Genomic DNA, 70,795 nt, shown 5'->3' with positions numbered 1-70,795 from the left:
GCACAACCTTCAAAAGAATGGCGTGGCCCAAGGACATGACATAAACTGATGTAGAACCAGATAGGCCCAAGATGGCAGATGAGCCAACTTCCACCAGACCCTGAGTGCCATTATCTATTTATTGCAACACACTGTTTCGGTTCAGTCACGAAATCACATCCGACTCTTTGTGACCCCATGAACTGCAGCACGTCACGCTTCCCTGTCCTTCACCGCCTCCTGGAGTTTGCTCAGCTCATGTCCACTGAGTCAGTGATGCCATCCAACCATCTCATCTTCTGTTGCCCGCTTCTCCTCCTGCCCTCAATCTTTTTCAGCATCAGGGTCTCTCCCAGTGAGTCGGCTCTTCTCATCAGGTAGCCAATGTACTGGAGCTTCATCTTCAGCATCAATCCTTCCAATGAATATTCAGGGTTGATTTCCTTTAAAATTGACTGGTTTGATCTCCTTGCAGTCCAAGGGATTCTCAAGAGTCTTCTCCAGCACCACAGTTCGAAGGCATCAATTCTTCAGCACTCAGCCTTCTTTATGGTCCAACTCTCATATCCATATATGACTACTGGAAAAACCATAGCTTTGACTATATGGACCTCTGTTGGCAAAGTAATGGCTCTGCTTTTGAATATGCTGTCTAGCTTTGTCATAGCTTTCCTTCCAAGGAGTAAGCGTCTATTAGTTTCATGGCTGCAGTCACCATCCACAGTGATTTTGGATTTATTTGCCCAAGCAAATAAAATCTGCCACTGTTTCCACTTTTTTCCCATCTATTTGCCGTGAAATGATGAGACCAGTTGTCATGATCTTTGTTTTTTGAATGTTGAGTTTTAAACAAGCTTTTTCACTGTCCTCCTTCACCTCATCAAGAGGCTCTTTAATTCCTCTTCACCTTCCGTCATTAGAGTGGTATCAGCTGCATGTTTGAGGCTGTTGATGTTACTCCTGGCAATATTGATCCCAGCTTGTGAGTCTTCTAGCCCAGCATTTTGCATCATGTACTCTGTATATAAGTTAAATAAGCAGGGTGGCAATATACAGCTGGGACTTATTCCTTTCCTGAGTTTGAACCAGTCTGTTGTTCTATGTCCAGTTCTAACTGTTGCTTCTTGTCCTGCATACAAGTTTCTCAGGGGACAGCTAAGGTGGTCTGATATTCCCATCTCTTTAAGAGTTTTTTTCACACATTAGCAAACTCAATACACACCCACAGGCACTATGACAGCTCCAAGGCCAATCCTAAGGGTCAAAAAGTGGGTGATGGTCCAATTCCGAGAAATTCCCACCCCTTTCATAAGTATATGGAACTCTACTACTTATTAGCCTATGAAATTATTCTATAAAATTACCCACTCCTATAAAAACTGACAGGCTTCCCAAGTGGCTCAGTGGTAAAGAACCCACCTGCCAAGCAGAAGGTGCAATTTTGACCCCTGCAGGAAAATCCCCTGGAGAAGGAAATAGCAACCCACTCCAGTATTCTTGCCTGGGAAATCCTGTGGACAGGGGAGCCTGGCCGGCTACTGTCCAGGGGGGTTGCAGAAGAGTCAGACACGACTTACCACCTAAATAACAACTCAATTAGCCTATGAAATTACCCATTCCTGTAAAAACTGACAACCCCCATATCTTGTGGCTGCCCTCATCTTCTGGGATGGCCCACCCTCTGTCTGTGGAGTGTTTCTCGCTAAATAAATCCACTTCTTACCTGTTGCTTTGCTTCTCACTGAATTTTATGCAGTGAAACATCAAGAACCTGAACTTCATTAGGGCCAGAGACCAGCTGTGATCTCAGCTAAAAGACCGTGAGTTCGAGCCCCAATCTGAGTTGCATAGTTTCGGCTTCAGGGACTCACTGGGGCTTGTGGAAATGTAATCCCATGGATAAGGTGAACTAGTGCAATAGAAACAAAATAAATATGCATTTCAGCTCACATTTAGCAAAGCCTCCCTTCCTGCATGCCACACACTGTCTTACGCACCTTCCGTTTCACACTCTAAGCCTTACGCTGAGTTCTGAGGCAGATACTCTTACCTGGATTTCCGGGACAGGAGGCAAAGGCTACAGAGGTACACGGTGAAGCGGGGACCCAGGACAGCATCCTGCCCACCGGCTCCACCAGCACGAGTGAGATCTCTTCCTTTTGTTTATTGAGCCAAGGATTAAATCAATGACGCATCGAGAACTATCTCTAAATATGCTGTCAGAATTTGCAGAAATCTTCTCTGAAGCCAAATGACAGCAGAGAGACACTTGCCAGAGACCTCCCAGGTCCAGAGGGTAATATGTCACCAGTATAGCCTCTGGGGACTCACTGCAGCACCCTGGGGAAAGGTCCCCAGTTTCTGAGCCCAGATATGACCTGAATGCCTCGATGGCCGTGTATGAAATGTTCAAACAGAGGGCCCCGTGTGAAATGTACAGGGCAGGTCATCAAGGAGGGCAAGAAGGAGACTCTCAGGGGCGGGGCTGATGCTGCTGTCCACAGGCAGAGTTCCTTCTTCCTGGGGGAAACCCGGTTTGGCACTTCAGGCCTTTTGATTGGTAGGATCAGCCCCACCCACATTATACAGGATAATCTCCTTTATAGAAAGTCAACTGATCACTGACATTAATCACGTCTGCCAAGTACTCTTGCCTGGCAAATCCCACGGGCGGAGGACCCTGGTGGGCTGCAGTCCATGGGGTCACTAAGAGTCAGACACGGCTGAGTGACTTCACTTTTACTTTTCACTTTCATGCATTGGAGAAGGCAATGGCAACCCACTCCAGTGTTCTTGCCTGGAGAATCCCAGGGACAGGGGAGCCTGGCGGCCTGCTGTCTCTGGGGTCGCACAGAGTCGGACACGACTGAAGCAACTTAGCAGCAGCAGCAGCAGCAGCAAATACCTTCACAGCAGCACCTGGATTAGTATTTGATCAGATAACTGGGTCCTATAGCCTGGCCACGTGGGCATAAAACTGACCACCACAGGTCGCAATCAACCCCAATGGCCTACGTGTGCTCAGATGCTCAGTCCTGTCCGATTCTTTGTGACCCCATCCTCTGTCCATGGGATGCTCCCATAAAACCAGCACCAGAAAGCCTCCTTGGGTGCCTCCGCAGTGGCTGTCTCCCACCGTGAGGTCCTCTCAATCTCCCATCAGCATTGCCTGTTTTGTTCTTTCTTGTGTGCCTAGCTCTTCTCACTCAGTACTGTCCTGGTGGGCTTTGTCCACACTGCTGTGCTGACGCTGTGATTTGCTCATTAGCAGCGCTGTCTGCCCTTCCCTTCTGTGGATACACCACAGGCGTGTATCCATTCTCTTGCTGAGACTTCGGGGTGGTTTCTGATTTAGGGTTATTATGAACGAAGCTGCTATGAACATTCAGGTACAAGATTTGGGGGGAACGCCTGTGCACTTTGAGTTGTATGTGCTTAGGGGAGGAACTGCTAGGAAGTGTGTCTTCAGAAGATATTGTCAAAAGGTTTTCCAAAGAGGCTGTCACCAAAAGCACACGCACCAGCAGTGGGTCACATTCCCTCCTCAGTCTCACCAGCAGTTTCAGGAGCCCTGCTGGTGGGTGAACAGTGCTACGATGTGGCAGCTGGCCTTTAATCTCATTCCCTGGTGACTAACACTTCTGCGTGTCTACGCTTTTATTACTGACCATTTCCAGATCCTCTTCTGGGAAGTCATTCATTCCTGTTTGGATCCTCTTTATCATATTAATGTATAGGAATTTCCTATATATTCTAGATATAAACCTTTGTTATAAATTTATACTTCAAATGTTTGTGGGTTACCTTTTTCTCTTTCTTGTGTACTCAATTGTTCAGCCATGTCCAACTCTTTGTGACCCCATGGGCTATACATAGCCTACCAAATTCTTCTGTCCATGGGATTTCCCAGACAAGAATACTGGAGTGGGTTTCTATTTCCTCCTCTAGGGGATATTCCTGACCAAGGGATCTTGCACCTCCTGCCTTGACAGGTGGATTCTTTACCACTAACACCACCTGGGAAGCTCCTTTCTCTCTCTTAAGGAACAGAGAACACTAAAATTCTTAATTTTAGTCTTGCCTAACCTATCAATCATTTCCTTTATGGTCAGCACTTTTTGTATCCCCTTTAAGAAGGTTTTACATAACCCAATGAAAATATTTCCTTGTTTTCTTTTAGAAGCTTTGTTTGTCTTTCTCACTGTTTGATTCTCAGTACCCTGAAAAATGATATTTATGTATTGTGTGGGTGTTACCAAATTCATGTCTGGTTGCTCCTTGCTCAGTAATCCAATACTGGGGACTGCTTGAGTGGTCCAACAGATAAGAATCCATTTACCAAGGCAGGGGACATGGGTTCAATCCCTGGTCAAGGAAGATCCTGCATGCTTTGGAACAACTGAAGTCCATGCATAGAGCCTGTACTCTACACCAATAAGAAGCCTTCACGTTGCAATGAAGCATAGCCTAAGCCTGTTACAACTAGAGAAACCCTGAGCACAGCAGTGAAGACCCATCATAGCCAAAAATAGCAATAAATAAATGAAAAAAAAATTAAATTCTGTATTTTTTTTTAAAAAAGAATCCAATCCTGAGAGACAAGTGTTAGGTAAAAGGAAAGGCAGCTTTATCGAGGAACATGGCAATCCTGGGGAGAAGGTGGACTCATGCCCCAAAGAACCAACTTCCTGTTGCTGATCAAGGGACAAGTTTGTAAAGAGAAATTTCCGGGGTGCTTAGGTGGGGGAGGGGGGGATGGCTATTTTCAGAACAGCACAGTCAGCTCTGACAATCATCTTGAAATCAGCTATGTGGTGGTCTGACCAGCATCATCTTGATTGTTTTAAGTACAGTTGATCTCCGGTTCCAAGGTCGGTTTGTTCCCGTTTCCTTGAGGCTAGCTCCCTGAACCGTGTGCGAGGGAACACGCTCTGTCTTCGCTATAATCTGGTCATCGTGTAGCTAACTCCTTCCACTTGGTGAGGGTTTCAGTACCTGCAAAACAGCTCAAAGGGCACAGCTCAGAACATTATCTATAGTCCTTGAAGGGGAACTAAAGCTCCTTGACTTTGTTTAAAGACTAACTTATTATTATTTTGCCTTGTTTGACTATTTCCCTTTGCTTCTGTGCTTTTCTCCTTTTTCTGATTAAATGTGTTATTTGACTAAAATTTTTCTACATACAAAAGGCAGGCAGAGGACATGAAGGCAGGGGCTGGATTCGGGGAGGGGGCGTTCTGTGCTGGGGAGGCACCATAGGGTCTTGTTCCATTACATTGAGGATGGGATAGAAATTCAGTTAGATCCATATGGATATCCCACTGACTCAACACCACTTATTAAAGATGTGTATTATTGTGATATGGCTGGCACTGCTTGGGCTGTGCACTCACCTTCCTACTAAAAGCTCACCTTGCCTATGGTCCACTATTGTCCCCATTCTGCAGGGGGGGAGACTGAGGCTCAGGAACCCAGGGACCTGGCCACGGCACACAGGTAGTGCTCACACAGCAGAGCCGGAATTCAAATCCAGACAGATCCAACTGTAAGGCTATTTTGAAGGCAAATGGTGGCAATGGTGATTGATGATGGTGATGACAATGCTGAGCCTTTGGGGTGACTTTACAGTTCAGAGCATCCTGCATCCAGAGAGGCGCTGTGACTCTGGCCCATTGTTGCTGGTTGGCCCCAGCTGGAGGACAGGGTCTCTGAGCCCAAAGGAAAAGACAAGCCCACCTGAGGAAGGGGGCGTACTTTGGGATGGCTGTAGCTGAGACATTCCTGGGGCTTCCTGGAGGAGATGTAGACAGGGTTTGGGTGAGAAGCAGGGAGAGAATCTTCCTGGAACTTACCCAGAACACAGACAGTACTTCAGAAACGGCAGGAGTCTGCCTCTTTGATTTCTTCCTCTCACTCAGAAATCACATCAGGTCAGGAAAACCTAGTGATGGATTGTGGGGACCTAATTGGGATTTAATTTGCTGGTCTTGTCCATTTGGAGAGGATGGAGCAACGAGGAAATCTGCCAGACCTGGAGCCAGATGCCCGGATAATTTGGTTAGCACCAAGGCTGTGTGGACAGACGGCCTGACAAGTGTCCTGGGAGGGCTGAGGGAGGGAGGCACGGGCCACAGAGGCATGAACTCTCATGGCAAGGGGGTCGTGTGGTCCGCTTCCACGGTGCCCCGTCCCCGGCACAGGCCCCCAGGTAGCCGACTCTTCACCCTCAACTTGGGAGGGAAGGTTGAGTTTTATTTCTGGTTTGACAGTGAGGAACCTGAGGCTCCAAGTGGCCCACAGTCTCCTGGAGGATGAACAGCTGAGGGATGAGACGCCCAGACAAGCCCAGGGTAGGGAGGACCGTGGTGGGTGATGGGGAGTGTGCCAAGGCTGCCAGCCCCTTCCTCCTCTGGCCTAGAGGGATGGAGGGGCCCTAGCATTTCTGCTCCCCCTCTCTCCCTTTGCCGTCAGCCCCCACCCAGGGGACCCAGGACAGGTTCAGGCTCAGGGAACCTGCCTCTCAATGCTGCCTGAGTACAGAGGATGCCTGTCACCCCCTCCCACGTGTATTTGTGATTCTGGGGAAGATTTATTTTATTTTAAAGTTTTATTTATTTATTTTTGGCTGCGCTGAATCCTGGTTGCTGCGTGTGGCCTTTCTCTAGTTGTTGCAAGCGGGGGCTGCTCTGATTGAGGTGCACGGGCTTCTCATTGCAGAGGCTTCTCTTGTCGCACAGCATAAGCTCTGGGTGCAGGAGCTTCTGTGGCTGTGGCACACGGACTTGGTTGCCCCACAGCGTGTGGAATCTTCCCAGACCAGGGATTGAACCCATGTCTCCTGCACGGGCAGTAGGGTTCTTTATCCCTGGATCACCAGGGAAGTCCCCGGGGACAATTTAAAATCCTCTCTTTGTTCCTGAATTGTTGCCACAACTGTCCAGCTTTTGGGGAGCCATTTTTAAGCTAGTTAAGGGACAGAGGAGCCTGGTGTGCTGCAGTCCACGGGGTTGCAAAGAGTCAGACACAACTTAGCAACAGAACAACAAGGGACTTTTTCTTTCTTTCTTTTTTTGGCCATGCCTCAGAGTTAGCCGGATCTCAGTTCTCTGACCAGGGACTGAACCTAGGCCGCAGCACTGAAAGCCCACAATCCTAACCACAAGGCCACTAGGGAACTCCCTATGGGACTGTTTTTATATCCTGTTTTGTTTTATTTCAAATGACAGGTCAAAGCAGCTCTGAGTGTGGTAGTCAGAGAATCAGATGTGACCTGGGGCAGCCTAATTCTGTGGACGGAGGAGACAGTGGCAGCCCCACGGAGCTGTGGGCTCTGTGTGAGGCCCCCATGAAGACAAACGGGCAGCAGGCCTAGGGCCTGGGCAGCAGGCCTGGGGCCAGTGGCGCCCACAGCTGGCCGGGTCCCCACTCTCCTCTCCCGCTGGCCTCACCCTTTGGGAGGCCCTACCCCTATGGGAGCAGTTTCCTAATATGAATGCTGGCCCTGGGGGATCTGGTCTCAGTCCTGCCGAATCTGGGCCCCACTGCACAAGGAAGAAGGTGAAGAACCAGGCCCGGCCCTTGGCTTTCTCAGAGCCCCAGGCCCAAAGCCCGACTCAGCCCCAGTTACCAGCCCTCCTTTCTCTTCCTCATCTTCAACCTTGAGACCGTTGTCCGATCCCACCTCCGGAGGCTCTTTGAGGGCAAAGCGACCTGGTCATCATGCTCTCTCATCCGGTATGTTCTTGATTTTGCCTCCCGGAGACTCATTTGTTTGGAAAACAGAGGCTCAGAAGGCCTTGGAGCCCAGTCACCTGATCTGAAGAGCCGACTCACTGGACAAGCCCCTGATGCTGGGAAAGGGTGAAGGCAAAGAGAGAAGGGGGCAGCAGAGGATGAGATGGTGAGATAGTATTACCAACTCAGTGGATACGAATTTGAGCGAACTCAGGGAGATGGTGCAGGACGGAGGAGTCGGCTGCAGTCCACAGGGTCACAAAAAGTTGGGCATGACTGAGCTACTGCACAACAGTAAAGAATCTGGCTGATGGCAGAACTCACGGGGCTGTTGCTGGTAGTGATGACGTGAAATTCTTATTTTACGGCAAGAGGAGACACATTTAAACATAAACTTTTTCTTTGCCCATTTGGGCTTCCTCCCTCCCATTCAGTGTATGCTCTGTGTCTGCCTTAACCAGGCCTTCTTAGTATCGAGATAGCATTCCTTCTTAATCTCCCCAAGGGTCACAGCTCCCTTGGAGATAACCTTTCTTCTTAATCTCCTAAGAGGCCACAGCGACCCAGGACTCACCATTTGCTTTCCACATGTAGACCTAGATTGTGCAAACAGCCAACACATCATCTGACGTATAACCCTCTTTGTCTCAAACATGTGTATCACTGTGCTTTGACCTCTAAGGGGAAGAACAGTCCTCAGAGCTTTTTGTAAGACTGTTTCCTGTGTTATAATCCTCTGGGTGCGTGTGTGTGTGTGTGTGTGTGTGTGTGTACCCACATGCTCAGTTGCTCAGTCGTGTCTGACTCTTTGAGACCCCACGGACTGTAGCCCGACAAGCCCCTCTGTCCATGGGATTTCCCAGGCAAGAATACTGGAGTGGGGTGCCATTTTCTACTCCAGGGGATCTTCACGGACCCAGGGATCAGACCAGCATCTCCTGCATTAGCAGGCAGGTTTTTTTACCACCGTGCCTCCTGGGAAGCTCTAAAATCCTCAGGTTGCCTCCAATAACATTTTCCATTTCTTTCTTCGATGGACTATTGATTGATTTTTCATCAACAATAGTGATGAAGGACCTGGGTCTGGGCAGAGGCCATTGGTCATCGGCCACTCACAGGCCTAGCCTCAGGGCGCCCAAGAGGGGCTTGGCTGGGCCTGTGCCTAGACTTTGACAGGAGCGGTTGAGCACCTGGAGAAACCAGCCTGCAAGATGGGACATGCTGGGGACTCACTGATCATCCAAAGAGAGGGGAACGGGCAGGGGCCTCGGTGCCCAGGCCCCACACTCACCATCACTCTTGGTCCCCACATCACCTCCACACGAGGGACCCAGATGTAACACCTGCGGGGACACTTGGGTTGTCCCTGTGGTCTGTCACCCAGCATCTGAGCCTTACAAGGTGATCCCTTCTTATGTTTTGCTTTAGATTTTTTTTTCCACTGTGCCACGCAGCATATGGGATCTTAGTTCCCTGACTAGGGATCATACCTGCATCCCCTGCATTGGAGTCCTAACCACTGGGCCCCCAGGGAAGTCCCAGATCCCATCTTGTCAGGAACAATTACTAAGAGGTACATATGCTCAAAGGGCTTCCCAGGTGGTTCAATGGTAAAGAAGCTCCCTGCCAATGCAGGAGACGCAAGAGATGCGGGTTCGATCCCTGGGTTGGGAAGATCCCCCACAAAGGGAAATGGCAACTCACTCCAGTATTCCTGTCTGGCAAATCCCATGGATGGAGGAGCCTGGCAGGCTGCAGTCCATAAGGCTGCAGAGAGTCAGACACAACTTTGCGACTAAACAACAACAAGGAAGCAAGGAAACGACACAAGCTCTGCCTGGTGCGGAGTTCCTGCTGTGAGCAGGCACTCCATCCACCCTGAGAACATGCTGTGCGGCAGTAATTATGCTTATCTCTGCTGCAGAGAGCTGAAGTGATCCACCTGAGGTCCCACAGGGAAGGGCGGGGCCCCGGGGACACTGGAAGGGGACCCAGGCCAGACGTTCCTCCCACAGCCAAGCCTCAGAGTATGAGAGCTCAGGAGAGCGCAGGGCAGGTAGGGAGATGCTTTGAGCCCCACAGGAAGCAGCTCTTTCTTCCACTCCCACTGATGAAGCCAAACGTCCCTCCAGGGTGAGCTGTACCCTGCAGCCGCCAAGGCCAGTAGTGGGGCAGGGAACCTCATTCCATCTTCAAGAGGAAAACGCTGAGGTCCAGAGAGGGCAAGGGGCTTGGCCAGGACCACAAAGGCTCCATGGCAGGACTTGGACCAAGGCCTTCTGAGGCTAAGGATGGAGAAGCTGTAGGAGTGCGCCCAGCCAGGCCTGGGGACCAGGCAGTGATGCAAGAGCATTCCTACCTGGCCTGGGGGTAGTAAGGGACAGGCACCCGGCCCACGAGGCTGGGGAGGGTGGCTAAGCAGCTCTCAGGAGAGGACGGAGCTGGGGGAGCAGAGAATGACCCCGGAAGACTCTGAGATCCTGTTCTGCCCAGCCATGAAGCCGGGGGAGCTGGCTGTCACCAAAGGAACAGCATGTTGTGTTCAGGGGCCGTGGGAGCTCAGAGGAGGTGTCTGAAGTTTGCAGTCTTGAAACTGTGTAACTCAGACTGGGACTTGAACCCACGGTCGTTTAACTGAGACCACATACCTGCTTTCAGGGCTTCAGGAAGCTCAGGTTCTTGACATCTCATCACAGAAAGAATTCAGTGAAAGACAAAGCGATAGGAAGGAAGCAGATTTACTTAAAGAGACACACACTCCACAGACAGAACGAGCGTGGCCCTGGGGGATGGGGTTGCCAATTTTTATTTTGTTGTTGCAGTTCAGTTGCTAAGTCATGTCTGACTCTGTGACCCCATGGACTGCAGCACACCAGGCTTCCCTGTCTTCACTATCCTCAGAGTTTGCTCACATTCACGCCCATTGAGTCGGTGATGCTGCTGCTGACTAAAAAATTGCACAACTTGAGAGTTTGAAGTTAAGTTCTGTTTGGGGCCAAATAAGGACTGCGACGGAGACAGCACCTCAGAGAGCTCTAAGAGACTGCTCCAAAGAGGCAGTGGGGGAAGGTCGAGATAGAAGATTCTGGTGAAGGGAGAGTTCAGTGTAATCAAGCACTTACTTTACAGAAGGTGCGCTGCCAGTCACGAGGAGCTGAGGCCACCATGAAGGGATTTAGTGCTTGTCTAGATAGGAAGAGACGCAAGGATTGGGATCATGAAATCAGTTCCTGAAACTATCTAACTATATAAAGACCTGTTCCACCAGATTCCCGGGAGCACAGAGTGCCTCGTTCCACCCTGAACTCCCCTCCAGGGGAATTGAAGGTCGGCAACTGCAGCAGCCCAGGGTTGAGTCTCCAAGGACGCAGATGACAATCGCCCTTGCTGTTCAGTCTCTGCCAAATGCTCTTGGCAAGTGCCAGTTCACAGTTGACAGCTAAGAAGTGGGTTTAAAAAGAAATACACTCCAGCCAGGCTGTGGGCTATCTCTGAAGGTGACAACCCCAGGGCATGGGCTTGTCAGTTCTTATTATGTTGTTGGTATTCAGTTGCTCAGTCCTGTCCGATTCTCTGTGACCTCGTGGATGGCAGCACACTGGGCTCCTCTGTCCTTCGCCATCTCCCAGAGTTTGTTCAAATTCATGTCCATCAGGTGGGTGATGCCATCCAACCGTCTCATTCTCTGTTGCCCTCTTCTTCTTCTGCCTTTAATCTTTCCCAGAATCCCAGTCTTTTCCGATAGTCAGCTCTTCACACCAGGCGACCAATGTGTTGGAGCTTCAGCTTTAGCAACAGTCTTTCCAATGAATATTCAGAGTTGATTTCCTTTAGAATTAACTGGTTTGATCTCCTTGCTGTCCAAGGGACTCTTAAGAATCTTCTCCAACCCCACAGTTCAAAAGCATCAATTCTTCAGCACTCAGCTTTCTTTATGGTCCAACTCTCACATCCATACATGACTACTAGAAAACCATAGCTTTGATTATATGGACCTTTGCTGGCAAAGTGACATCTCTGCTTTTTTAATATGCTGTCTAGGTTTTTCATAGTTTTCCCTTTCAATGAGCAAGCATCTTTTAACTTCATGACTGCATTGATTTTGGAGCCCAAGAATATATAATCTGACACTGCTTCCACTTTTTCCCCTTCTGTTTGCCATGAAGTGATAGGACTGGATGTCATGGTCTTAATTTTTTTATGTCAGTTTTTATAGAAGTGGGTAATTATACTGGCAGAAGAGTGGGAGGAGTATTGCAGTTATTTTGGAAACGGGGTGAGGATTTCCAAGAATTGGGTCACTGCCCACCTTTTGTTCTTGAAACTGTAGTGGCGCCTTTGGGTATTTCATTTAGCTTACTGATGTGTTGAAAGAAGAAAGTGAGAGTGTTAGTCACTCAGTCATGTCCGACTCTTTGTGACCCCACGGACTGTAGCCCACCAGGCTCCTCTGTCCATGGAATTCTCCAGGCAAGAATATTGGAGTGGGCCATTTCCTTCTCTAGATCTTCCCGACTCAGGGATTGAACTCAGGTCTCCTGTATTGCAGGCAGACTCTTCACCGACTGAGCCACCAGGTCTGGTGGAAGTCAACTTATCACCCATATTGGACCCATTTGGTTCTGATCAGTTTCCGCTGTGTCCTTGGGCTATGCCATTCTTTTAAAGGTTGTGCCCTGCCCCCTTCCCTCCTATTTCAATGTTGTAAAAATGAAACTGAGTGGAGCCCTATGGGGCTGCCAGGCACAGAGGCCTTTTTTGTCCTCCATTTCTTGTAGACAAGACTGCAGTCTCCATGCTGTTCCCTGAGTTCCCAGGGGCAGATTCAAACAGTTGATCATTAAGGGAGGAGTAACCCAGAAACCTCCTGAGTCCAGACCAAAGAAACCAGAGAAGCTCATCAAGATGAGCTGAAGGACTTCGCTGGTGACCCAGTGGTTAAGACCCCATGCTTCCACTGAGGGAGGGAGTGTGGGTTTGATCCCTGGTCAGGGAACTAAGCTCCCCAAATGTAGCCCAGCCAAACTAAGACTTAAAAAAAGATTACCTGAGACCTGAAACAAGATGAAAGGAGGACAGAGCCTAATCTTATCAGCAACCCCACCCTTGAGCCATTGTCATCAAACTTCTCACCAAACTCTAGTGGGTTGGGACATTCAGTTTCAAAGGCAGGAGCCCACAGTGTCCCCCTTTTCCCGGCAAAGCAATAAAGCTATCTTGTTCTACTTCACCCAAAACTTTGAGATTCAGTTCAGCACCAGTGTACAAAGAAGTTGAGCTTTCAGCATCAAAAACATATCAAGGTTTAGGGGCTTTCCTAGGTGGTTCGGTGGTAAAGAATCTGCCTTCCTGACACAGGAGACACTGGTCCAGGAAGATCCCACATGCCTCTGAGCCACTAAGCCCATAAGCCACGACTACTAAGCCTATCAGGAAGACCCCCTGGAGAAGGAAATGGCAACCCACTCCAGTAGACTGGCCTGGAGAATCCTGTGGACAGAGGAGTCTGGCAGGCTACGGTCCATGGGGTCACAGGAGTCGGATATGACTTAGCAACAAAACCACCCCTGAGCCTATGCTCTAGAGTCTGGGAGCTGCAAATAATGAGTCCAAGCACCATGACTGTTCGCATGCCCTGGAGCCTGTGCTCCCCAACAAGGAAAGCCGCTGCAGCAAGAACCCTGCAGAGAGTAGCCCCTGCTTGCTGCAACTGGAGAAAACCCTCAAAGCAACAGAGATCCAGCACAACCAAAAATCACTGATAAATAAAATTATTTTTTAAAATACCTAGGCTTAGATTATTTTTATTTATTCTGCTTGATATATGCTAAGATTCCTGTATTTGTAGATCCATGACTTGCATCATTTCCGGAATATTCTCAGCCATTATCTCTTCTTTTGCTGCCCCCACCCTCTAGGACACAGGTTAGATCTGCTCTCTGTCTTTTTCCTTCTGTCTCCTGGTCTCTCTGTGCTGCATCCTGAACAGTGTCTTCATATCCAGAAAATTCTTCTCTGCTTCTAATGTGCTGTTTAAGCTCCTCTACATTGGGAATTTAACTAAAAATTTTTTTAATGTTTGCACGGTCTATTTGGCTTAATTTTAAATCAGCTGGACTGCTTTGGATGGTCCCTTGGTCCCTGCTCACTATTTTTGCTCCATCTTCTCTATCTCTAAACATTAGAAACTTGGTGGTTTTATAGTCTTAATCTGATATCCACTACCCACAGTCATCAATTTAGGGGGAGTTACGGCTACATTTCTCATTTGTTATCTCAGTTCTCAATGGTAACAGTGACAGACCTTATTTTCTTGGGCTCCAAACTCACTGCAGATGGTGACTATACCCATGAAATTAAAAGACGCTTGCTCCTTGGAAGAAAAGGTATGATCAACCTAGACAGCATATTAAAAAGCAGAGACATTACTTTGCCAAAAAAGATCCATCTAGGCGAAGTTATGGTTTTTCCAGTAGTCATGTATGGATGTGAGAGTTGGACTATAAAGAAAGCTGAGTGACAAAGAATTGATGCTTTTGAACTGTGGTGTTGGAGAAGACTCTTGAGAGTCCCTAGGACTGCAAGGATAGTCAACCAGTCAATCTTGAAATCAACCCTGGTAATTCATTGGAAAGACTGATGTTGAAGCTGAAATTCCAATACTTTGGCCACCTGATGCAAAAAACTGACTCATTGGAAAAGACCCTGATGCTAGTAAAGATTGAAGGGCCTTCTGCACCAGGAAGAGAGCATCTTGTCACCAGAGACTGGGTGGAGGGAAGAGAGGGGGTGATGCTGAAAGGGATCTGTACAAGCAAGCTGCTAAAATAATCCTGATTTTCCATTAGTTTTCCCCACGTATTTCCTAGTCACTGACCCACAGCTTACTGCCCCAGCCCCAGCCCCTTCATCCCATCACATCTCCACAAAGTGCCATTGTTCATGTAAAAAGATATATAAGCTTTGGGACCTAAGATCTTCCTGGGGTCATCATTTCCCTTTTGAAGACTCCTGTGAACATGTAAAAATGTTAAACAAAGCATGAGTGCTTCTCTGCTATTGATCTGCCTTTGGTCAGCTTAATTCTCAGGCCAGCCACGGAGCTTAAGTGGGAAGCAAGATATTTTTCCTTCCCTACAATTTGGAATCTTCTACCCACTCCATCGGTTTTCCCGGTGAGTCAGGGGACTCGGGGTCAATCCCTTGGTCGAAAAGATCGCCTGAAGACAGAAATGGCAACCCACTCCAATATTCTTGCCTGGGAAATGCCACGGACAGAGGATCCTGGTGGGCTACAGTCCATAGGTTCGCAAAGAGTGAGACACGACTTAGCAACTAAACAACAACACAATAACCTATTCCACCAGCCAAGGAAGCCCCCTGTGTCTAAGGGAATGTGAATTGGGTTTCTGACACTTAGAACCCAGAAATCAACCTGAAAACAAACCAAACCAGAAACAAAGCTTGCTCATTCTGGCTCCAGGTCGTCCCTACTCCCCTTTGCTAGCCACACTTTTCAGGAGAGCTGTGCTCTACATTTCCTGTCCCCACATCCTCCCCCCAGCCTCTCATCTTGGGTTCCATGCTTCTGGGATCCCTCCTGGACCCCTGCAGGGTCTGATGCTGCCCGCAGCCTCCTTGCCGCCTCCTTCCTGCAGACCTCTCCTCTGGCCTGTTTCTGCATGACGGGAGGGCTGTCAACTCCCCCAGCCCAGCCCAGCCCGGAATGTTGCAGGGCCCCTGGAGCTCAGTCCAACCTCTCATCTTCGCAGGGAGAACTGCTCCACACCGTTCCCAGGGCAACGGCACCCCCACGGCCCAGTCTCCAGCCCAGTAACTCTGCTGACCTCTGTGGACCTCCCCCACAGGAGGTGCCCCCAGGTGTGACACAGCAAGACTGAGCTCATGCCTTCCCCAGAGCCCCGCCTCCGGGCCTCTGGGCCGGCCGTCCCCTCTGCCAGGCGCACCCTTGCCACTCTGGCCCCTCGAGATGAAACGCCTGTCGTGCTTCGAAACTGGTCCTAGAGGAAAGACGGTCACTCCTTCCTTTGTCGTCATTCGGATTTCAGCATCGCTTGGATCCACCAACTCAGGCCAGGCTTTTGTGGGAGCTGGAGGAGCTGAGTGCAGGGAGGGGCAGGCCTGAGCCAGCCACACCCCAGCCCCACCTCCATCCTGGGACAGTCTGAAGGGCGGGGACAGTGACCTCCAGCTCACCTGCCTCCTGGGCTGACCTGCAGGTCAGGTGAGGGGTAAGACTCCATCATTTCATGGGAGCAGCATGGTTTCTCTTTCTTGGACACCTTGAAGTGAAGTGAAGTGAAGTTGCTCAGTCGTGTCCAACTCTTCGCAACACCATGGACTGTAGCCTACCAGGCTCCTCCGCCCATGGGATTTTTCCAGACAAGAGTACTGGAGTGTGTTGCCATTTCCTTCTCCAGTTGGACACCTTAACGGGGGTCAAAACCAAACCACTTAGAAGTAAAAAGGCACTTTGAGCTGAGATTTTTGGAGAAGCCTCACTTCATTTATTCACTCATTCATTCATTTATTATTCAGTCATCCAACACTGCCTGAGTGTCTAGCACCTTCCAGGCCCTGGGTTTGAATGAAACCTGGGCCTGCCCTCCAGAAGCCCTTGGTCAGTGGGGCCAAGAGGGGAAAAAGAGGACTAAATCCCTACCCTGTCACCAGGCCGAGTTGGGGCAGGGAGAGGCCAGGCAGGGCAGTGAACCAAAACCCCTGGGGATCCCAAGAAGAGCTTTGGCGCTGGCCCACTGCCGTCCACATATTGGGAGGCAGAGCAGGAACACAGAGCCAAGCTTCGCCTCCTGACCCAGAGCTGCCCAAGGCAGGGGCCTTCCCGGCACTGCTTCCAGCAGCAGCCCATCTCCCGGGGCCAGGAGCGCTCTGGGCAGAAGAGGATCACGAGGCTACGAGGCCTCAAGGTTACAGCAGAAGAGGAGTCAGGCTTCCGGGTCCCCATCTGATGGGGAAGCGTCCACACTAGGCAGCAGCCGGGACAGGGTAAGGGTGGAAGCTGCCAGTCCCCTGTGCTGCCCACTACCCTCCTCGGACAGAGCAAACAGGTGCCCCAGGAATGGGCCCCATCATCGTCTCTATTTCTGGGGTGGCCAAGGTCAGCGTGAGCTGCGGGCAGACTTTTGAGACCAGAGTTCATGCATGAGCGCTCGGCTGCTTCAGTCGTGTCTGGCACTTCGCGACCCTGTGGACTGCAGCCCACCAGGCTCCTCTGTCCATGGCGATTCTGCACGCAAGAACACTGGAGTGGGCGGCCATGCCCTTGTCTAGGGGATCTTCCCGACCCAGGAATCAAACCCACAGCTCCTGTGTCTCCTGCACGGCAGGTGGATTCTTTGCCCACTGAGCCACCTCGGAAGCCCCAGGCCAGAGCCCAGCCTTGCCCAGTGCCAGGCCGCTGACGCCAGTACGAACCAAAAGACCACTCCAGGGCTTCTCAGAATGGGTTTCTCAGATCAGCAGCAGCAGCAGCACCTCCTGTGGGAAATGCAGATTCTCAGGCCCCACCCCAGACCTGCCAAGTCGGAAACTCCAGGGATGGAGTCCAGCCACCTGTGTTGTTACAAGCCCACCCAGGGATCCTGGTGCCCTCTCGTCCGAGAGTCCAGAGGACTGTCCACGGAGATGGTAATCAATGTCTGCTATGTGCTGGGCATTCTGCCTGCATCGTCTCATACAACTCCTCCAACAACACACGCAGAGGGGCCAGCATGGCCCGCAGAGGCTGGGGAGGGTCACGTAGTCAGCTCAGGGCTGTGTGATCATTCAAGTCGGGTGGCTGATGGCTTCAACTTCCAGGCAAACTGTGCAGGACTCAGCACGCACGCAGCAATGGGCAGGCTTGCAAATGCCCTTTCCGTGCCTCTGCGGCTGTTCCCTACACCTCTAGGCGCTCCAGCGAGGCAGACACCTCTATGCTCTGCTGGATTGATTAACAAATTAGTCCTAATTAGGGGCTGCTGAGCAAACTCAAAAGAGGAAGCAGATAGATTTGGTACCATGTCTGGTACACAGTGCAGTCTCAAAAACAACAGAATGATCTCTGTTCATTTCTAAGGCAAACCATTCAATATCACAGTAATCCAAGCCTATGCCTAAACTAGTAACGCTAAATAAGCTGAAGTTGAATGGTTTTATGAAGACCTACAAGAGGCTTTTAGAACTAACACCCAAAAAAGATGTCTTTTTCATTATAAGGAACTGGAATGCAAAAATAGGAAGTCAAGAAACGCCTGGAGTAACAGGCAAATTTGGCCTTGGAATACGGAATGAAGTAGGGCAAAGGCTAATAGAGTTTTGCCAAGAGAAGGCACTGGTCATAGCAAACACCCTCTTCCAACAACACAAGAGAAGACTCTACACATGGACATCACCAGATGGGCAACACCATCTGGTTATATTCTTCGCAGCCAAAGATGGAGAAGCTCTATACAGTCAGCAAAAACAAGACCAGGAGCTGACTGTGGCTCAGATCATGAACTCCTTATTGCCAAATTCAGACTTAAATGGAAGAAAGTAGGGAAAACCACTAGACCATGCAGGTATGACCAAAATCAAATCCCTTGTGATTATACAGTGAAAGTGAGAAATAGATTTAAGGGACTAGATCTGATAGACAGAGTGCCTGATGAACTATGGACGGAGGTTCGTGACATTGTACAGAAGACAGGGATCAAGACCATCCCCATGGAAAAGAAATGCAAAAAAGCAAAATGACTGTCTGGGGAGGCCTTACAAATAGTTGTGAAAAGAAGAGAAGTGAAAAGCATAGGCGAAAAGGAAAGGTATAAGCATCTGTATGCAAAGCTCCAAAGAATAGCAAGAAGAGATAAGAAAGCCTTCCTCAGTTATCATCAATGCAAAGAAACAGAGGAAAACAACAGAATAGGAAGGACTAGAGATCTCTTCAAGAAAATTAGAGATACCAAGGGAACATTTCATGCAAAGATGGGCTCGATAAAGGACAGAAATTGTCTGGACCTAACAGAAGCAGAAGATATTAAGAAGTGGTGGCAAGAATACACAGAAGAACTGTACAAAAAAGATCTTCAGTACCCAGATAATCACAATGGCGTGATCACTCACCTAGAGCCAGACATCCTGGAATGTGAAGTCAAGTGGGCCTTAGAAAGCATCACTACGAACAAAACTAGTGGAGGTGTTGGAATTCCAGTTGAGCTATTTCAAATCCTGAAAGATGATGCTGTGAAAGTGCTGCACTCAATATGCCAGCAAATTTGGAAAACTCAGCAGTGGCCACAGGACTGGAAAAGGTCAGTGTTCATTCCAATCTCAAAGAAAAGCAATGCCAAAGAATGCTCAAACTACTGCACAATTGCACTCATCTCACACGCTAGTAAAGTAATGCTCAAAATTCTCCACGCCAGGCTTCAGCAATACGTGAACTGTGAACTTCCAGATGTTCAAGCTGGTTTTTGAAAAGGTAGAGGAACCAGAGATCAAATTGCCAAGATCCGCTGGATCATCGAAAAAGCAAGAGAGTTCCAGAAAAACATCTATTTCTGCTTTATTGACTATGCCAAAGCCTTTGACTGTGTGGATCACAATAAACTGTGGAAGATTCTGAGAGAGATGGGAATACCAGACCACCTGACCTGCCTCTTGAGAAATCTGTATGCAGGTCAGGAATCAGCAGTTAGAACTGGACATGGAACAACAGACTGGTTCCAAATAGGAAGAGGAGTACGTCAAGGCTGTATATTGTCACCCTGCTTATTTAACTTCTATGCAGAGTACATCATGAGAAATGCTGGGCTGGAAGAAACACAAGCTGGAATCAAGATTGCAGGGAGAAATATCAATAACCTCAGATATGCAGATGACACCACCCTTATGGCAGAAAGTGAAGAGGAACTAAAAAGCCTCTTGATGACAGTGAAAGAGGAGAGTGAAAAGGTTGGCTTAAAGCTCAACATTCAGAAAACAAAGATCATGGCATCCGGTCCCATCACTTCATGGCAAATAGATGGGGAAACAGTGGAAACAGAGGCTGACTTTCTTTTTCAGGCTCCAAAATCACTACAGATGGTGATTGCAGCCATGAAATTAAAAGACACTTACTCCTTGGAAGGAAAGTTATGACCAATCTAGATAGCATATTCAAAAGCAGAGACATTACTTTGCCAACAAAGGTCTATCTAGACAAGGCTATGGTTTTTCCAGTGGTCATGTATGGATGTGACGAAAGCTGAGTGCCAAAGAATTGATGCTTTTGAACTGTGGTGTTGGAGAAGACTCTTGAGAGTCCCCTGGATTGCAAGGAGGTCCAACCAGTCCATCCTAAAGGAGGTCAGTTCTGGCTGTTCTTTGGAAGGACCTATGCTAAAGCTGAAACTCCAATACTTTGGCCACCTCATACGAAGAGTTGACTCATTGGAAAAGACTCTGATGCTGGGAGGGATTCGGGGCAGAGGAGAAGGGAACGACAGAGGATGAGATTGCTGGTTGGCATCACCGACTTGATGGACGTGAGTTTGAGTGAACTCTGGGAGATGGTGATGGACAAGGAGGCCTGGCGTGCTGCGATTCATGGGGTTGCAAACAGTTGGACACGACTGAGCAACTGAAATGAACTGAACTGAACTGGTACACTCACCTCAACACGTCCAGCAATTTCTTTGAGGTTCAATTTCTTTATCTGTAAAACAAGATGATAATCGTTCCTACATAGCCTGGCAGCAAGGTTGAGATCTTATGCTAAAGAACGACATCTACCTTCTTACAAATCTCAACCAAAATGACAGAAAACAGATGTTTTTAGAGGCGTAAATTCTCAAGGACAGTAGGGAAAATAGGAAAGAGATGGTGATAACACTTTGGAAGCTGAATGGCAGATAGATGAGATGAACTCATCGAACAGACCCAGAGAAGATGAACCCTAAGCGGATGTGACCGGGTCCGGAAGCTGTAGAATCCAGAGAGGTTGACACCTCAGAAGAAACTCAGGGGGACGGTGGTTGGAGGTCCACTTGACAAGGAGTTGTGAGGATCTCTCTCTAGCTCTGACAGAGAAGTTTACAGGGCATCGATGATCCTACCAAGATCTGTGATCTGGAAAAGCCGGATGTAATGCCCAGTCAAACAAATGAAACCACAAAAGCAATGTGTTTGAAGGCATTAAAAGCTCTGGAAGAAATCGAGTTTAAGGGGGACTTCCCTGGCAGTCCAGGGGTTAAGACTTTGTCTCCCAGTGCAGGGGGTTCAGGTTCAGCCCCTGGCCAGGGAGCGAAGATCCTGCATGCTCTTAGGTGCAGGGGAACCGCCTTCGAGAGAAGCTTTGCCCTCTGGCCGTCTGCTCATTTGGGAGCCTGGCAAGAAGCCCAGAATTGGGACAGCTGGAACAGACGGCCTCGGCAGAAGGCTACAGAGAAGACAGCAAAGCTTCCGATCATCTTGTGAGGCTGGTGAGAAAAACTTGGAGCCACAAGGGCTAGGATCTCAGAGAGAAGGGAAGGATAGAGAACTGAGCCCAGCATCCCTTATCTCCCCCAGATATTTGCAGAATTCTGCATATAAAATACGAGGTGTAGAACCTCTGATAAGCAGAGTAGAGGTTGGGTAGGCAGGGGAAAGGAGACTGGATACTGGGGGGAAGGAAGGAAGAGAGTTAAATCCTCAGCTTCCGAAAGTTATCTGTAACTTAAAAAATTAAGAAATGGCAGTATACATTTATAATTTTAAGTTATGAGGGCTGTATCAGTTAGAAAGACCTTTGCCTTTAAAAAAAAATAACAACAAAATCATAAATGCTAATTTCAAAGGCTTAAACTGTTTGTCTTCCTTTCTCTGCTTCATATAACAAGAATTATGGAAGTATGCAGCTGCTAGGATTAGTTTAGAGGCTCAATGCTGTGACAGCCGTCGTTGAAATTCTCCTTGCCCTTTATGCTTGATACCTCAAGTTACAAAATGACAGGTGCAGCTCCAACCACCACATCCATATTCCAGCAGGAAGAAAAGAAAGAGGCAACATCTGTATCAGGAAAGAAACCATCTTTTCAGGAACGTCATGGCAGACTTCTCCCTGTGTCTGCTGGCCACTTGCCCACACTAGCTGGAGTAGTGTGAAAGAAAAGAGAGTTAGAAATGGGAGTTGGGTGAGCCGGCCGCAGTATTTACCACAGAGCCTCAGAGATAAATATCAAAGGAAACAGTTGAAAATGTCTGCTTCTGGGGAGCAACTACAGAAGACTGGTGTTTTAAATTATAAGTCTTATAGGACGAATTTCCTTAAAGCTATGTATACATGTAACTTATGTATGTAACATGTAACTTAAAAAATGAAAATTAAATTTCACAAAAGAAAGGGCACACACACACACACACAAAAGAAAGAGTAAATTGTGTCCCAGGAAAAACTGATGCAGAATTCTCATCTTACTAAAGTTCAGTTCAGTTCAGTCGCTCAGTCGTGTCTGACTCTTTACAACCCCATGAATTGCAGCACGCCAGGCCTCCCTGTGCATCACCAACTCCCGGAGTTCACTCAGACTCACGTCCATCGAGTCAGTGATGCCATCCAGCCGTCTCATCCTCTGTTGTTCCCTTCTCCTCCTGCCCCCAATCCCTCCCAGCATCAGGGTCTTTTCCAATGAGTCAACTCTTCGCATGAGGTGGGCAAAGTTCTGGAGTTTCAGCTTTAGCATCAGTCCTTCCAATGAACATTCAGGGTTGATTTCCTTTAGGGTGGACTGGTTGGATCTCCTTGCAGTCCAAGGGACTCTTGAGAGTCTTCTCCAGCACCACAGTTCAAAAGCATCAGTTCTTCGGTGCTCAGCTTTCTTCACAGTCCAGCTCTCACATCCATACATGACCACTGGAAAAACCATAGCCTTGACTAGACGGACCTTTGTCGACAAAGTAACATCTCTGCTTTTCAATATGCTATCTAGGTTGGTTACTGAACTTTAATAAAAGAATTCTTTGAACATCCTGGCGAAAGGCTACTGTCACCTATAAGGATGACCTCAGAATTCTCCATCGCAACATCTGGTGCTGGACTGAGCTGACACTGTCCTCCAGGAGAGAAAGCAGGATCCAAGAAGATTCTAGCCAGGCTGAGTGATTTAAAGTGTAAAGGCCATGGACACGTATTCTGAAGCATGCTAGAATGCAAGGAGTATGGTTTCCATGGTCTCTTCTTGTGTGTGTGTGTATGTGTTTATTGAAGTATGGTTGATTTACAATGTTGGGCCAGTCTCTGCCATACAGCAAATTGACTCAGTTATACACACATATAGATGCTTCTTAAATATTTTTTCCATTATGATATACCCCAGGAGACTGGATAGAGTTCCCTGGGCCGTATAGCAGGACCTTGTTGTTTATCCATTCTAAATGTAATAGTCTGACTTTCTGTAACGGCTGCTTCCTTGAAGTAGGCGCTGTCACGTGGAATCGCTTAGCCTCAGCATCCGGAGCTGCTGAACGGGAGTCGGATAGAATTCAGTGCCGCCTTCGCTGAGATCTTCATCCTTCAAGGACCAGCCACATCACGACCTCAGTTTCAGCACAGTTGTTCCTAGCCCTCTTTTCATTGCTTTTGGTGCTGCCTGTTGTTGAAGCAGTAGAAGCCGGACATGCAATTGCTCTCTTGTTGGGTGTGATTCTCAGCATTGCAGGCATTTGTGCTTGTTTGGGGGTGTATGCACGAAAAAGAAATGGACAGATGTGACTTTGAAGGGCCTCCTGAATCAAACCTTCCTCTGAAAACCTTTGTGCTATTGAGTTTCAGAACTGAGCTTTGGTGTCTGAAAGTTCCCAAGAAACAGTTAATAGAGAAGTTTCCTATTATTGGTTATTTTCCTATAAAAAGGAACAAATTGATATACTCTGTGAAAGGGAAAACAACATGTTTTTGTCACAACAGATAATGCACTGGAAAATGCCATCTGTAATTTGCATTTGCTGAAATTTGCATAAGTAATGTTTCATAGTTTCAGAATTCTCAGTAGGAAGAAGGAAACTCTTGCCCAGAATCCTAGGAAATTGCCACTGTTCAGTTATAATCACTGTCTCCTGCATCACTGAGGAATATTTTCTCCATATTTTTATTGGATTTTTGTTTTGTTATCTCCCAAGTTAGTACTGTACCTAGACGTTAAATACAGTTGGTCAGAAATGAAAACTTATCTCTGTGTGGGAAAATGTTCAGAAAATGTATTCAATGTATCTAACATTGAAATGGAGAGAGTTAATGTAAAAAAAATACTTTATATTGACATTGAAATGGAGAAGATATCTATTGTTTAACAAAAACAAAAAATGTTTATATTAACTGAGTAACATCTCCATGGTGAGAAGTACTATGTCAAGTATAAACCTATTATGTAAGTTAAAAATAAATAAATAAATAAATGTAATAGTCTGCATCCACCAACCCCAAACTCCAGGTCCACCCCTCTCCCTCCCCGCTTCCCCTTGGCAACTACACAGCTGATCTCTACATTTTTGTTGTCATTCCGTCACTAAGTTGTGTCTGACTCTTTGCAACTCCATGGACTGCAGCATGCGAGGCTCCTCTGCCCTCCACTACCTCCTGGAGTGTGCTTAAATTCAAGCCCGTGGAGCCAGTGATGCTATCGTACCACCTCGTCCTCTGCCACCCTCTTCTCCTTCTGCCTGATCCCTATGAGTATGGGTCTGTTTCTGTTTGGTAGGCACGTTCATTTGGGCCACGTTTTAGATTCTACCTATAAGTGATGTCGTGCGGTATTGGTCTTTCTCCTTCTGACTTAGTTCACTCAGCATGGCATCTCTAGCGGCATCCCTGTTTGTGCAAACGGCATTATTTCATCCCGTTTTTGTTTTGATGACTAGTGTTCCACTGTGTGTACAGGCCACATCTTCATCCGCTCACCCACTGGTGGACATTTAGGCTGCTCACATGTCTTGGCTGTTGCGGACAGTCCTGCTGTCAACCTAGAGGTGTGTGTATCTTTTGGGATTAGAGCTTTAATTCTGTATAATGTGTACATGTCCCAGGATATGCCCAGGGGTGGGGTCGCTGGATCATATGGCAATTCCATTTTTAGTTTTCTGCAGAACCTCCATAATATTTTCCATAGTGGCTACGGCAACTCATATTCCCACCAAGAGTATAGGAGCGTTTCCTCTTTTCCACACCCTCTCCAGTAGACTTTTCAGTGATGGCCATTCGTTTTCATTTTTAACTTTTTATTCTGTATTGGGACATAGTCGATTAACAACGTTGTGATAGTTCTAGCTGAACAGCAAAGGGACTCAGCCGTACAATGATGGCCATTCTGACCAGCGTGAGCTGGTACCTCACTGCATTTGTCATTTGCATTTCTCTAATAATTAGTGACACTGAGCATCTTTTCGTGTGTGTCTTCTTTGGAGAAATGTCTATTAAAGTTTTCTACCCACTTTTCAATTGAGTTGGTTGGTTTCTTTTGTTGTTATTGTTGAGTTGTATGAGTGGACTGTGTATTTTGGAGATTAAGCCCTTGTTAATCACATCATTGGGAGAGGGCAATGGCAACCCACTCCAGTACTCTTGCCTGGAAAATGCCATGGATGGAGGAGCTTGGTAGGCTGCAGTCCGTGGGGTCTCTAGGAGTCGGACACAACTGAGCGACTTCACTTTCACTTTTCACTTTCACTTTTCACTTTCATGCATTGGGGAAGAACATGGCAACCCACTCCGGTGTTCTTGCCTGGAGAATCCCTGGGACCAGGGAGCCTGGTGGGCTGCCGTCTCTGGGGTCACACAGAGTCCGACACAACTGAAGCAACTTAGCAGCAGCAGCAGTCACATCATTGGAAAAGACCCTGATGCTGGGAAGGATTGGGGGCAGGAGGAGAAGGAGACGACAGAGGATGAGATGGCTGGATGGCATCACCGATTCGATGGACTTGAGTTTGAGTGAACTCTGGGAGTTGGTAATGGACAGGGAGGCCTGAGTGCTGCGATTCATGGGGTCACAAAGAGTCGGACATGACTGAGCGATTGAACTGAACTGAACTGAGTCACATCATTTGCAAATGTTTTCTCCCATTTCTTTCCTTTTCTTTTTTTTTATGGTTTCCTTTGCTGATCAAAAGCTTGTAAGTTTACTTAGATTCCATTTGTTTATTTCTTGTTATATTTCCATTGCCTTGCGGGACAGTAAAATGCATCCCTCAAAGGTCCTTTCAGAAAAGTTTAAACAATACTTGAGGGAAGCAAGGCCTTCTCCGATGACCCAGCAGTAGAGAATCCTCCTGCAATGCAGGAGATGCAGGTTCGATCCCTGGGTTGGGGAGGTCCCCTGGAGAGGGAAATGGCAACCCACTCCACTATTCTTGCCTGGAGAATCCTATGGACAGAGGAGTCTGACAGGCTGCAGTCCATGAGGTCGCTTAAGAGTTGAACATGATTAAGCAGATGATGGATGGATGGATGGATGAGGTAAAAAAGGAAATCAAAACTCAAGCTGCAGAACATTTAGGAAAAAAACAATAAAATCATATGTCAGAACCTCTGGGATATGGGATGAAGCAATGCTCTACACATATCAAAGGACAGGACTTGTTTATGTTAACAAACTAGAAAGAATGAAAGAAAAGAAATCAAAGCACAAAGAAGTTATAGAACATGCCTAAGATCACAGCCAGTACAGAGCAGAGGTAGGATCTGAACTCAGTCTGGCTTCAGTTCAGTTCAGTTCAGTCGCTCAGTCGTGTCCGACTCTTTGCGACCCCATGAATCACAGCATGCCAGGCCTCTCTGTCCCTCACCAACTCCCGGAGTTCACTCAGACTCACGTCCATCGAGTCAGTGATGCCATCCAGCTATCTCATCCTCTGTCGTCCCCTTCTCCTCCTGCCCCCAATCCCTCCCAGCATCAGAGTCTTTTCCAAAGAGTCAACTCTTCGCATGAGGTGGCCAAAGTACTGGAGTTTTAGCTTTAGCATCATTCCTTCCAAAGAAATCTCAGGGTTGATCTCCCTCAGAATGGACTGGTTGGATCTCCTCGCAGTCCAAGGGACTCTCAAGAGTCTTCTCCAACACCACAGTTCAAAAGCATCAATTCTTTAGCGCTCAGCTTTCTTCACAGTCCAAATCTCACATCCATACATGACTACTGGAAAAACCCTAGCCTTGACTAGACGGATCTTAGTCTGCAAAGTAATGTCTCTGCTTTTGAATATACTATCTGGGTTGGTCATAACTTTTCTTCCAAGGAGTAAGCGTCTTTTAATTTCATGGCTGCAATCACCATCTGCAGTGATTTTGGAGCCCCAAAAATAAAGTCTGACACTGTTTCCACTGTTTTCCCATCTATTTCCCATGAAGTGATGGGACCGGATGCCATGATCTTCGTTTTCTGAATGTTGAGCTTTAAGCCAACTTTCTCACTCTCCTCTTTCACTTTCCTCAAGAGGCTTTTTAGCTCCTCTTCACTTTCTGCCATAAGGGTGGTGTCATCTGCATATCTGAGGTTATTGATATTTCTCTTGGCAATCTTGATTCCAACTTGTGTTTCTTCCAGTCCAGCGTTTCTCAGTCTGGCTTAATATGCACAAATATTGTAATTACAGCTCAGTTTGTAAGAGCCACTCTCTCAGGGTAAAAAAAGGAAAAAAAAATTAAAAGGGTGTCCAGCATAATTTAAGTAACCGTAACACAGCCATGCCAGGAGACAGGCACACAGGAGAGAGTGTGCCTCACCAGTCTCTAGCACTGTGAACATGAATTAGCTTCTCTTCTGGGCACTTAGAAAGTATCAGCTACTTCCCATCATGGGGACCATTGAGAAAGTAGCCCTCCACCTCACATTCACGTCCTCAAATCTCAAATCTCTCAGTGAACCTGGCTGGGAACCTGGTTGTTCGTTGTGCCATAGAAAAGCCTCCAAGATATATTGTTCAAGGGAAAAGGCAAAATGCAGAACAGTGCATCTGGGTGTGTGTGTGTGTGTGTGTGTGCAGGCACGCTAAGAAGAGCTGCCACTGGAGAGGGAACTGGGGAATAGGGGCAGGAAGGAGACTCACTGTTTCTCTCCCCTTCTTTTGCATTTTACACCATGTGCAAGTATGACCCACCCCAATAAATCATCACATATATATTTTTGGCTTTTTTTTTAAAACAGAATTTTTAACCCAACAGACTCTATTTCTCAGAGCAGCTGCGAGTTTTCCGAGAATTTAGCTGTCATTAGATGGTGTTTATCAAGATGAATCAGTTCCTGGGAATTCCGCGGTTGCCCAGTGGTTAGAACTGTATGCTTTCATTGCTAAACGTCTGGTAGGAGAACTAGAAAATCTCCCAGAGCAGCCGAAAAAAGGAAAGGGGACGTTCCTATGTATGCTGGTGGGTGTTGGATTTTGCCAAGTGCTTCTCTAAAGCATTTAGATGCGATTGCATCTGATGTGATTGCGTGATTCTTTTTAGCTTGTTGATGTGATTATACTTCCCTGATGGCTTGAGCGGTAAAGAATCTGCCTGCCAGTGCAGGAGACATGAGAGACATGGACTCAATCCCTGGGCCAGGAAGATCCCCTGGAGAAGGAAACGGCAACCCACTCCAGTAGCCTTGCTTGGGAAGTCCTAGGCACAAAGGAGCCTGGTGGGCTACAATGCACGGGGTCGCAAAGAACCAGACATGAGTTAGCATGTGATAGGTTGTCACAATTGATTTTTGAATGCAACCAGTCTTGCTTACCTGAAAGAAATCTCACTTGATCATGGTGAATATGCATTTTTCAAATTCTTTTCCATTATAGGTTATTGTAAGATATTGAATATAGTTCTCTGTGCTATACAGTAAATCCTTGCTGTTTGTTTATTATATATATAGTGATGTGATCCCAAACTCCTAACTTATCTTTCCATAGTAGCTGTATCAATTTACATTCCTACCAACAGAGTAGGAGGGTTCGTTTTTCTGCACACCCGCTCTAGCATTTATTATTTGAAGACTTTTTGATGACGGCTATTCTGACTGGCGTGGAGTGATACTGACAGGAAGAGAATAGGATAGTTACACAGATAGTCGTAGCAGTCCCAGCAGGGGACTGTAGATAGAGAAGGAAACCTAGGAAACTTTTTGGGAACCACTGTAAGTTAATGATGGCTCAAGAAAGCTATTGGAACACTGTTCAGTGAAGTTGGCTTGCTTAATGATAAAACCATAAGCAAAACCACAAGATACGCCCGAAGCCATTAGATGGAAGAAACATGTCACCACCCTTCTACTAATATAATAATCCTAGTTTGACCTCATAGGGTCAGACACTTTCCTGCCTACTATGAAGTGGAAGTGAGTGATATATGTCTACACCTGCGTCCACTTGAAAGTGAGACTGGAAAGAATTGGTGCCATTTCTTTTCCAAATGATTGGTAGAATCCACCAGTGATACACTCTGGGCCCAGCGCTTCCTGTTTGGGAAGGTTAGGAAGGAGAAACTTTCTATAAGCTTTTATTTAAATCGCTATGGTTGTTGTTTTTATTTTTGGTAGGCCAGAGTCCCTGGGCTGTGACCTTCAGAAGAGTTTCATGGCCCGTTTTTCTTCCCTTTTGTAAGACCAGAAGGTTAGAGTGCGTGGAATTGACTAATTTCCCTTTCCTGGGTGGGATAAGGCTCTGGCTCCCCACCAAAGGCTGCCTTCTTACTGAAGGGGCTCAGGACATCCCCCTCGCCCGGCCCCCCCACCTCACCACCGAACTTGCCACACTGACATGCTATTTTGACTTCAAAGCTCTTGAGAAACAGCATTTGAATGAAGGGTACATTCTGACTTTCCTTTTGTTTCTGAAAACAGGAGGCAAAATTTCCAAGTGAAAGATGTCCTCTCTGTTCCAGGAGGAGAAAGCATTCCTATCACCAGAGGCAGGGAGTTAAGAGAAATCTGTGCAAACAGACCCTATTATCAATACAGCATCTCTCGTCTCCCTATAGTCCTCCCATGTAATCTCGCTGTACTTTGTCGCTCAGTCGTGTCCGACTCTTTGCGACCCCAAGGACCATAGCCCACCAGGCTCCTCTGTCCATGGGGACTCTTCAGGCAAGAATTACTGGGTGACTTGTCCACAGTGGCTGCTCTTTCTTTAACTGAGTGTGTAAAACACTTGGATCTCATCACTTCTCTGGGCCTTTTTGCTGTGAGGGCTCCAACTCTGCTTTGCTGCTGTTACTCTGTTTTATGCCAGTTCGGCTGGCGCCTTAAGAGGGTAGATGGACCGTTCTTACTTTCCCTACACTGCAGACGGAATGTATTTCAACATGGCTCATGTATTTCAGAATGTGTTTCAAAATGGTTGGTTTCCTCTCTCCCTGCCCAAAGCACCGTGTGAGTTCCTTTGAGTCTTTAACTCCCAGGCTTGGCTACGCCGAGCTGCCTGCAATGTCCGGCTCCAGCTGCAGGCTTCTGCTCAGGTACAGCTGGGATCCTCTGCACCCGCCTCTCCCTCCGGTTTTCAGGCCGCTGCTTTGCCCTACAACCTCAGTTCTCTGACGGATCTGAGAAGAGCTACTGATTTTCAGCTTGTTCAGATATTTTTTTCTTGTTGTGTGAATGGGAATGATGACTTCGAAGTTCTTTACTTGCTTGACCCCAAAACTGGAAGTTCTCATTATTTCTAACAGGAAAAAAAAAAAAAAAAAACATGTTATCACCCTGATGGCAAACATCTGGCAATTCTCCTGACAGACCTTGAACCTAATGCCCCTCAGGGCTCTGCCAAGGTGTCCATCACTCTAAGCCAGTGACCTCCGACAGCCCAGAGCCAAGCTTGGGGCTCTAGCACCAAGGTCCCTCTGCCTTTGCCCCCCACCTGGATGGCACCAGTGCCTCAAACACACCTCACACACGCGTTAACTTGAATTCACCATCTTTCTCCCCCAAACTAATCCACAGCTCGGGTTTCCTGTCTCAAGTGGCCGGCACAAATCTCAGCTTCCTTTTGGATGCTCGTCTCTCCCCATCCCCACAGTACCTGCGAGCCACTGGGTTTCATGGAGTTTGCAGCGGCTGGCTCGCCCGCAGCCGCCCCCAGGCGGCTCTCTTAGAGTCCTCAACACCTCTTCGTGGGTCGTCTCAGACATCTCCTCATCAATCCCACTCAGACATCCTCTACTGCTACTCACTGCTCCCTTCGGAGAGGGGAGATTTTCAGCGGAGATCTTCCCCCCAAAACGTTCACTGGGTGCCTCTCCTGCCTGCGCACAGCCAGTGGCCTCCAAGTATATGCGGGATAAACTCTGCTTCTCCCTGCTGGCAACACAAGGTCAGGTGACCCTTGCACCTGCTCGGTCCTCCCACCAGAATCCCTTCTGCTCTCCCAGCATTCTTCTCCTCTGAAACCACTTACTTCCTTTCTAGGATAGACCAAGGGTTCTTGCTCACTTTTGAGTGAGCTGTAAGCAGCAGGCAGGTCGAATGTTCCAGGTGAATGTAACATTTGCCCAACACCCCCCCCCCCCCCCCACTCATTCTGCCAGGGTCAGCTCGGATGTCATCTCTTCCAGGAGGCTGTCTCCATCTCCCAGACCTGGGTGAGCTGCAGCCGCTTGTTAACCACTTGCTCTGCAGGGAGTCCTGATTTGCAGCCTTTGCCAATTTCTGTGGTGTAAATATTCCCAGCTTAGCCGATTTCACGTTACCAATGTGATATCACTGAACTTGAGCTGGGAAGAGATGCTGACATCCGTCAGCTCAAGCTCGTACCAGGTGGATGAGCCTCTTGGGGGCTCACATCACACCTTGTATAACCCTCCATCAAAGTAGGGCTCACGGGCTACCCCAGCGGCTCAGTGGTAAAGAATCCTGCAATGCAGGAGACACTGGTTCCATCCCTGGGTTGGGAAGATCCCCTGGAGGAAGGTATGACAACCCACTCATTTTCTTGCCTGGAGAATCCCATGGACAGAGGACCCTCGTGGGTTACAGTTCACAAGGTCGCAAAGAGTCGGACACGACTGAGCAAATGAACATACATGCGTGCTAAGTCGCTCAGTCGTGTCCAACTCTTTGCAACCCTGTGAACTGTAACCCACGAGGGTCCTCTGTCCATGGGATTCTCCAGGCAGGAATACACACACACACACACACACACACACACACACACATACACACATACACACGAAGTATGGCTCACAAGAAAATGCTCAAAAACAAAAACTCTGGTGGTCCAACAGAAGGATAAGTCGAAAGGCTTAGCTCTAATCCCCACTCAATGCCTTCCTGGCTGTGTGACCAGAGGTAAGTAACCAAGCCTCTCTGAGCCTCAGATTTGTTGTCTATAAAATGGACAACATAACATGCTTTTCCTAAACTTGTATAGAAATTAAATGAATGTAAACACTGCAAAATCCTAAGAAGTTAGAGGGTCAGTCAAGGAGTAGGGAGGGACATTCATGGGGTGACAACCAGCAGGAGAGCAGAGAAGCAGGATGTACTATCTTAGTTGGAGCCGACCTGGGAACCCTGGGTGGGAAGGCAGTGGGGAAGCCCAGGAGGGTGGTGTTTGGAGGGCAGTGTAAAGGGGCTGGGATTCATCCTCAGCCCTGGGAGCTTTGGGAAGCTCAGAAGAAAAATTAAATCGGCCGTCTTAGAAGCAGGAGACCATTCGGGAGCTGCTGGTGGGTGAGGGGCACGGGGCTGGTCAGGCCAAGGCCCTTTCAGAGGTTGGAGTGGATGTCATGGGAGGGAAAGGGGTTGAGGGCCGCAGTGTTTTTTCCTCTCCGGAAATGGGGTAAAAGCCTCGTGCATCTTAGTTATCAAGCTCAGGAGGCAAGAGGCTCACTAAGCATCATGGGAAATTCCCCTATCCAGCCTGGAATAGAAGAAGAACCCTGTCCTAGGGAAGATGATTTGATGAAATAACCCAGATGACTGCATTTGCCCTGGAGACCTTAACTGGGTCAGAAGAACTCTTCCCCCTGGGCCTCCATGGCCCTCTGCCCACACTCTTCGGCAAGACTCAAAACCCCTGTGTAACCCAGGACCTTGTTAGTCAAAGAATAGGTCTGGAATCACTAGCAGCAGCAGCAGTACCTGGGAGCCTCTTAGAAATGCACAGTCACAGGCCCCAATTCAGACCAGTAGCACCAAAAGTTGCATTTTAACCAGTCCCCTGGAACTGGTGTGCTCCGTGAAGCTTGAGAAGGGCTGGCATAGGCTCCAAATGGCAGGACCTGGTCCACCTTGTGCTTCTAGGACCTTAAACACTGTGAGGGCTCAGAGAGTACCGAGGGACGGACTGACAGCTGTCTGAGGGCTGTTGTAGGGGAAAAGAAAGGAGAAGACGTGTTTGAAAGAGTGAGAAGGTGAGTTCAGCAAGACTGGGTGGTTGATTGGTTAAGGGGGTGGGAGAGACGAGACGAGGGCCCAAGAGGGTTGATGCTGCCGTTTCACAAGGTTGACCAAGTGGTTGCTCTGAGTACCTACAACTCCTTTGCGGTCTGAACAAAGTTTCAGCTTTGGAAGGAGGCCAGGGTGAGATGGAGGTCAGGCCACAGCTGTCGGAGACACCTGGGCAATGTGCAAGGCCAAGGGAGAAGGGGCTAGAAAAGGGCCCAGGGGCTCCGGTGTGTGGCAGGGGTAGGTTGAGAAAGACAAGTCCACCAGAAGATGACCAGTCCAAGGGGCAGGATGCCAAGGGCATGGATAATTCATGGTCAGCTGTCAAATGCCACCAGGAGAATCAGAGAGGCAGCCTATAAACCACCCACTGCATTTACTGATACAGTTGTTGCTATCAAGACGTCTCACTCCCCGGATCTAGGCAGACCTGAAAGCTCTTCTATCTCACAAATAAAATTTAAAAATCCAATTTTTCTTGAGTATCAAATGTGATTACAAACTTGAGTAAGTAACCCTCTGTCGATTTAAAGTGCAATTACACCTTTTTTTTTTATGGCGGCATCCAAGAACACTGTTATAACAATTATACTTAAACTCTTGTAAAATGTCAAGACCACGAGCATCATTTCCATCCTGGCTTTTATTTCTTCTTAGGGATTTTGCCGTACTTGTGGTTTCTCTCCAGGGCTTTGCTGATGAAATCTGGATACCCTCTCATGTTTGTGATAATCTTCCAAAACTAACTGAGGTCACTGTATCCGGATATTTGACCTTGGTCTTTGGCTAGGACACTAGGGCTTGACTGCCTTTCCTGGAGAGTGTGCGTGTGTGTGTGTGTGTGTTCAGTTGCCAAGTCATGTCCGACTCTTTGTGACCCCATGGACTGCAATATGCCAGCCCTCCCTGTCCCTCACCATCTCCTGGAGTTTGCCCAAGTTCATGTCCATTGAGTTGGTGATGTCATCCAATCATCTCATCCTCTGTCGTCCTCTTCTCCTTCTGCCTTCAATCTTTCCCAGGATCAGGGTCCCTTCTAATGAGTTGGCTGTTTGCAATAGGTGGCCAAAGTATTGGAGCTTCAGCTTCAGCATCAGCCCTTCCAATGAGTACTGAGGGTTGATTTCCTTTAGGATTGTCTGGTTTGATCTCCTTGCTGTCCAAGGGACTCTTGAGAGTCTTCTCTAGAATTCAAAAGCGTCACTTCTTCTCCTCGGAGTTACACTTGGCTAATTAATCATTGTGGATATTTTCTGTGAACCCTTCTTTCCCGGGACAACTGAGACTGACCCCATGTTGTGAACCTAAAGGACCTCACCTGCCTGAGGTTCTGTGATGGCACCATGAGTTACCCCTGTTTCTGTGGTACAGTCCCTGCCTCCCCCATTCCTTCAAGATAATTACAATTACCTTGTAATTGCACATACAAAGCAAACATGTCTCTCCAACTAGTTCACACTAACAAAAGAAAGAAGATACACAAAGTAACACATCCCAACTTAATAAGCTCCATAAAAATCCAAACAAGTCATACAGCAGTCATCTTTCTTATACTACAAGCCCCTTTGAAGGTGTTACGGTCATGTTTCATTTTAAAGTGTCATTATAGCCACGGCTTTTCACGGAGTGAATTTATTCAAATTAACTATAATTGTTTCCATTAACAACTTTGATGCCTGTATTGCTACGGATTGACTAGCACTGGGGGAGACTTCTAATTGTTCCCTCATCTTAGCCTTGCTTCCCTAATATTTCTGAGAGTGGCCTTCCTTCCTGCCACAACAGGGCATTCTGGATCATTAATATATACATATATATATATGTATACATTTACTTATTTGGGCTTCGCTTGTGGCTCAGCTGGTAAAGAATTCTCCTGCAATGCGGGAGACATGGGTTCAATCAATGGGTTGGGAAGATTCCCTGGAGAAGGAAAAGGCTACCCACTCCAGTATTCTGGCCTAGAGAATTCCATGGACTGTATAGTCCATGGGGTTGCAAAGGGTCAGATATGACTGAGTGACTTTCACTTCCATATATTTATTTATGTTCCAAGGAACCCATTTTCCTTTGGTGGAGAAGGTCTTAGAAACCAAAGTCTCAGCACTGGGGTGCCCCCTGAGACTTGGGGGTGGCAGACCAGAGGCTACTGTGGCTTTTGGGGCGCTCTTGTCAGAAACAAGGCTGGAAATATTTTTTAACTTTGAGATCTCAATTTGACAGTAAATTCTTTCAGCTTGTTGTTTTGTGAACAAAAGTTAAGGATACTGTTGTTGATCCTGTCTTGATGGGACTGGGCCACAAGCAGGAGCCGCCATCCCCAGTAGGAGTTCAGTTCAGTTCAGCCGCTCAGTCGTGTCCGACTCTTTGCAACCCCATGAATCACAGCACGTCAGGCCTCCCTGCCCATCACCAACTCCCGGAGTTCACTCAAACTCACGTCCATCGAGTTGGTGATGCCATCCAGCCATCTCATTCTCTGTCATTCCCTTCTCCTCTTCCCCATAATCCCTCCCAGCATCAGGGTCTTTTCCAATAAGTCAACTCTTCGCATGAGGTGGCCAGAGTATTGGAGTTTCAGCTTTAGCATCAGTCCTACCAATGAACACTCAGGACTGATCTCCTTTAGAATGGACTGGTTGGATCTCTTTGCAGTCCAAGGGACTCTCAAGAGTCTTCTCCAACACCACAGTTCAAAAGCATCAATTCTTTGGTGCTCAGCTTTCTTCACAGTCCAACTCTCACATCCATACATGACCAGTGGAAAAACCATAGCTTTGACTAGACGGACCTTAGTTGGCAAAGTAATGTCTCTGCTTTTGAATATGCTGTCTAGGTTGGTCATAACTTTCCTTCCAAGGAGTAAAGGTCTTTTAAATTCATGGCTGCAATCACTATCTGCAGTGATTTTGGAGCCCCAAAAAGTGAACTCTGACACTGTTTCCCCATCTATTTGCCATGAAGTGATGGGACCAGATGCCATGATCTTCGTTTTCTGAACGTTGAGCTTTAAGCCAACTTTTTCACTCTCCTCTTTCACTTTCATCAAGAGGCTCTTTAGCTCCTCTTCACTTTCCCATAAGGGTGGTGTCATCTGCATATCTGAGGTTACTGATATTTCTCCCAGCAATCTTGATTCCAGCTTGTGCTTCTTCCAGTGCAGCATTTCTCATGATGTACTCTGCATAGAAGTTAAATAAGCAGGGTGACAATATACAGCCTTGATGGACTCCTTTTCCTATTTCGAACCAGTCTGTTCTTCCATGTCCAGTTCTCATTGTTGCTTCCTGACCTGCATACAGGTTTCTCAAGAGGCAGGTCAGGTGGTCTGGTATTCCCATCTCTTTCAGAATTTTCCACAGTTTATTGTGATCCACACAGTCAAAGGCTTTGGCATAGTCAATAAAGCAGATATAGATGTTTTTCTGGAACTCTCTTGCTTTTTCCATGATCCAGCAGATCTTGGCAAGTTGATCTCTGGTTCCTCTGCCTTTTTGAAAACCAGCTTGAACATCTGGAAGTTCACGGTTCACATATTGCTGAGCATTCTTTGGCATTGCCTTTCTATGGGATTGCAATGAAAACTGACCTTTTCCAGTCCTGTGGCCACTGCTGAGTTTTCCAAATTTGCTGGCATATTGAGTGCAGCACTTTCACAGCATCATCTCTCAGGATTTGAAATAGCTCAACTGGAATTCCATCACCTCCACTAGCTTTGTTCGTAGTGATGCTTTCTAAGGCCCACTTTACTTCACATTCCAGGATGTCTGGCTCTAGGTGAGTGATCACACCATTGTGATTATCTGGGTCATGAAGATCTTTTTTGTACAACTCTTCTGTGTATTCTTGCCACCTCTTCTTAATATCTTCTTAATATCTTAGGTCCATACCATTTCTGTCTATCGAACCCATCTTTGCATGAAATGTTTCCTTGGTATCTTTAATTTTCTTGAAGAGATTTCTAGTCTTTCCCATTCTGTTGTTTTCCTCTATTTCTTTGCATTGATGATAACTGAGGAAGGCTTTCTTATCTCTCCTTGCTATTCTTTGGAACTCTGCATTCAGATGCTTATACCTTTCCTTTTCGCCTATGCTTTTCACTTCTCTTCTTTTCACAGCTATTTGTAAGGCCTCCTCAGACAGCCATTTTGCTTTTTTGCATTTCTTTTCCATGGGGATGGTCTTGATCCCTGTCTCCTGTACAATGTCACGAACCTCCGTCCATAGTTCATCAGGCACTCTGTCTATCAGATCTAGGCCCTTAAATCTATTTCTCACTTTCACTGTATAATCATAAGGGATTTGATTTAGGTCATACATGAATGGTCTAGTGGTTTTCCCTACTTTCTTCCATTTAAGTCTGAATTTGGCAATAAGGAGTTCATGATCTGAGCCACAGTCAGCTCCCAGTCTTGTTTTTGCTGACTGTATAGAGCTTCTCCATCTTTGGCTGCAAAGGATATAACCAATCTGATTTTGGTGTTGACCATCTGGTGATGTCCATATGTAGAGTGTTCTCTTGTGTTGTTGGAAGAGGACATTTGCTATGACCAGTGTGTTCTCTTGGCAAAACTCTATTAGCCTTTGCCCTACTTCATTCCGTATTCCAAGGCCAAATTTGCCTGTTACCCTAGGTGTTTCTTGACTTCCTACTTTTGCATTCCAGTCCCCTATAATGAAAAGGACATCTTTTTTGGGTGTTAGTTCTAAAAGGTCTTGTAGGTCTTCATAGAACCATTCAATTTCAGCTTCTTCAGTGTTACTGGTTGGGGCATAGGCTTGGATTACTGTGATAGTGAATGGTTTGCCTTGGAAACAAACAGAGATCATTCTGTCATTTTTTAGATTGCATCCAAGTACTGCATTTTTGCGGGGGGCGGGGAGGGAGGCTTCCCTGGTAAAAGGTAAAGCGTCTGCCTGCAATGCAGGAGACCTGGGTTGGATCCCTGGGTCAGGAAGATCCCCTGGAGAAGGAAATGGCAACCTACTCCAGTACTCTTGCCTGGAAAATCCCATAGACAGAGAAGCCTGGTAGACTACAGTCCATGGGATCGCAAAGAGTTGGACCCAACTGAGCGACTTCACTTTCTTTCACTTTCACTGCATTTCGGACTCTTTTGTTGACCATGATGGCTACTCCATTTCTTCTAAGGGATTCCTGCCCACAGTAGTAGATATAATGGTCATCTGAGTTAAATTAACCCATTCCAGTCCATTTTAGTTCACTGATTCCTAAATGTCGATGTTCACTCTTGCCATCTCCTATTTGACCACTTCCAATTTGCCTTGATTCATGGACCTAACATTCCAGGTTCCTATGCAATATTGCTCTTTACAGCATCGGACCTTGCTTCTATCACCAGCCACATCCACAACTGGGTGTTGTTTTTGTTTTGGCTCCATCCCTTCATTCTTTCTGGAGTTATTTCTCTGCTGATCTCCAGTAGCATATTGGGCACCTACCGACCTGGGGAGTTCCTCTTTCAGTATCCTATCATTTTGCCATCTCATACTGTTCATGGGGCTCTCAAGGCAAGAATACTGAAGTGGTTTGCCATTCCCTTCTCCAGTGGACCACATTCTGTCAGGAGGAGAGGAAGCAGAAAACAAGCTAGGGAGACTGGGGAGGGCAGGATCAGAAACAGCACGAGGAGGTGACTCTTGGGACAAACCTGGTTGGAGGGGGAGAGAACTGGAGGTAACGGGGCAAGGGGCGGGGGCAGACTTGGCTTTTTGTTTTCTGGTCCTTTTTATTAGAATGGGAGAGGCTCCAGGTGGAGTGGAGAGTGCTGCAGTGAGAGCTGTATCAATTAGGATTCTTCTGTGTTCAAGTGGAAAAGAATCCAGCCCATCTGGTTAAACCAAGCTGCATAAAGAGGAAGCCGAGGGCCAATCAGATCAAGCCGTGAAGGATGCAGAGGCGCCAGGGATGCTCCCCAGCCTGTGTCTAGCCTCCCTGGGGGTGGGCTCTGTTCTGAGACAGGGCCTCCCTTCTTGTGGTGGCCAGGAAGCAACACAGCTCTGGTCTCCCCACTCCTCCTGAAGAAAGAGAGTACACCACACACCCACCCTTCTCTCCCAGACTTCAACAAAAGTCCCTGGAAGGCCAGGCTGTGCTTCTCAGGTAGCACTTTATAGATGGGTAAACTGTGGCCAGCCCCCTCAAACTCCCCCAGTAGCTGCCCCAGCAGCCAGGCCAGCTCAAATGAGAGGAGGCTTGGCCTCAGAGGCCCCTGAGGACTTGGGATCTGGCAAACTCAAATGCCAGTCTCTGCCCATCTTAATATGTCCTGTGAGCTTGGGCTGGCTTCCACCTCAGCCTCAGCGTTCTCCTCTATAAGATGGGGAGGTGATGACGGCATGATCTCAGAGGGTTGTTGTTCAATTAGCCAAGCTGAGAGGCGGTAGATTCTCTGGGGACATCTGAGCACAGCACTGGCGATGGCTTCCAGGAGAAAGCCATTGCCCTCTCGATTCTGGATTTTTTTTTTTCAGTTCTCTGCTAAGGTCCAGGTGCAGAGTTGGTCTCTACTGGGTGCTGGCCTGCCTTCACCACCTTTCTACACCTTGTGAATCTCACTCTTTCACAGGAAGAGGGCAGGAAGTGGCTCAGCCCTTAGACAGGCAATGGGACCCCCAGAGCCTTAGAACACTTTCATTCTCATGTTTAAGCTAGTGATAGTGGTGCTCCGCCTAGGGCAGTAACATAAAGTTTCCTTTTAAAATACGTTTATTAGAATCAAATAGCCAACATAAGGGGCTTTCCAGGTGGCAGCAGAGGTAAAGAACTTGCCTGCCAATGCAGGAGACATAAGAGACGCAGCAGGTTCTATCCTTGGTTCAGGAAGATCCCCTGGAGGAGGGCATGGCCACCCATTCCGGTATTCTTGCCTGGACAATCCCCATGGACAGAGGAGCCTGGCAGCTATAGTCCATGGGGTCGCAGAGTCGGACACAACTGAAGCGACTCAGCGCACACACACAGCCAACATAAAGGGAAAGTATTGCTACATCAGCAGCAGTGAAGGGGTATGGGCTGATCCATTCCACAGATGTTTACTGAGTTGCCCACTTACTGTTCCAGACACTGTTTCAGGAGGAAATCACAGCAGGGAACAAGTATAATAAGTCAGCAGGAACCCCCTGCCCTGGGAACTCACATTCTAGGGCAGGGGGTTGGCAATAAAGTGAGTGCCCGAGAGAAACAAGAAGCAAGTCACATTCGGTGATGCTGATAAGTGTGGGGGTGGGGGAGTCAAGGAAGGAAGGCGGTGGGGAGTGCAAGACAGGCGTGTCTGGAGGCCATGCACGTCTCACAGAGGAGCTGAGCCCAAAGCTTGAACCTGGAGAGAAGTAGCTGCAAGGGTATGTGGTCAAGGCTGTTCCAGGCAGGGGAGTGGCAATAGCAAAGGCCCTGGACGGGGAGAGAGCCAGCAGGGAGGCCAGCGTGACTAACCCGGCCCACGGAGAGGAAGGGGATGTGGCTAGAGGACAGGGGTGAGGTTTTTCTTCTGAGTTCAGCAAGGAGCGTGAGGTTCCTGAGGAGACTGAGTTTGCTGGAGCAGGTGGGGCAGAGGAGAGATGTGAGCTGGATCTCGTTCTGCCTCCATCCCTCTGGCTGCTGTTTGACCAGGGGGCTGGGGGAGGCAGGGATAGGAGTGAGAAGAGGCCCCTGCACTCGGCCTGGGGAGGGGCAGGTGGCTTGGACAGAGGGAGGGGTGAGAATGTCAGCTTCTGGGTGTGTTCTCAAGGCGGAGCCCATGGGATTCGCTGTTGGAGAGGATGTGGGGTGTGCGGTGGTGGGCAGAGCGAGGAAGCCAGGGGTTTTTTTTTGCTGGTTTTGTTGTTCAGTTGCTCAGTCGTGTCCGATTCTTTGCCACCCCATGGACTGCATGCATCCCTATCCTTCACCATCTCCCGGAGCTGGAGTACCTAGAAAACGGGCTTCCCAGGTGGCTCAGGGGTAAAGAATCCTCCTGTCAATGCTGGAGACGTGGGTTCAATCTCTGGGTTGGGAAGATACTCTGGAGAGGGAAATGGCAACCCACTCCAGTATTCTTGGCTGGAGAATCCCATAGACAGAGGAGCCTGGTGGGCTCCAGTCCACTGGGTCACCCAAGAGTTGGGCAGAACTTGGCAATTAGACAACCACCACCTAGAAAATGGAGCTCTCATTAACTGAAAGGAAGATGCAGGATGCCAACTCTGGGGAAGGAAGACAGGGACGTTGGATGGAGCGAGATAAGGGAGGTCTCCAGCACACAGATCTGTGAGCTTTGGAAGAGGGCCAGGCCGCCGGGTGTCCTCAGCTGATAGAAGCCGCAGGTTGGGGTGACATTTAGAAGCTGGGATGGGGGTCACCGAGGAGCAGGAGGAGAACCAGACAAATGCGGTATTAGGGTCGCCAAGAGAAGAGGGTGCATTGGAGAAGAGGGAGTGGGCAGCAGGGTCAAATCCTGCTGGAGGGACCAGGAGGACAAAACGGAGACTTAGCACTGTATCCAGTGACTGTACATCACCGGAGCCCCAGTATGACGGTTCTGGGGGATCAGTGGGAAGAGGGACAAGAGCCCGATTAGATGGGTTTTTAAGGAGAATGGAAGGAGGGAGACGAAACAGCTCTTGGAGGGCTTTTGCGTAAAGGGAAGGGGAAATGAGACAGCAGTAGCTGGAGCGGGCAGAGGGATCGTAAGAGAGTTTTTGGTGGTTTTTACCTACCCTCCCTCTGGTTTGGGTTTTAGGATAGGAGAAGTAACCGTGTGTGAACAGATGGGAATGACTGGAGAGAGGGGAAAGAGGGCAGAATCACGTGATCAGCATCGGCTTGAAGGGTGGGACCTTGCGGACAAGTGGAAAGGGCTTCGCCCGGCCCTCCTGAGTGAGAGGATGGGTGAGGAGGAAGTGAGCACACCTCGGCACGTGCGCAGTGGACCAGAGGGTGAGAGGGAAAAGGACAGGGCACGAAGGTTGTGCAACACTGGGTGGATGCAGGCAAAACGTTTAGCATCGGTCGCACGGCGACGGAGGAAGGAGGTCCAGAGGCAACAGTCAGGCCCGAGTTCAAATGCCGCTCCTGCCCTTGCCCAGCTGCTTGACGTGGAAGTCACTTACGGCCCTGAGCCTCGTTTGGCTCATCTGTTAAATGGGGGGAAAGGGATCGTAAAGCCACAGACTACGCGGCCGGGAGGCACGGGGAGTGCTCCGTACCTGTGGGCCCGCGGGCTGATGCGGTCCAGCCCCGGGCGCTGGGAGCCGCGTGGACTCACAGGACCCCCTCGGGGCGGGGCGGGGCGGGGCGGCGCTGACCCCGCCCCGGGCTGAGGAGCGGCGCTCCGCCCGCCGGTCTCCCGGCCCTGCCCGCCCGCCGCCTGCCGCCCGCCTGCCGCCCGCCGGGCCCGCGGGGCCGCGTTGTCCGCCGGCCGGAGTCGCAGGAGCAGAGGTACGAGTGGCCGGGCTCCGCGGCACAGGCCGGGGGGCGCCCCGGGCCCGGGAGGGGAGGCGCGCTCCGAGAGAAGGAAGGGGTGGGGGCTGCGGAGGGCTCGGCCGCCGCCCGCCGGGACCACCTGTTCGGGAGGGTCGCTCGCGTGCGCACCGACTGTGCGCGCTGCTTCCCCGACCGCCGCCTCCGCCCCAGAGGCACCCAAAGTTGAGCGCGGCGGCTGGGCTGGGAGCCCAGCTCGAGAAAGGAGGGCGCGCCCCGCCAGGGAGCCCTCCGGGCAGCGCCGCCCGGGCGGGGGTCCCCGCGGCAGGAGCAGAGCGGCCGTGGGGGCGAGAAGCCCGGGTCCGAGGGCCGGCTCCCCCGGCCCGCGCTGCGCCCTTGGGCGAGCCGCGCCGCTCTGCCTGGGGGCGCGTAAAAGTCCCGGAGGCCTCGCCGCCCGCCGCGATCGCCCCTGGCCCCGAGGGGCGCGGCTGGGGAGAGGGGTCGGGGGGAGCGGCCGGCTGCGGGCGGAGACTGCCGGGGGATGGGAGGCGTCCCCCTGGGCCTTTGAGGATGCTGAGGCTTTGGACGGCGAAGGGGGGAAAGGCTCTCTCCAGGTGGAGGGACCGCCCGGGTCGGAACTGGGAAGTGGGGAGAGCAGGGTCTAAGCGCTCCGTCCCGGGGATCCGGATCCGCAGACCACCCCCTCTTTCCGGCGTGCTTCTCTCCTCCAGATGGGAAGCGTCGAGTCCCAGCGGGAGCTGCGGTGCGCTGGCAGAGGCTCTTTCCGGGGATGTCCAGTCTCAGTCCACGCCCCTTGGCGCGAGCCGAGTCCCCAGCCTCAGTTTCCGCTTCTGACACGTGCCGGGCCGAGGTTCCCACCTCCCGGCCAGACGCAGCCGAGCCCCCAGCTCTGAGAGGGTTAGGACCTCCCCTGACCTCGCGGCCCTCTCTCTTGAGGACACCCTTTTGGTCTCCGCCAAATATGGAGTGAGCGGCGGCTCCGTGGTGGCCCTTTGAGGGTCTCTGGACTCCTTCGTGCCCTCTTCCCTCAAACCACCCGGGGCACCTGGTGTGCTACCCCTCTGGCAGCCCCTCCAGCCCCACCCCAGCTGCCCAAGGACTCCTCCTTTGTTACCACCTCCCCAAGATGGGGGAATCACCCTGTCCAGAGGGACAAAGCAGGGCCCAGGCTGGCCGCGACGGTCCCCTCCTGCTCGCATCCCTGTTCCCACAGCCAAAGAGCCCGGCAGCCAAATCAGGCCCAAATGAAAACTAAGAAAGGAGAGTCAAGATGGAACCTTCTCAGTTGCTCCTTTTCCTTCCAAGCCTGTTTCCAGTGCCCCTCGTGCCTGTCCCTGCTTGTCCGCTGTGGCACTCCATATTAGAGCGCACCACACCGAAATGGAAATTCTTTACCATTTTGTTTTGCTTCCTTGTACCTGTTGAAGCCCTAGAACTGCCTAGGCCAGTGGGCTGGCTCTGCTGTGTGCCAGGGCTGGCAGCATCTTTCAGAGTGACTTGTGCTGAGTCGCTCAGCCGGGTCCCAACTCGTTTCGACCCCCATGGACTGTAGCCCACCAGGCTCCTCTGTCCATGGGGATTCTCCAGACAAGAATACTGGAGTGGGTAGCTTGTCCCTTCTCCGGGGGAACTTCCCGACCCAGGAACTGAACCAGGGTCTCCTGCGTTGCAGGCTGATTCTTTATCAGCTGAGCTGCCTTGGGAAGGTGACTTACTTGGAACTTAAGGAAGCTGTGACACACTGCAGCATCAGGTTGGCCCCCGTCAGCCCCTTCCACAGGGCCATGGAGGTCCAGCTCTTCAGGGACCCAGGGCAGCCGAGAGTGCTGTTCCCCGTGGGTCTGAGTTGGTACCAGGGCAGGGTGAGACAAGGTGGCTGCCGGGGGCATTTGTAACCAGATGGGAAGAGGAGTGGATGAGAAAAGAGAAGCTTAATCTGTGAAAACAGCTCCTCCCTGCCCCACCCTCACCCCCACTGGCTGCTGCACATCCTGGTGGGGGCAGTTCCACCTTCAATCTGGCCACCCAAGCTGTGCTCATTACTACGCTCCTAGCGCACTCTTACCTCCTGTTGACTGCCCTGCCCTGCATTCTGTTGCCTTCCTCCTTCTCTCCAGATTGGAAGCTCCTGGAGGGAGGAAACTTGCAAGCCTGACATAGTAGGTGTTTACTGCCTTTTGCTTGAATGAATGAACTGCACGTGGGGGGGGGGCGGGGGGGATTTCATATTCACATCACTTGAAGATGTGCTGTGCTTAGTCACTCAGTCATGTCTGACTCTGTGACCCCATGGACCGTATATACACCAAGCTCCTCTGTCCACGAGGATTCTCCAGACAAGAATACTGGAGTGGGTTGCCATGCCCTCCTCCAGGAGATCTTCCAACCCAGAGATCGAACGACCGTCTGAGCCACCAGTTATCACTTGGAGATAACTATTGTTAAAATTTGCCAGACTTTTTAAAAAACACATTGGTACATATTGGAATGGGCTTCTCTGGTGGCTCAGTGATAAGGAATCCACCTGACAATGCAGGAGACTCAGGCTCCATCCCTGGGTCGGGAAGATCCCCTGGAGAAGGAAATGGAAACCCACTCCAGTACTTTTGCCTGGGAAATCTCACAGACAGGGGAGCCTGGTGGGCTACAGTCTATGGGGTCGTAAAGAATCAGACATGACTGAGCGACTAAACAACAACAAATTTGGATGCCTTGTTTACACAAACGTTGCAAATTCCTCGTCTTTCCCTAATTCTTTTTTCATATTTTTCAATGCTTAGACATTGTGACGTCATATTTAGTTAATGAGTTTCATTTGACATTTAGGTTTTGTTGGGTGTTTTTTTTAATATTTGGCTCTTTTAGATCGTGTTACATTGAGTTCATAGATAAATTTATGCATTGCCGGATTTTTTTTTCTGGAGAGGGAATTACCTGGTAGTCAGTGTAGCATCAGCTGGCTCTCCAGAGGAACTGCCACTGTGTACTTCCTTAGGCTGTGAACGTGCATTTCCTGTTATTTCCTGGAAATGAAATTACTGGGGTCAAAGAGCATGAACATCTGGTATCTTTGGGTGATTCTTATTCACTTGTTTGAGTTCATCAGTGAGACGCTTGCCCCTTGTCTGGTCTCTTGGTGGCAAAGATCTTCTCCCAGGTTATGACTAGGCTATTACTATTTTTGCTGCTGATGGTGTGTGCATTTGAGCAACACATTTAAAATTTTTATTTTACTGTATCTGTGCTTTTGGATAAGGGAGACTTGGCTGCATTTATAAGCTGATGGGAAAGAGCCAGGCGAGGGAGTGGCTGAAGTCCCTGAAGAGGGAGGGGCAGGTCAGTAGATGAAGTCCCAGAGGATGCTGGAGGCGGGAGAGGGCTGGAACTGGTCTAGAGGGGGGCCTTCTGAGCTGGTGAGGACAGGAGGTGTGAGGGAGGGGATGGGAGGGCATCTTATGAATCGGCTTTGATCTTCCCAGAAAAGAAAGTAAAAAAAGCATCATCGGCAGGTTCTGGACCTGAGGCCCCCAGCACCCAATGCTGTTTGCCAACCTCATTTCCCTTGAGTCCTCCTTGTTTCCCTGGGAGGTGGGAGGTAGAAGGTGTTATCACCCCCATCGACAGACTCCAGAGGGAGGGGAAGTACCTTGAAGAGTTCCACCTGCCCTTGAGCGTCCTCTCCGACCTCCATCTCTTGTAGCTAGCAAGAAACAGTACCCATCTTCTGTGTCTAGAGCTTGGTGAGTGAGCATCCCTTCCTCTCCTGCCTGCCTGTTTGTCTTCCCTCTGGACAGACCCCAGTGGGGCCAGGAGCTTCCAGTTCTGCAGAGCTGGCCGCAGGGACTAGGAGGGCCCCTTCCATTCAGGGCAGTGCCCCAAACACTCCTCTCACCCAGCAGGAACCAAGTGCTGCAGGGGCAGCAGGGCCTTCAGGATGTCACACCTGTGCAAAGTCTGAGTTGCTAGGTAGATGCGAAAGTAAAACAGAAAAGTGGTCCTTACATTCCATGAACATCTTGATTTGAAAGTGCAGACGCCATTGTCCCAGATACAGATATGGAGCCCAGAGACACCCCCACCCTACCCTGGGTGTCTGTAGTCATCGATTGCTTTTTTCCAGAAGCTTCCAAGGCAATCTCCTGATTTGAGGACGGGCTTCTGGCTCAGACAGTAAAGAATCCGCCTTCAGTGCAGGAGACCTGGGTTCGATCCCTGTGTCCAGAAGATCCCCTGGAAAAGGGAACAGCAACCCACTCCAGTATCCTTGCCTGGAGAATTCCATGGACAGAGGAGCCTGGTGGGCTACAGTCTATGAGGTCGCAAAGAGTCGGACACAACTAACACTTTCACTTTTCTTTCCATTGATCAAGCCCCTACCTGACTTCAGGGCTTTTGTTAACCTGATCTTTTTTTTTAAACCCCCTCAGCCCTCTTGAGCTGTCAGTCCCATCTTACAGATGAGGAACTGAGAGTCAGCCGCCTCCTCTTGACCACAGCAAGATCTGAGCCCCTGGCCACAGTGCAGTCCCAGTTGAACGGGACTGGGCTACAGACAGAGTTATTTCACCTGGCTATTTGAATCCCAGGGTGTTTGAATCCCAGCTGGGCCTCAGTTTCCAATCTTAAACTGTAATTGATAATAAGAGGACCTGTCTCACGCAGCTACTGGGAAGATTACATGAGTTACTGAAGGAGAAACCACTCTAACCAGTGGCTGTGCATGGTAAGCCCTCAGGAAATATGCACCGTTGTTGTTATTAAACCACATAGCTCCATTCCTGACAGGCAGCTTTTAATAAACGCTAACTTGGCCACACCCGTCTCTCTTCCGATGAGAGGATGGGAAGGAGGACCAGCCCTGACGCTGGAGAGAACTTGGACTTTTTAAGTTCTCGAGACCAGTGATGACCTGTATCGAGAACAGATTGGCATTTCCTTTGGCCTAAGCCGTTCATTTCTAGGAAGGGTCTTGCAGAAGTAATTAAGGATGTGTTGAGAGATCTAAGTGCTAAGATACCACAGTGTTGTCTATAAAAGCAAAAAGCCACATTTCCAGCAGTCAAAGTGCAAAGTGAAAGTCGCTCAGTTGATTCTGACTTTGTGCGACCCCATGGACTATACAGTCCATGGAATTCTCCAGGCCAGATTACTGGAGTGGGTAGTATTTCTCTTCTCCAGGGGATCTTCCCAACCCAGAGATCAAACCTGGGTCTGTGCATTGCAGGTGGATGCTTTACCAGCAGAGCCACGGGGGGCTCAGCCACAGAGGGGCTCACAGGGGGAAGCCCCTCCAGCAGTCAATGTGGGCTACCCTGGAGAGGTAGGGCGTGGAGCTGTGTCTACTGACATGATAGAGGCGCAGCGTGTGTTTCCAAAGAGTTTAATTCAGGTAGAATTTACAGCCTGTTGCGCACGTCCAGTTTGATGAGTTTCAGGAAATGGGTCTGGTTATGTAACCACCACCACCTGGTTTCAGGAGACAGAGGCCCCGCATATTTTTAAGTGAAAAATAAAACAAGGTGTAGAGCAGTGTGGGTAAGGATCACTTTCTGTGCGTCTCCTGGACACAGCCTGCGTAAACACTGCTCCGTGTGAGTGGAGGCGGCCGAAAAGGACTGGAAAGCATATGCCAAAATGCTGACGTGTCACATACCCTCACCTCAGACCTTCAAGATAAAGAGCAAAGCAGGAGCTGTTCACTGAGAGTGGTGACTGGACGTCCCCTGCCCTGCCCCCCAGGCATGCACGCACACATACACACACATCCCTCTAGAAAAGCTGGGAGCCCCACCAACCATGACCCCACTGTTGGCTAAGTGTCTGTGTATACGCACTGTGGAAACACAGAGGCAATACTCAAAGGTATGAAGAAAACCATGACAGTATTTTGATGGATTCTTGGCAAATGGCAGCTCGTCTTCCCCACGATGATTGAGAGGTTGCTGGGTCGGGAAGGTGGAGGGACATTTTGGGAAGAAGAAGGAGCTTGTTTCAGAAACTTGGTGTTCCCAGAGCCTAGTGCCTTGAGCAAGAGAGGAGCTGGGTTTTCTTGAAGCTTTTAACCATCATTTTCAAAGGCATTGAGGATATATCGGGATGGCTGTCGTGTCATCACGCACTTATCGTGCACCTGCTGTATGCCAGGCCCTCCCTGATTTAATATCAGGCTGAGTGGGCAGTGTCTGGCTTGGTGCCCACTTTCCTGCAATCCCAATTCACTCCAAGACCAAATTCACCCTGGTGGTTCCCCCATAGGACTTGCTCAGGGGCTCTGAAGGTCTGCCAGGGGTCTGGGCTAAGGGGGAGCACAGGGTTTGGGGTGAGTGCTGTTCACACTCCTTTGGAAGGTAGCCATGAGCTCCTCCTGGTGTGAATGTGTGCAGAAATGGGGGCCCAGCCACAGTAAGCGTCAATATCTGGGTGGCTTCCTAGGTGAGGAGAGACTTGGGGGCACACATACCTGGGTGGTGCCCATCCCGCCTCCCCCCTTCACTAGCCCAGCAGCCCCTTTGCTCTGCACCTGAGTTTTTCATTGGTAAGACGGGCCACCGCGGTGGACATGGAGACCCAGGGCGCGTGGTGTTCAGTGGGGTGCCTGGTAGGCGGTGTGTTCCAGACAGATGGCAAAACTTCCTTCGTACCTTTTCTGCTCAGGAAGTTCCTGGGCAGGGGAGTGTGGAGGGATGTTTTGAGAAGAGGAAAGAGTGGGTTGCAGAGGCTTGGAATTTCCAGAGCCTGGTGGCTTGAGCAATGGAGCAGACGTCAGCTCGGCTAGTCTGGCGGTCATGCGCCGGGAGCGGGCAGGGCTGGGGAGGCAGAGCTTGCCGGACCCCAGCACTGTGGGGTCTGCGGGCTTGTGTGGGGCTGCAGCAGGAGGCGGCTGGGGTGGCGCGTCGCAGGACAGGGACCGAGAGATGGAGAGAGCTGGGCTGGGCTAGGGGGAGGGAAGGAGGGGTAGAGCGGAAATCTGTTTAGCGGAGCTGTGCCCCCAATTCCCTCTCTCCGCTTCCGTCTCCCCGGATCACCACAATAGCCTTGTAACACATTCCTGTTGCTTGCTACACGTCCCCTGTGACTTAGACCCATAAAGCAGCCAGATCTTAAAGATTTCTTTAAGACATAAGTCACACTAGGGAATTCCCTGTCAGTCCAGTGGTTAGGATTTGGGGCTCTCACTGCCAAGGTGGGGAGCTAGGATTCCACAAGCCATACAGGGTGACCACCCCCCAAAAAAGTCACGCTATAACCCTTTCCTCCTCAAAATTGCCCACTGGCACCCCCTGCCAATCAGCTGTCAAGTCCTCCCTGTGGCCCTCAAGCCCGCTCCCCAGCCCGGCCCAGCGTCCCCTGTATCTCTCTAGCCTCTCCTGGTGGTGACTCCACGGTCAGTCCCCCAGGCACACATGCCTGAGGGCCTTTGCACTCACTGACTTTCTTCCCTGGGCACCCTTTCCCCAGAAATCCATCCAGCTGGTGCTTCACCTCCTTCTGGCGTCTGCACACATGTCAGCTTTTCTAGAGAAGCCATCCATAACCATTCCGCACCCCCGCCCCTGGTCCTCCCAGTGCAGGGTCGCTAAGAGCAGATGTCTGGGTGTCCAGATCCGTGGTGAGTTATCACTCCCTGCCTGAGCAGAAGGTGACTTCACCCTGATCCTGAGAGCTGGAGCCCAGGCTCTACTGCAGAGTGACCTTGGGGGGCTGGCATGGCCTCAGGGAAGATAAAAGCCTCTGAGACTTTCAGATGCAGACATACCTGAGAGGAGATCCTGGCGCCACCCCCCTCGACCCCTGCCCCCCACCAGGTACTAGCCATGTAGTGTTGGGAAGGTCACCTTTCTCTCCCGGGACAGGTGCACACTCGGGTACTTGAATATGAAGGGACACGGCATGCGACCATATTTTGTGCCCTTGGATGGTGAGGCGGGAACATGTCAGTTACACCTTCTGACTGTTGTCGTCTGTGCGGGCTCAGGGTTTGCCGGTTTGCAGATGGCGCTCCCCTAGATTAGTTACTCATTAGTTACCCTGGCTTTCTGGGCAGTTTAGGGATCATTCATGCATTCTTTCAGAAAATATGTATTAAGCACCTTCAATGTGCTAAGGTCTGTGCTGGCCCTGTGATGAGTCAGAGTGACCTTGTTCCTGGCCCCCTGGGAGCAGGCATTGTTTTCCAAGATATGAGTGTCACTGTGTGTTTAACCAGTCCCTTCAAGGAAGACCTTGGGTTGTTTCTAATCATTTGCGGTTGCAAACAAACCTGTGAGCGGTACAAATATCACTTATCTGTAGGATAAATTCACAGAGTGGGACTGTGAGGCGAAAGGGTACGTGAATGTGTAATTTTGATAGATGTTGGTCAGTTACTCTCCACCCCTACCAGCACTGTACGGATGCCCGTTTCCTCAGAGCCTTGCCTGAAGGATGTGTCGAAGTTTTAGATTCTTGCAAATCTGATGGGTGAGAGATGCTATCGGACTGTTTTGACCTGCATTTTTCTTCCTTACAAAAAGCTCCCCCATCTTGCTTATCTGTTTAATCATCAGTGTCTGTGTGTGTGTGTGTGTGTGTGTGTGTGTGTGTGTGTGATGTGACCTTGGCTCATTTTCTTTTGGATTGTTCATTTTTTCTCCTTGATTTGTGGGATTGCTTTCTAAGTTAGAAAAATGAGATGTCTGGTATCTGAGAGAAACAAAAGCCATCCCAAGATGTCACTTGTATTTTTTACTTTCTCAGTATTTTGCGAAAGGTTGCAGGGAAATTTTTTCTTTTCATGACTTCTGGATTCCATGCATAATTAAGAAAACCTTCCCAACTCCGTTTACTAAGGAATTCACTCGTGTTTTGTCTGAAACATTTATTATTCCTTTTGGGGTTTATCCTGGGCATATTCTGAGCTATCCGCTCATCTGGTTCTTTTTCCCTCCTGGCTTCCCTGCTTGCCCAACAGCTGTATTAAAAGATCTATTTTCACTCGCGCATTTGTAGATGCTGCCCATGTTGGATATGCAAATACCATACTCTTTCTGTGATTTGTTTCATTGCCCTGTTTATATGCAAAAACTAGGTTCTTTTAATTATTGGTGCTTCGTGTGTCAGTCTCTGAAAGACCAGTCCTTCTTCATGTCTTCCTTTCCTCAGTTTTCCTGTAGGTTTTTGCTTACTTTTCTTTTTTAAATTTTATTTTATTTCTCCACTTGGCTGGGCTGAGTCTTCGTTTCTCTAGTTGCAGCGAGTGGGGGCTGCTCTCTAGTTGTTGGGCTTCTCCTGTTGCAGAACACAGGCTCTGGGTGCACGGGCTTCAGGAGTTGTGGCTCACGGGCTTAGCTGCCCGGTGGTATGTGATCTTCCCAGACCAGAGACTGAATCTATGTCCCCTGCATGAGCAGGCAGATTCTTTACCACTGTACCGCCAGGGAAGTCCCTTGCTTATTTTTCTAAATAAACTTTAGAATCCGTTTGTTGAACTGCAGACCCGAGTGCAGTTTATACATTGGCTAAGAGAACATCGACGTCTTTAAAAAGCTGAATCTTCCATCCAAAAACACAATGCAAGTTCCCACTTGTTCAAGCGTACTTTGCATTGTCAGCGGCTTTAAATTGTTGTTCACATGAATGTTGAACATCTTTTGTTAAGTTTAACCCTAAGTACTATGATGGTGGCTGTGAGTAGGAGTCTTTTCATTGTATCTTCTGCTTCCAGCTGCTTTTATTTGTGTATGTGTCTGTCTGTTTCCTATCACCTTATGGTATTTCTTTATTAGTAGGAGTTTTTCAACAGTTTCTCTTGACTTTTCTAGGTATATAGTAGTATTGTATAAAAATAGCAGTAATTTTAGCTTTTTCTATTTGACTTTTGGTGGGGGTTGCCCCCTGTTTGGAGAAGGCAATGGCACCCCACTCCAGTACTCTTGCCTGGAAAATCTTATGGACGGAGGAGCCTGGTAGGCTGCAGTCCATGGGGTCGCTAAGAGTCGGACATGACTGAGAGACTTCACTTTCACCTTTCACTTTCATGCATTGAAGAAGGAAATGGCAGCCCACTCCAGTGTTCTTGCCTGGAGAATTCCAGGGATGGGGGAGCCTGGTGGGCTGCCATCTATGGGGTCTCACAGAGTCGGACACGACTGAAGTGACTTAGCAGCAGCAGCAGCAGCCCCCGTTTGTATCATAGCTTCACTGGTAGCTCAGACAGTAAAGAATCTGCCTGCAATGTCAGAGACCCAGGTTCGATCCCTGGGTCAGGAAGACCTCCTGGAAAAGGGAATGGCAACCCACTCCAGTATTCTTGCCTGGAGTATTCCATGGACAGAGGAGCCTGGCGGGCTACAGTCCATGGGGTGGCAGAGTCAGACATGACTGAGCAACTTTCACTTTCATTCAGTTTTTATAGCTCTAATTTCTCTTGTCGAGTTGCTCTGATGAACACCTCCATTGCCCATGAGGGTGCTGGACACTTTGTCCTTTTCCTGTCTTCAGCTAGAGTTCCCTCATGTATGAAGCTGAGTGTTCACACTCCTGTATGAAGCAGGCTCTTGGCTTTGATGTTGATATACATGATTTTCTTAAGGAAGTATCCATTGATTCCTAATTTATCCAGAAAGTGTTGGAAACCTTGTCAAATTACTTTAGCATTTCTGGGGATAATAGTATGGTTTTTCTCCTTAGATGTATGAATATGGTGAATTATATTAAAGACATCCTAGTATTGAACCATCCTTGCATTCCAAGAATAAAACCCACTTGGTTTTATTTTGTTTTGTTATGACCAGGGACTGACCCAGGGCCCCCTGCGTTGGGAGTGTGGAGTCTTAGCCACTGGACCACCTAGGAAGTCCAAACCCACATGGTTTTGATTGTTCATTCTTTTGATGTGCTGTTGAGTTCTATTTGCTTTTTTTGTTTAGGATTTTTAATTCATAAGTGATATTGGTCAGTAGAGTGTCTTGTGCCATCTTTCTCAGGTTTTGATGTCTATATTATGCTAATTTCAATTCTTTATACTTAGACTTATCTGGTGGCTCAGTCAGTAAAGAATCCATCCACCTGTGATGCAGGAGACCTGAATTCGATCCCTGGGTCAGGAAGGTACCCTGGAGAAGGAAGTGACAATCGACTCCAGATTCTTGCCTGGAAAATCCCGTGGATGGAGGAGCCTGGTGGGCTACAGTCCACGGGATTGCAAGAGTCCGATATGACTTAGTGAATAAACCACCATACTTAATTTTTTTTCAAGTGTTCCCTCTAATATTTTGCTATTTAACAGGTTTAAAAGCATTGAGATCTTCTGTTATGTAAATTCATAAAATTCCTCTCTAAAAATGTCGTGTTGCTTTTGTTTCTTAATGATCTTGTATAATTCTATGTCTTATGTAAAAGTTGGCCTGTCTAGACTGACTGTTCTGGCAACAGTCTTGATTTAGTACATTTCAGGTTTCAAATGTTAGTTGCAAAGCACCGTCTTACGATTGAAGAAGTCTCCCTCTGCTTCTTTGGCTCCTTTCTCATCTGGCATGACTTAGTTTGCACTGGGTACTCAGTCCTCATCTCCTCAGTTCTCTTGTTTTCTTAATTAGGTTAATTGTGATTTATAGATGTCATTGAATTTTTCCCAGAGAGCCCGTTTTTTGGCCTTATGTCTTAGTTCTACTGCTTATCTGCTTCCAGACTTTTTTCTACTGTAATCTTTCTTTCCTTGGTCTTCTCGTTTACTTTCTAACATTTTAAGAAAAGGTTTAGGTTCTTTTTCTACCATTTTTCGCCTGCTGGTTTCTTTCTTCTTATCGGTCCTGTTTTGCTTGTCACATGTATTGGAGGCTATAAACATTCTTCTGATAAACCTGCAGCTGTGTCTTATAGATTCAGATTCTTCAGTATTTTGATATGGTTGTTTTCTAGAAATGCCATAGATCCCGTTTGTACTTCCCTTTTGACTCAAGAATTGTCCAAGAGAGAGGTTTTGTTTTTAAAAAACTCTTCCTAACTTTTACGTTAATTTCTAGTCATACTGCTTTGTATTTATAAAATGTATGTTTTATGCTTATGGGTTTTGTTGAGGTTTTCAATTTTCATAAATGTTCCATCTGCTCTTGAAAGTGAATTATTTATTATTATGATCAAGAATTTGATATAGAGTTGTACTTTTTGATTATTTTGTAGATCTTCTGAATTATTTTGTGTTTGATCTACTTGTTTCTTGGACTCAGAAAGATGAATTACAGTCTGTTATTAGTGTATTACCATCTGTTTCTCCTGACATCCCTGTAATTTCTTCTTCCTGAAAATTGCTGCAGTGTGTTTGACGCCTTGTGAATTATACCACTTAGCATTATAAGTGGCCTTTCCTTGGCTCATTTAGAGATGCCTGGCCTTAATTCCCATTGTCAGATACTAAGATTATGGCTTCAGCTTTGTTTTTGTTTGTATGTGTCTTTAAACGTTTGCTCATTCTTTTACTTTTAACCTTCTAAATCACTTTTTTGATGTTTGTGTCTCAAGTACAAGATGGAGTTGGAGCTAAACTAAAAAAACCTTTTCCTTTGTATAGATAAGTCAGATCTGTTTATATGTGTTGATATGGCTGATATCTATGACCTGCTGTGTTCATATGTACGCATGCCTTTGTGCTTGTGGGAGGGCTACATTCCTCTTTGTATATAATATACACACATATGTATTTACTTGTTTGGCTGTACTGGGTCTTAGCTGCAGCATGTGGGATCTTTCACTGTGACATGTGGAATCTAGTTCCCTAACCAGGGACTGAACCCAGGCCCCCTGCCTTGGGAGCACAGAGTCTCAGCCACTGGACCACCGGGGAAGCCCCTGGGAGGGCTATATTCTGATGAAAACAAACAGACAAACAACCCAAAACAAAAAATAGCAATCTTTCCGATATTTGGGAACGCTTGTAATTTGTTCGAGTGGCTCCATTTTTTTATATTTATCCTGCATATCATACTCTTAGTCCCTTCTTTCTTTAGGCAGTGTCCGTTGTTTCTCTTCTATGAACAACAATACATTTAACTTGCTCCTTCTCCATCCTCCCCTATCTCTAGTCACTGCTCATCTCAGCTGATACTGTGCTGAGTGAGGCGTATATTGTTTCCATCCAGTGCTTCTGGAAGCGCTCCGTCAGGCAGTGTTCCTGACGTTTGCCACTTCCTGCTCATTCAGTGACATGACAACCTGAAGAGATGTCCGCAGCTCGGAAAAAACCTCCTGAGGCAAGAGCGAAGCACTCTGAAGAAGTGCTGCGCCACCCACAGTCGATGCAAAGTGTGAGCCAAAGGTTAATATGTGGTTGTCCCTTAGTATCCACGCAGGGAACCCCCACAGCTACCAAAATCCTCCCGCACTCAAGTTCAATGATGTAAGCTGGACTTGATGCTGCCATGTAGGAAAATGCAGACAGTGACACTGAGGAGAAATCATTCAGAAGAATCGGGTTTTACGTGTGGTGAACCTTCAGGAACACCTTACTCAATTTATTTCACTTATATTCCTTCCTATGGAGTTCCTTCCTTCCTTCCTTGCATCCTATGTATACACAGACGTGATAGGTGATTTTAAAATCTAACTTAAAAAAAAATTCTTGCCAAAGAAAAATCCTACATAATAAGAAAGCAGAGTGGCTTTGCTTAATTGGCAGCGTTTTTATTTTTTAGTGGTTCATGATGGTGCGTCTTATTAGATGCAGTAACATTGGGTGGTGTTATCCTTCTTCGTATCCCTTTGCACTCTAAATATGCTCAAGCTTTTACCGCTTTAGTTTTTACCCCCAGCAGTTAGAGATGAGGCCACCAGAGCTTGCTCTACTTTCCACCTTCTTTTTGCCTGTCCTACCAATTTTTTGTTTACATTTTTACGTTGTCTGACTAGACACCACTGTCGTTCCATCCTGTTGTCCTTATTCCTACCTCTGGTGGGTGGAGAGGAGCTGAAGTTAAATATATTCAGTCCTGTTAATAATGTTAGCCCAATCACCATTCGGTTTTCTGTACTTATTACTCATAATCCATTATTGCCCAAGTCCTTATATTTTGAAACTTGGTGTGTAACCTTAATATTTAAAGAACAGCTTGGCTATACACTCAACCCTCCACATCTCTGGATTCCACATCCACAGAGTCAACCAACTGTGAGTCTAACTTATTAAAAGGAAAAAAATTCCAGAACATTCCAAAAAGGAAAACCTGACTGTGCTGCACACTTGCAGCTATTAATGTAGCATTTACATTACTGAGCAACTCACACTTTCACTTTTCCCTTTATATTGGGTATTATAGATAATCTAGAGATGATTTAGAGAATTTGGGAAATGTGTCTAGCTATATGCAAATACTACACCATTTTATGTCATGGACGAGCATCTGTGGATTTTGGTGGCTGTGGGAGTCCTGGAACCACTTCCCTTCGTGGACACGGAGGGATGACATATATTAATTTTTGGCTCACGATTTCTTTCCTTGAGGTGTAGGTGTTGCTCCACTATCTGTCACTGAGTGTCTGCTGAGAAATCTAATACCAGCCTGACTCTGTTTCCTTCATAGGTCTTTCTGTGTGCGTGCTCAATCGCTCAATCATGTCTGACTCTTTGTGACCCTACGATACTGTAGCCCACTAGGCTCCTCGGTCCCTGGGATTCTCCAGGCAAGAATACTGGAGGGGGTAGCCATTCCCTCCTCCAGGGGGTCTTCCCAACTCAGAGGTCGAACCTGGGTCTCCTATATTGCAGGCAGATTCTTTACCATCTGAGCCACAGGTAGCTGCCCAAAGATTTACTTTTGTGTCTTTATAAAGTTCATTCATCTAAAAAAATAATAATAAAGTTCATTCACTTTGCTAGAAAATATCTTGGGACTTAACCATTCTGGGTCACTGATCTCCAGTACTACATGGAGTCCTGTTTCGATTCATGAAATGAAATTGTCCCTTATTTCAGAAAAGTTTTCCTGCATTATAATTTTAAATATTTATTCTGGCCCATTGTTTTCACCTTCTTTAGAAACCCTAGTTGTGCATTTGTTGTATCTCCTTTACGTCTTTTCTCCATCTTCTTGAATTCTTTCATTCTCTTTCTTTCTATTTGGTTTTGTCCCCTTTCCTCATTTTGATCCCTGTACCTCTTACTGTACTTCATGCCTGCTCTCCCTGGGTTTCGTGTAGTTTGGTCTTCATTTCTGAAATGGTTTTGTCTTTTTCTTCTGGTTCTTTCCTGAGGTCTATCAGTTCTCACCTATTGTCTTCGTATCTTTTTCAAGAACTTCTCCCGTTCTTATGTTTCTGCTTTCTGGTCTTCCTTCAAGCAGGAATTACTTTTTCTCAGGGTTTTTTATTTTACTTGTTTTCAGTTCATGCTGCCATTCTGGATTAGAATTTTTGTTTGTTTTGTGGCGATATTTTTATAGTGACTCATCTTATAAGGGAACACCAGTGCTCCTTTCCCTCTTCATTCATGTAGCATCTTTGGATGGATGTTGTGTTTATGCCTTTAACAATTTTTTTTCCCCTTTATTTGAATTAGCAGAATTTTCCTGGACCAGCGACTAATAGGAGGTTTTGATGGAAATTGGGAGACAGGCCAGGATCGTTCTCTAGATTTCTCTCCTGAAAGACTCCCTCTGTTTTTACAAGAATGGATTGTTCCTTTAATATACGGTCTTCCCCTGCAGCTTCCCTTCTGTTGCCTCTCAGAACCCAGCCTGATTGAAGAAGCCACCGCCTCCAACCTTGAACCCTCCTGGTTCATTAAGCCCTTGGCTCCTGTCTTATTCGTCTTCCTTTTTTTAATTTGTTTATTTTTTGGCCACACCCCATGGCATGTGGGATCTTAGTTCCCCAACCAGAGATCACACCCATGCCCCCTGCATTGGAAGCACAGTCTTACCTACTGGATCAACAGGGCAGTCCCTCGTCTTCCTTTTAGAAGTGGTAATTGCTGTGGTCCTGCACTGCTGGGCACCCCCGGTCCCACGTTCTTCCCCACCCCCACTGCCGCATCTGCTGGTTCCAGGTGCCTTGTGCAACACTCGCATGTGACTTGGAGTTTATGAGTTTGTCCTGCTCCTGGTTTCTTTCCCTAATGCTGTAGCTTGTGGTTTATTTTTTTCCTTTCCCTCATGGCTCAGTCTGACATCAGTAGAAGAGGGGAGACTCAGAACTAAGAATGTGCCTCGTTCCTCTTGGAGACAGAGGGCTTCTCCTATTTTTCCGTCTGTCGTAACCCCTCCAAGAGCAAGCCGCTGCCTGCTAGATTCTGGCTTCAGGAATTTCTGTCCTCGGAACAACTTACAGGCTTTGGAGGGGGAACATTTTGTAACCTCGGCTCTGAAAACAGCCACTTGTACCAGGATCGCTGCCTTCTAATATCCGTCAGTCTTAATCAGGTATGCCCTGAAAGAGTGGGGATGGGGTCCATGGGAGGACCGGCCAGCAGCTCCACCAAGTAGGGTTTGGAAGCTGGAGATACTGATTTTTCACACCAAGGAGGGTCTGAATTCTAAGACCAAAAGCCCACCCCCCTCAATTTTATTAATGTACAGGGCATGGGGGCAGGCCCAGGCCCAAGGTCACAGAGCCAATCAGTGGCGGAACAGAGGCTGTCAGCAGGGACCTGGGATTGAATTCTATACTCCATTTCCTGGCTGGGTGACCTGCTCCGGGATCCCTCGGTGTATAGCCTCCATATATGCTCAGCCATTAACTTATCAGGGAGGTAGATCAGCACAGGCCCTGTGTTCCCACAGTTAGAACTTTCAGTTAGTCCGGCTCTCCCTTCCCCGTGGTGCAGAAGGAATCTGAGGCCCAACAAAGGAAAGGGAGTTGCCTAAAGTCACAGAGCAATTCGAGCGGGAATGGGCAGACCTGCAAGCACCCTCCAGCCCCCGTGCCACTAGCATGGACCCTTGGACAAGTCACTTATGTTTTCTGAACGTTAAACAGGGGAGCGGGTGCAGGAATGAGCTGGAATAATCCTACAGCCCTTACTGGGGATCAGGCTGAACTGAGAAACGCGCTGATCCCAGCCGGGGCCGGTCGGGGCCTCCTGACCCCCATGAGATGCGTCATCCTCAAGCAGGAGGATGCAGTTGACTCTCTGATCTTTTTTTTTAATTAACCATTTTATTTTATTTATTTGTATTTTGGCTGTGCCTTTTTGTCATGTGGGATCTTGTTCCCCGACCAGAGATGGAACTGCAACCCCCTGTGATGGAGGGGCCGTCTTAAGCCCTGGACCGCAAGGGAAGTCCTCCCCTATCTCTCTGTCACCCATGGCACCCCCACCTCCGCCAGGTCCCCAGCCCTAAGTCTCCTGGTACTTAATGAATCCCTGTGTCTTTGACTTGATATGGGGCACAGGTGCCAACTGGGGCCTTTGGGTTCCTAGCTTGGGGAAGAGCTTCCTTGGGGTGAGGGGAGGCAGCTGCTTATCCAGTCCTTTGAGTGCTGTCAACCTGGCCTTTGGCCCCTGTCTGTCTCTGTGTCCTCCCACTGCACCCCTGCCCCTATGCAGAATTATGGGGTCAAGGGCCAGAAAGGGCACCCCAGGGTTGTTTGAGAGGGAAGGAGATGGAGAGAGAGACAGACCTGGTGGGGCAGCAGGGGAGAGGAAAGGGTAGGAGGGGCCAGGGACAGAAAGGAGAAGAGAGGAAGAGGCGGGTGGGGTTGCAGCGTCGACGGATTGCCGATTGGTTGATTGGAGAAATCTTTGGAAGGTGCCATCCTTTGCTTCGAGGCTCTTCTCTCCTCTCTGGTCAGGGTCCTCCCTCCACGTCTGAGAACAAGGTTCCGCCGGCTGCTACCTCTGCAGTCCTAGGGGTCTCCAGGAAGGAGAAGGACCCTCTGGCAGTGTCTCCTCCATCCTTCCTATGCATATCTGCGCACAGGCATTGGTTTCCAAACCCTACACTGCCCCCAGCCGATAGCAGAGCCAGCAAGGGCCACGTGCAGGTCAAGATGCACGTGGTACCCAGGGCAGCCTCTGCACTCCCCTCCCACAGGTGAGGAAACTGAGGCCCCCGGTCTTACGTGACCTGTCGGGGGCTTCCCTGGTGGTCCAGTGGCTAAGACTCCACACTCCTGATGCAGGGGGCCCAGGTTTGATCCCTGGTCATAGAACTAGATCTCACAGGCCACAGTGAAGATCAAAGACCCCACGCACTGTAACTGAGACCCAGCAGGGCCAAATGAATAAATGAATAAAATAAATCAATAAAAAGAAGAGAGGACTTCCCTGGCAGTCCGGTGGTTAAGACTCCTCACTTCCACTGCAGGTGACTTGAGTACGATCCCTGGTCAGGGAACTAAGATCCTGCAGGTCATGGGGCAAGGCCAAGAAAAATTATTTAAAAAATTTTAAATCATTTTTTAAAAATTAAGTGACTGTCACAGAGGTGGAGGACAGGTAGTTGCTCGCATCTGCTGAGTCCAGAGCTGGGTCCTGGCTCCCAGGGCCCATGGGAGGGAAACACTGGAGAAACTGCAACCCTGACGTCTGGTTGCATGTGGGCTGGTGTGAGAGCTGAGTTCTAGTCCCACCTCGACTGTGATTCTCTGTGTGGGACTGGGCATCACTAAGGCTCCATTTCTCCCCCTCTCGTGTGAGGGGCTGGGCAAGTCGCCTCTAGTTTGGGACAGTCGGTGGCTCCTAAGCCCAGTAAGTGCCAGAGAGCTCCCGTCCCACGTTTACCAGGTCTTGTCCTTGTCCTTGCCTGATGAGCAGGCCACCAGCATCCATGGTGCCTTCTGCGCTCTGGGAGCAGAGCGTGGGCCCATCACTGTGGCTGGCGAGCACTGCACAGCCAGTGCCCAGACCTGAATCCGTGCCCACCCCCAGAGTTAGGAGCAGAGTGTATGGAAAGGAAATCGGGGTGCAGTTATCAGAAGTGGGAATGGATGATGGACCACCCAGACCAGCAGACGGCCACCCTGTCTCCCCTGGGGACCCCAGTTACATGTGACTTATAACCCTTTTCTCTGCCATGGGCTGGACCCAGGAGCCCAGCGAGGGTCAGAGGTGGAGGCTCCCTACTGGGGGGCAGGGATGGGAGTAGGCCATGGTTGAGGATGAGGTCCCAGAGCCAGGTCCCAGCCTTTTCTAGACCTATGAGCTTGATGCCCTTGATGCCGTGCTCCTGAGGTGGGAGCCACAGAGCCAGTGCCAAGGGCCAGCTCGGAAGGGGACTGGTCAGACCTTCAGCCTTCAGTCTCCGCCAGCCCTGCACTTCATACCCTTCCTTCCTCCCTGAGCTGGACACGGCGGGTCTTGATGATGGGGAGCCACAGAAGGACTTAGAGCGGGGTGTGACTGCAGTTAGGTGCTAACAGGGAGAACCTCCCCAGGGCAGGGCTGGAGATGGCGGCCGGGAGACAGGAGAAGGTGGCAGGAACGTGCCAGGCTGGACTGACAAAGGCCAGGACTTGGGCTGTGAGGCTCTCCTGGGGACTGGAGAGTGCTTTGGGCCTGAGGTCACACGGCTACTGGGCTGTGGCCAGCTTCGCGTCATAAACGGTTTCCATTCCCGGGTCTTGGGCTCAGGCACCAAATACGGTGCTGCAGCTCGCGTCTGGCTCCCTCAGCCATGGCCAGCTCATCCTGCCTCCTCTACAGGCTCCTATCCCCACCCCGAAAACACAGCCCATGGGAGAGCCAGGACCCTCTGGGCCCCCACACAGCCCCGGCCTCGCTCCATCCACCGCCCATCTGTGTGCCCTCAGCAGAGTGGTTCACAGAGGATTAAAAATACTCAGGACCAAAATAGCCTCTCTCCCTGTAGGGGAAAACCAGGGCCCAGGAGCACAAGGTTATGGGTTGACATCAGCGGCTCTGCCGCTCACAGCCCAGCTGGGGCATCCCAGGCAGCTCTCTCTGACCCCCCAGCGGCTCTGCCGCTCACAGCCCAGCTGGGGCATCCCAGGCAGCTCTCTCTGACCCCCCAGTTTCCTCCCCTCATGTGCTCACTGCCTATTTCCTCACTTGTTGACTTGCTAACTCATTCATCTGCTGATTCATTCATTCACTGATCACTCACTGATTGGCCCCTTCATTCACTCGCTTGCTCCTTTACGTAAGTACAGACCCACACGCTGAGTCACTCACTTACTCAGTATTTATTTATTACTTACCAAGACCCAGGCAGTATTCTAGACACTGAAAAAATAAATAAACCTACACCAGACATACCTGTCCTCATAGGGGTTCTGTTCCAAATAAATAACCAAAACGGACAAGTACACAAACATACAGTGTATTAGAATAAGTACTAGGGCGAACAGACCAGAGGAGGAGGCTGTGGGGTGTGGGGGAAGCTGGGATCTTAGAGGGGCCGGGGCGGGGAGGACGTGGGAAGATGAAGGAGCCAGCCCTGTGAACGTCTGCAGAAAGAGCATTCCGAGCAGAGGGAACCGCAGGTGCCGAGGCCCGGAGTCGGCAGCCTGGGGGGATGGGTTTAAGGAAGAACCGGGAAGCCAGGTGGTGATGGGGAGAGAAGCAGGTGTGAGGTCAGGGTGGGGGGACGTGCCACCCCCTCATGAACTAGGCCTCCCACCTCACTCATCATCTGAGCAGAGGAGCAGCCTGGCCAGATTTGCGTTTTTAAATCGTTACCTTGGCTGTTGCCTGAAAAATCCCATGGACAGAGGAGCATAGTAGCTTACAATCCGTGGGGTCGCAAGAGTCAGACGCGACTGAGCGACTTCACTTTCTTTCTCTTCTCTTCTGGCTGTTGAGTGAGTGAATCAGGCCATGAGTCCATTTCCTGTGTGACTGCTGTGTACCCAGCGCTGAGCCGGGCCCTGGGGAGAGAGAGGTGTGCAGGTCTCCTCCACGCCCATGGCTGACTCCCTTCTCATCGAGTGTCACCTCCTCCAGGAAGCCGCCTGCTCCCGCTTTGCTGGCCCCTTGGCTCCAGTTCCGCCATCATCGGGTTGATTGCCTCTCTCCACGTGGTCTTCCCTTGAAGCTGAGCACTCCTCCAGGGCAGAGCTGCGCCTAACTCTTCTCTTCTCCCCAGCATGTTCCCCCAGGGGCCAAGAGAGTGGAGGACAGAAAGAACAAGTGAGCCGCGGGCCCGGCCTGCCTGGCCCATGTGGCTGGGAACCAGCTTCACCCTGTCTCTCGCCATCTTTTGCAGATGGATTTGCGGGCATGGAGAGCGTAGGGAAGGACCCGGTTCCTGCTGACAGAGAAGGCTGGCTGCTGACCCAGGGCGTGTCTCCAGGAGGCTGGCCAGGCTGCCCGGTTCCCCACCTCGCCGCCATGGGCCGCCCAGGCTGGTCAGTTTCCAGCCCATGCCGTGGCCACGGTTCCTGGCCTCAGCCTTGGGGAGGGACAGGCCCCACTGGGCAAGTCACAGCCTCCTGGGACCCCGCTGTGACCACAAGACCCCTCTCTGTCCTGGGGAAGGGTTGACTATGGCTCCCCCAGGCTGCACCCAGTGTCCCGCCACTTGCACCCAAGCTTCCTGGCCTCTAAAGTGGAAACTATGCAACTGTCCCCTGGCGTTACTGAGGCCTGGATGGATGTGGATTCAGGAGAGTAAGCACTGGCCAGGATTCTGTTCATAGGACTGTCCGGGTCAATGTGTACCGAGTCCCCAGGCAGCATGTCTCAGTGGTGAGAGCACAGACCTGGAGCCAGGTGGCCTGGGTTCAAACCCCCTGCCCTGCTCCTGGCCAAGCAGAGGACTCTGCATGAGTTACCGGACCTCTCTGTGCCTCAGTGTTCTCACCATGTGAAAGGAGGATGATTCTCGCCCCACAGGGTGGCTGTGTTTAATGACTTAATATGTTTGAAGTGCTGAGAAGGCCCCCTGACATGTGCATGGTGGGCAGTCAGTATTTGCTGAGTGAATGAATATAATCCTTGCTCCAGTATGACTGTCCTGCAGCTGGTTCAGGCAGACACAGGTCCCATGTGTCCCAGGATTCACACGGTCCCACCACAAGCCTCTCTTGTTCCTCCCAGCCTCCTGCAAGGCACCCGGGAATGTTCCTGCTGCCGGCCAGCCACAGCCTGGGCATCAAGAGAGAGTGTGGGTCCGAGGGCAGCCGTGCTAGTCAGGTGACAGAGTGACAGCTTATATAGCACAACCTCCCTGTCCCCCTGCCTCCAAGCAAGGGCTGGGAAAGCCAGGGGCCCGGGAGATTCTGTCATGCCCACCCCAAGGGCTTGGGGACCCAGCAAGCATGCCCACGTGCCTGGAGTCTGCCCGTCCTGCCTCTGAGTGAGCTTGCATGCTGGCACCCAGCCCCCCAGGCCTCCTGCTGAAAGTCCTTGTGGCTGCAGGCAGCCCTTCCTCTTATTCCAGCTCCAGGCCCAGCTGGTGGAACCGAATGGGGCTGAGAGATGCCTGCACTGGGTCTCACATCACAGGCTGGCAGTTCAAAGGGGACAGACCTTGCAGAGAGGCCAGAGCCTGCGCTGGGCCCATGCTGGCCTCACATTGTGGGTGGCACTGGCCCAGCCCTTGGGGAGCTCGCCAGTATATCACAGAGTGGAAGGGCCTCTGCCCACATCTCAGCCCATGGCCTGCTGCTCCCACTGTAGAGCTGAGGTCAGAGAGGGGTTCCTGAGCACCTGGCCAGCCCGTGGGGTCTGGAAGCCGGGCTCAGCCATGGCTGGTGTCTGTGGGCAGTGCTCTTGAGCCGGGGAAGCCAGCAGGCTGCCTGAGTGTGGTGCTCGTCTCTTACAGACCAGCCGATTCCTGCTGGAGGCTCCTGACATCTGGGGAGATGACGTCGGCGCCCCCCGACTGCCTGCTGCGGCTGCTCCGGGGCACCCCGAGGCAGCGAGTCTGTACCCTGTTCATCATTGGCTTCAAGTTCACCTTCTTTGTCTCCGTCATGGTCTACTGGCATGTTGTGGGAGAGCCCGGGGGCCAAGGACAACTCTCTAACCTGCCTGTGGACATCCCCTGCCCCCACATGGTCCCCCCAACCCCCCCGCCCCCTGGCACCCTGCCTCCAGGCAACATCTTCTTCCTGGAGACCTCTGACCGGACGAACCCCAACTTCCTGTTCATGTGCTCCGTGGAGTCAGCCGCCAGGGCGCACCCCGAGTCCCCGGTGGTGGTCCTGATGAAGGGACTGCCTGGCGGGAACGCCTCCCGCCCGCGGCACCTGGGCCTCTCGCTCCTGGGCTGCTTCCCCAACGTCCAGATGCGCCCCCTGGACCTGGAGGAGCTCTTCCGGGAGACGCCCCTGGCCGCCTGGTACGCGGCCGTGCAGCGGCGCTGGGAGCCCTACCTGCTGCCGGTGCTCTCAGACGCCTCCAGGATCGCGCTGCTGTGGAAGTTCGGCGGCATCTACCTGGACACGGACTTCATCGTCCTCAAGGACCTGAGGAACCTGACCAACGCGCTGGGCACCCAGTCCCGCTACGTCCTCAATGGCGCCTTCCTGGCCTTCGAGCGGCACCACGAGTTCATGGCGCAGTGCATGCGCGACTTCGTGGCCCACTACAACGGCTGGATCTGGGGCCACCAGGGCCCGCAGCTGCTCACGCGGGTCTTCAAGAAATGGTGCTCCATCCGCAGCCTGAGCGAGAGCCGCGCCTGCCGCGGCGTCACCACCCTGCCCCCCGAGGCCTTCTACCCCATCCCCTGGCAGAACTGGAAGAAGTACTTCGAAGACATCAGCCCCCAGGAGCTGACCCGGCTACTCAATGCCACCTTCGCGGTCCACGTGTGGAACAAGAAGAGCCAGGGCACGCGCTTTGAGGCCACGTCCAGGGCCCTCCTGGCCCAGCTCCATGCCCGCTACTGCCCCACGACGCACAAGGCCATGAAGATGTACTTGTGAGGGGGCCTGCCAGCTCACCTGCCTGCACGTGGCAGAGAGGAGCTCTGGAGCCCGCCTTCCCAGGGGAGGCTAGATGGGAGGGCTAGAGATGGGGAGGCTGGGCCTCTGCAGCCCCAGGGTCTGGGGCAGGTGGTGGGGAGGATGGGGAACTGTTGGCCAGAGAGCTGTTACTGGAGGGCGCACTGCGGCGCCTGCGGCCTGCTCTGGTGGGCCACCCCCTGGGCCCGCCTACCGTCACAGGGTTGAGACGACCAGTGGTGAGGGGAGTGTCTCCAGACAGAATGAGCTGGAGTGAGCTGGCTGAGCACACCTGGGTCTTGTTCACAATGGGCAAGCCTGGTGAATATGAAAGCACCTCGCAGAGTGGCAGGCTGGGCTGAAGTGCCCATAAGGTTGGGGGTGCGGGGCGGGGGGGATAAAGGAGCGGGTAGGAAGGAGGGGGAGGTGGCAGCTGGTGGGGGAGCTGGGCGGCAGACCCAGTTTCAAGAGCCCAAGGAATGGGGCGTTTTCAGGGTTTGGTTTCTTTTTTCCGGGGTGGGCAGCCAGCAGAGTTGGCCTGGGAAGCTCTTTGGGGAAGGCCCTGCCTGTCCACCCCATCCTTTCTCCCAGAGACGTTGCAGGAGTGACACGGGCCAGCTGCCCACTCGGGCAAGGGGCCTGGAGTCCTTTTGGCTCTGGAAAAGCATTTTAAAGAAAATACCCCCTACCCTGCCCGCAGTAAACAAATAAAGTGAGTCACCCACATCCAGCGCTTTCTGGTGGCTGAAATGCATTCATTCGCACCGCTCTTGTGAGCTCCACCCTGCAGCTGTGGGCAGGCATCTGGGCGGGCAGTGGTGGTGACTCGCCTGAGCGCACACAGCCAGCCTTGGTCAAAGGGGTCCAGGGCTGCTGGGTGGGCTCTGGGCCTGGGTGCCGGAGAATGACTGTGGTGGGCAAGGGGAGGAGCCTGTCTTCCCACCTCATTTTTCAAGGCTCAGACAGCCTTGGTTGGGTCCCCCCAGCACCTCTACCTCCACCCCATAATCAGCCTGATTCTGTTCTGGCCTGAACTGAGCCAGATGAGGAACCCACCACCTGGGCATATGCCTCCTAGGTTAGAGGAGCCCCAGGGAGAGAGGTGCGAGGCCTATGGGGTCCTTCCTGGCTCACGCTGGCTGGCTGGCTGAGAACCTTGGAGAGACTGCAGTGCCATGCTGGCAGCCCAGGGATGGGCCAGAAGAAAATCTCGCAGGGTGAGGCCCCAGCTGGTTTGTATTGAGGAAGAAGGCTTTCTGTGAGAGCTGGGCCTTCCAGCAGGCTGGAGAAGCCCTCCCTGTAGGGCAGAGGACTGGGGATACTGTCAGGAACTCGGGCTCAGCAGGCTGCTCTTTGGCAGCCAAGGCAGAGGTGTTTAGAGGCCTCTGGATCCTGCCAGTAGAAGATCGTGGGCAGCCTGGTGAGGAGGTGAGGTCCCTGGCTCTAGGGGTAATCAAGAGCAGGTGATGTTTTTGATTAAAACAATGAATGTGTGAGGTAGTTCTCCAGCCACAGCATCATCTCACCTTTTTTTAAAATCTTTTGAAAATGAGTAGATTTTAGTTTAATAGTACAGCCTGGGGTGAGAGCTTGCCCTCCTTATCACCTGTGGGTGCAACACCCACAGTCCAGAGCCCTTCCTGGGCCCCTGGGCCTGGACTGGATTCCAGAAAGATCCTCTGCTTCCTTCTGCCCCATCCCAAGTTCACCATCGCCTGATGCCTGGCAGCGTCCGTCTGCTGACCCTGTCAGAACCTTTGTTGGGCATTCACTGTTAAATTCTCGGAAAGGAGAAGGAAGGGAGGGGTGGGCTCCTGTGGAAGCCCGCCCTGGCGACAGTAATCAGATCCTAGGAATCCTGTTGTTTGTTTCTGACCAATGTTTTTACAGATATTTTTGTCTGGAGGAGATGAGGTCCCATCCCTCCACTGCGGGGCAGTGTGTGGTCCTGCAGGGGGCCCATGGCAGGTTTCCTGTCAATTATTTAATGAACCCTCCAAGCCGACCAGTCACAGGCAAGCAAGGAGGTAGCATTTCCAGCAGCTCGGGGGTAGGGGAATAATTCCCCCTTGCTGTTGTATCAATATTCGACTAGTTTAAATATTAAATTGGAATGTCCTCTATCTGAGAAAAAAGATGGAGGATAATTTAGGACACTGTTCCTGGAAGTCTGGTTTCATGGTTCACTTGTTCCTAAATCTCTGTTTGTCCTAAAGTGGACCAGCCAGCGCAAGGCATGCTGGAAAGTCTGCTGTGAGGTGGACAGGGCTGGACAGGCCTTCAGGACCTGACAATGGACAGAAGACTCAAGTGCAATCTAGGCTCCACAGTGGGGGTCGGGGAGGTCATCCCCTTCCCTGGGCTAGGAGCAGGAGGGAAAGGTGGTAGGTGAGACTAGACTCGGTGGGATCTCGGGAGGAGGCACCCTCAAACAGGAAGACATTCCTTGCAGATATACCACCAACAACAAAAACTGGAACTCAGCACCAGCACCCACCAACTTCCAAGGAAGAAAGATCAGAGAGGAGGTCCTGGCTGCTACAAACAACTCAGGTGGCTGAAATCAGGAGGGCACTCATTTTTTTTTAACAGAGTGTTTATTTATTTGTCTGTTTGGCTGCATCAGGTCTTAGTTGAAACACTAGACATCTTCGTTGTGGCATGTGGGATCTTTCTCTGCCGCACACAGACTCTCTAGTTGTGGTACATGGGCTTTGCTGCTCCAAGGCAACTAAGGCAACTATGGGATCTTAGTTCCCCGACCAGGGATCAAACCCAAACGCCCTGCATTGCCAGGTGGATTCTTAACCACTGGACCACCAGGTAAGTCCCAAGAGGGCATTTATTATCCCACATGATATATTGGCTAAGGTACTTGAGAAGCTACTGTAACAAAAAGACCCCAAAATAAAGTCACTTAAATAAAGTAAAAGATTGTTTGTCTCTCAAATCATTGCTCCAAGGTGAGCATGCCAAGGCCGATGGGGCTTCCAAAAGACTACAATGTGTGCTAAGTCGCTCCAGTCAATGTCTAAATAACTCTGCGACCCTATGGACTGTAGCCCACCAGGCTCTTCTGTCCATGGGATTATCCAGGCAAGAATAGTGGAGTGGGTTGCCATTTCCTCCTCCAGGAGATCTTCCCTACCCAGGGGTCAAACCTGTGATTCCTGCATTGCAGGCGGATTCTTTACCACTGAGGTTCCAAAGGACTCTAGCTGTTGCAATCTTCCAGCTAGTGGGAACAAGGGGAGAGAGTGCCCAAGGCAAATGTCTTTTTTTCTTTTTTTGAAGTATAGTTGGTTTACAATGCTGTGTTAGTTTCTGCCTGCTAAGTCTATTCAGTGGTGTCTGATTCTTTGCGACCCCGTGGACTGTAGTCCTCCAGGTTCCTCCGTCCATGGGATTCTCCAGGCAAGAATACTGGAGTGGGTTGCCATGCTCTCCTCCAGGGGATCTTGACCCAGGGATCAAACCTGCATCTCTTATGTCTCAGCACTGGCAGGCAGATTCTTCACCACTAGAGCCACCTAGGAAGTGTTGGTTTTACTGCGCAGCAAAGTGAATGAGTCGTATACATAAACAGGAAAAGTGAAAGTGATTCTTTACTGTCTGAACCACGAGGGAAACCCACATATACACATATCCACTCTTTTTAGGATTCTTTTCCCGTGTAGGTCATTACAGAATATTGAGTAGAGCACAATAGGTCCTTATCAGTTATCTATGTTATATATAGTCGTCTGAAGGCAAACATCCTTAAGGAAATAATACAGAAATTGTAGGTATCACTTCTGTTTATGTCCCATTGGCCTGAACTTAGTCACACGGCCACACCCAACTGCCTAGGATGCTAGAAAGAGTCGTCTGCAACTGGGGCTCCCAGATGTCCAACTAAAAGTAAGTTTTATTACTAGAAGGATAACAAGAAGAATAGCCACTAGAGGACAGTTAACAATGCCAACCACAAGCAACAAGGAGTCTGGTGACAGGGTTTCTCCAAGGTGGATTAGTTCAGTAGCTCACCAGTGTCTTCAAGGATCCAGTATAGTCTCAAGCTTGTTCCCTCATGGCCTCAAGATGGCTGCCACTACTCCAGCATCACACCCTTAGGCACTAAAGCAAAAAGGCAGAAAAGAGAATGTTCCTTCCTTGCATTTGTGAAAACTCAGAAATCCCCTTCTCCAGATGACTTCCTCTAACTCTCCGTGGCCAGAATAGCATTACGTGTCCATTTCTGCTCCAATTACTAGCAAAGAGAGTGGAATGACCAACACCGGCCTAGGACCTGTTGAGAATCACCCTCAGGGCATGCGATATTTCCGCTTCGTAATCATTTCTAAGAACGGAGAGGACAACTTAACTAAAGGAGAAGCTGAACTGTGATGCAGTCTCTTTACAAGGCTCAGGCAACTCCCTGATGCTGAGATGGACTTGCACAGCTGTC

General features: G+C 49.6%; 1 protein-coding gene across 5 annotated transcripts; it reads left to right on the top strand.

Annotated features, from left to right (window-relative positions):
- The first annotated feature begins 42,458 nt into the window (after positions 1–42,458).
- Positions 42,459–66,731, top strand: A4GALT (alpha 1,4-galactosyltransferase (P blood group)). 5 transcript variants are annotated; one of them, XM_052640220.1, is made up of 5 exons: positions 62,924–62,940; positions 63,401–63,586; positions 63,663–63,804; positions 64,496–64,591; positions 65,223–66,731. In XM_052640220.1, exons 2-5 carry the CDS (start codon positions 63,544–63,546, stop codon positions 66,328–66,330), a joined length of 1,389 nt encoding a protein of 462 aa, XP_052496180.1. In that variant the 5' UTR covers positions 62,924–62,940; positions 63,401–63,543; the 3' UTR covers positions 66,331–66,731. The 5 variants fall into 5 exon arrangements, with proteins under 5 accessions (XP_052496182.1, XP_052496181.1, XP_052496184.1 ...); XM_052640222.1 differs by lacking the exons at positions 62,924–62,940; positions 63,401–63,586 and adding an exon at positions 42,459–42,525; XM_052640221.1 differs by lacking the exons at positions 62,924–62,940; positions 63,401–63,586 and adding an exon at positions 58,613–58,916.
- Positions 66,732–70,795: the final 4,064 nt, after the last annotated feature.

Source organism: Budorcas taxicolor, chromosome 5, assembly GCF_023091745.1.
Source record: "Budorcas taxicolor isolate Tak-1 chromosome 5, Takin1.1, whole genome shotgun sequence".
NCBI classification, from domain to species: domain Eukaryota; kingdom Metazoa; phylum Chordata; class Mammalia; order Artiodactyla; family Bovidae; genus Budorcas; species Budorcas taxicolor.
This window is presented reverse-complemented; position numbering and strand designations above follow the sequence as displayed.

What these genes read in the sequence shown, in the direction of transcription:
- A4GALT (XM_052640220.1), top strand. Translation starts at nt 63,544, where the DNA reads ATGTTCCCCCAGGGGCCAAGAGAGTGGAGGACAGAAAGAACAA. An exon ending in GTGGAGGACAGAAAGAACAA is followed by an intron (nt 63,587 to 63,662) that starts GTGAGCCGCGGG and finishes CATCTTTTGCAG; the next exon opens with ATGGATTTGCGGGCATGGAG. An exon ending in GCCATGGGCCGCCCAGGCTG is followed by an intron (nt 63,805 to 64,495) that starts GTCAGTTTCCAG and finishes TGTTCCTCCCAG; the next exon opens with CCTCCTGCAAGGCACCCGGG.